The sequence below is a fragment of the Cryptomeria japonica genome, chromosome 10 (assembly GCF_030272615.1).
Source record: "Cryptomeria japonica chromosome 10, Sugi_1.0, whole genome shotgun sequence".
NCBI classification, from domain to species: Eukaryota; Viridiplantae; Streptophyta; class Pinopsida; order Cupressales; family Cupressaceae; genus Cryptomeria; species Cryptomeria japonica.
The window spans coordinates 207071941-207144029 of NC_081414.1; the positions used below are offsets into that span (position 1 = coordinate 207071941).

General features: G+C 34.1%; 1 protein-coding gene across 1 annotated transcript; it reads right to left on the minus strand.

Moving 5' to 3' along the window:
* Positions 1–4699: 4699 nt before the first annotated feature.
* On the minus strand, positions 4700–53681 carry LOC131858858 (uncharacterized). The gene is made up of 3 exons (XM_059212326.1): positions 53223–53681; positions 52938–53116; positions 4700–5031 (listed from the first exon to the last, which is right to left on the minus strand). Exons 1-3 carry the CDS (start codon positions 53642–53644, stop codon positions 4700–4702), a joined length of 933 nt encoding a protein of 310 aa, XP_059068309.1. The 5' UTR covers positions 53645–53681.
* Between the last annotated feature and the right edge of the window lie 18408 nt (positions 53682–72089).

The window sequence follows — 72089 nt, forward strand, 5'->3', positions numbered from 1 at the left end:
ATTGTACATCCCATTGTAGTATAAAAGTTCTGCATGAGAAAGCTAACTCTTCAAGCAATCAGCCCACCTGGTTGGTGGGGGTGAAATTACACCATTATGTTGTCCCTCCCAAAACAAAAAATGATTCAGCTTCCACAGAAGTATTTCAGGGAGGATCGATCCAAAGCTTTGTTCACCAGATCTACCTCATGGGACACTACTTGAATGTGGTGTTAAATTAGAAACTTAAAGGGATTTGTGATCTCAATAAATGATCCAACCACTCAGCCCAAAAGCCATGAGATTTCTTCGGAGAAGAAGGTGGATCCAACAATTACACACAATGACCCTTTCTCGAAAAGTGAAATCATCTAGGGAAGAATCAAACACTATAAAAATCAAAGCTTGAAATGATATTAAGATCATTAAAAGGAAGGAAAAGGGTGTTTTAGGCAATCATGTTAAATTATTAACTCAAATTTTAGTGTGTAAGGGAATTATGGACTAAAGGATCCCATTTATGATTTAGGGGTCTATTAAATATCAGCATTTTTATTTTGTTGGTTTTTTAATTACAATTTTGTGTTAGCACATCTTTTTATTATTCTTGTTGCACCTCTTGTAGAAAGGGCATGAATCTCTTTGTTTTAGATCGTTTATATTATTGAAGCTGCCTCTTATAGTAGTTACCTAGTTTATTTTCCTAATTTCTTTTAAAAAGAATCACCCTCTCAATTGTCCAAACCTAAGGCATTAATCTAGGAAACTCCATCCATTATCATAATGTTCATTGATTGCTTAAGTAATTTGAACCATAGATACCTTCGTTCTTCATTGATCTTCATACTATAACATATTGGTGCAATTGAAAGGGCTTAAGAAAACATTGATACTACCATTCAACACTTTCATAATAATTCTAGGAAATTGTAGCCCAATGTCATAACTAATCATCAATATTTCCTCGATCCCCCAAGAAACTAACTTTTAATAAAGGAAGTGGGCATAAGCTCTATAAGAACCATAGTGAATATGGATCAAAAACAAAAAAGTCCATGACTACATATTAGTGACCGCTGCAAAGGAAAGATAACCTCCTATATCCAAATTGGCACATAAGAGCCACCATTACTTAAACTTTCCAATCCAAGAGCCTATCATAACCCATGATATCACTGTGGTGGAATTGATAGATAAGAAATAATAAATAAGGAAAACAGAATAAGATGATAAGAATGAGAGCCTACAATTTGACCTCATTATTAATTTTAGGTTTAAATTTTTTAAATTCACACAAATGAAAGACTCATCTTTTATCCCTAATAATGCAGCTAACACCAAATTTCCCAAATTTGATTTTGAAAGCATTATTGAAACTCAAATTATTGCATCCATAAAAAACTGCCCTTCATTTACAATTTCTTTTCCTATTAAAAATAATTATATATTAGTAAAATATAATATTTAATTTTAAATAAAATTTATTTTTAAAATTAAAAAAATAGTTTAGTAACATGTCTACTTTTATTGAAAAAAAATAAAATTTATTTTTAAAATAACAAATAGCAATACTAATATTAAGAAAAATAAAATATTTTAAAACTGCTTTGTTGCACATTATATCTATAAATGTTATGAAGACAATATTCAATAGTACAAAGTTTACAATTTATATACAACTAAAATTGAAAAACATTCTAAACAAGAGTATATTAATTTAAATTGCATTTATATTTTGTAAGACGCATCTGAGGCAAGCTGTACGATACTTGTCACAGAGATTTTATAACCTGTCCTTATTTTTCTGCAAATTTGTACACGGTATCACTCTACGTGTCGTTATAAAATCTTCTCTGTTGTGCTATAAATAATGTGATTATGTAAGACATTCATCAAATGAGTTACACAGATTTTTCATGGAGATTAACTCTATTGGAATGCCTTCTTACCATCTCTTTACTGATGATCTAATTAAAAACATAAGGTGAGTTTTTTTTAATATGTTTTTATTTTCTATTGTATTTTAATATACAAAATAAGTGGTTTAGTTATTTATTTGTATAAGAATAAATAATAATTTAACTAATTTAATTCTTTTAAAGTTTATAAAGATTTTAGAAAAAATTAGATAAGGATTTATAGCACCTAATATATTTTTCCATCTTAGATTATTTCAATGCTTCCTAATTTCATTATGTTTTTTTTGAATAGAGATGAGACAAGCATGGAACATCAGTAAGTATTATATTTCCTTAGTTTCTAATATATTTAATAGTTTTCTAAAAAATCATTTTATTATAAAACTCATATATATATTAAGTCATACTGATGTGTATGTAGGGAAAAGAAGAGAATGGTGGGTTTTGTAAAAATCTTAACCACCCTATACAACCAATGGACCATGAGATAGACAACTCTTTGAAAATTGACACTATTGATTCACCTTAAAAATTAAACAAGGTTTCTCTTACCTACCCTTCTTAACTATGAGACGGCCTATTTCAAATCATTTATTTTTTCTAACTATTGACCACCTACTTTGAGTAATTTCCATTTAGCCATTCAACGATTTATTTTTCTCTATCCATCAATAATTTTCACCAATATTTCCTTCTCTATCTCATGGCATTTACTTTGTTTGAATGGCCTATGAGATGCAAGCTTGTGGATTAGGATAGAGAGTGTTCAAAAAATTTATGTTGCAGGACTATGACAATAAAATCATTCAATGGATTGAGGAAAGTATAAAGGTGAGTGAATAAGCCTTTCAATTGTAAGTTCATTTTATTCTCCTTTTTTACATTACAATTAATTTTTTGTATTTTTTTTTCCTCTACATTTCTTTGTACTATAGTGTTAGGTTGGTTTGTTCCTCAAGTGTAATGAAGAACTCCAATAGTAGAGAGGAGACAAATAGTGGAAGTGTGTCCATAACATGCAAGCCAATATAGATAAATATTATATTTTCTTTGTTAAAATTTTATTATATTATAAAATTCATATATATTAAGTCATATTCATGTATATGTAGGATGTTGAAGAGAATGGTGAGTTTTCCAGGAATTATGGAGTAGATGTTTCTGAATCGAGAATCTTAAAATTATTTTCTGGCACCTCGAAAAATGAGGTTTATTAAGATATTGTTAAGATCCAAAATGAGCAGCAGCCATGCAAGACACTTATTTTAATTGTCTTTACAAGCAAAGGCACTAGAATCCTAAGTGGTTGCCTAGCAGTTGGATAATAGAAAAGTTAAAAGTGGTTGTTATCATGGTTACTAATGGAGGCAATAGAAGAATTTTTCTCAAAATGCACCATAGATGACTGTGAAGTTTAGACAAATGAATGCATTGTTATTGTGTTGTACCATGAGATCCACTTCATGCTGATTGTGATGTACCCTAGATCAACAAACTTTATCAGATTTTTGACAGATTCCAAAATACACTTCTATATTGATCAAGTTTTTTTAGGAGACAACAATATATTATATTTGTATCTATAAGATTAGCTTTTGTGATTTCCAATCATCAATGTTTTATTTTACTATGATGATTCAAAAATGCTGTTTATGTCAAAAAAAAAAAATTATTCTACATGAAGTTTTGTATTTTCATTGGGTTGTAAAATCCAATTCTTCTGAAAGTGATTAAGCTTGTCAAACAGCAAATAATAGAAAGAAATGTCTTTTCATGCTTATCTCAAAAAAAAAATTATTCTACACGGAGATTTGGATTTTTATTGGATTGTAAAATCTAATTTTTCTGAAAGTGATTAAGCTTTACAAGCAGCAAATAATAGAAAGAAACTTCTTTTCAACTTAAAGTTCTTATACTAATTTGTTTTTAAAATTGAATTTTAAATTAGATTTTTCTGAAAAACGGATTGTTGTGTTTAATGTTAAACTAAAACTGAAACATTTTTGAAAACGTCCAGCCCAACCCGGACAGATATAGTGACATTAAGCTACATGAGGTTTTTGAGCATGGACAAAATTGTCATTATGTGATTCATAAATCACAAAATTTTGCCTATGACTTTGTGCAAATAAATCAGTATAAAAAAGGGAATACCAAAATGTTAAAAGACTTTAAAAGTGAAATATGAAAGAAGGCTTCGTGCTGCAAGTTTCTACGAGCAGCTTTTTCCTCTCTTCCCAATACTAACATTGCCAAGTGTGTCACGCGTGGTGGATTACAGTTAAACGATAGCAACTTTCCTTAATTCATTTTAATTAATAGAGTATAGGTAGGTTAATATTTTAAAAAAACAATTTCATTTCTAATATGTCAAATGATTAATGAAATTTTATTATGTAAATATTACTTAAAAATTCCTTATTCTAATAACAATATTTCAAATCAAATAACATATTACACAGATTAAAATACAATGCATCACTTGTAAAAATATGTGATGGAAGGGTTAGAAAAGAGAAGGAAAAAATTTATTATAATTTATTTTATTTTATTTTTTATTAAAGTAGTAAGTTATTAAATAATATTAATTAAATAAATAAACTGATTCTTGGAGGAAAAAACCAACAAGAAAATCTCCATTCCTTGCCAATAAGTACAAATATAAAAGTATAAACAATACATGTATTTTATTACTTTGCATCCACAATAACAAAAACAGATTTACATTTACCTTATCAGCCCACAAAGAACTAAATCATATGGTTTAAGACACATCATATATGAAAAGAGCTTATAACAACTTAGCAAAATTTAAACCTGCAAATAGGGAGTAATTCCCTTATACTGTCGGGATTAATGGCCTCTGGTCTTCGAAAAGAAATTCCCATTTCCCCACTTGAAGATTTACGGTGAGATTCCACGACCCATACTCCATTGAAGCCACCTATCCTTGAATTGCAGTTGACTTTGCCCATTGAAACCACCGTATCCCTGAATTGCTGCTGACTTTGACGAAGTGAAGAAGACAACGAGGTCCCCTGTACCTGCATATTCTTGATGTTTGAAAGCCTCTGTGATGATGGATCATAAACTTTATCATTGCCAATGACCTCCGCCAGTTGTGGAAAGTTAGCTAAGTTAGGCCCAAAATTGGACGAGTCTATAGTTAGCTAAAACATCCGCAGCTCCGCTACTTTGTTTCCCTCTCAGACAATGTGTGCAATATGATACTCATTGAAGGTAGTTAATAATGTCTAGATTTGCCTTAAAACATACTCTATCCTCTAGTTAGAAGATTTTCTATTAATGCAAGCACTAATAATTAAATTTGAATCACCTTCAATGTATATTTTTGTTAGTCCCATCTTCTTCGCTAATATTAAACCATTCAGGAGGGCAAGTGCTTCAGCTACATTATTTGTGCTTGGAGGAATAAATGAGGCTTTAATAGCTTTTACCTCTCCCACATGATCCCTAATACACACCAATTCCAGATTTACTCAGATTACCTCTTGATGACCCATCGAAGTTGATCTTCACATAACCAGGGGGTGGTGACCCATCGAAGTTGATCTTCATATAACCAGGGGGTGGTGGCAGCCATTTAACCTTAATCCTATCGATTACCTGTTTGTTATACATATTACCATCAAAGAAAGGTGGGATGACCAATCTTTTCCAGCCCTTGATAAGTAATTCATCCCAATGAGAGAAGATAGCATTACTTTTGATATTCTTACGAGTAAATGCATTTACTATTTCTGAAATTGACTTCTCTATTCCTTCCAAGACTTCTTGAACTAGGATGACAATTTGTTTGAAAATCCATTTATTTCTCTCCCACCAGATAGACCAAATTGCTGATGTTGGTGTACATTTCCAAATACATGCAAACAATGATGAGGGGAAAAGAGTTGGCCTGGATTGAAATAAGTCCCATAAAGTGGAAGACAATGGCATAAATAAATTAAGCCTACTCATAATGAAAGACCAACATTGTTGGGCAAAAGAGCATTGTAAGAAGAGGTGGTTTACCGTTTCATTTTCATCCTCACATAAAACACATTGGAATGGCCAGCTTATCACTAGTTAGAATCCTTTTCCTCAATGCCAACCATGCAAAACAACCTGCAACACTATCCAATAAAAAAGAAATGCTCTATGTTTTAAGTTTTGATTCTCTAGTTGCTGAATTGCATGATATCCACATTTTACCGTATATTTACCATTCTTTGAAGGAGCCCATTTTCCCTTGATAAATAAACTACCCTATTGGAGATCTGCTGGGTCTTTCCAAATGGCCTTACCTAAGAAGAGCTCAACCGGACTAACATGATCTATCAGCTTATGCCCTAAGTATTAATAACCGACAATCTTGCCTCTGCAATTTCAGCATTTTGTACTAAGGGTGGGAACCCATTCCATGAGTCTTCCCAAAAATGGATATTCTCCCCATTGTGCACTTCCGAGGATACAAAGTTGGTAACCACATCTCTTGACGAAATCATATAGGATTTGTTCTGGATGCTATGTAATGGGCAATTCAGATGGTTTGAAGGTGTTAATGTTGAAACAACCACCGCATCATTTTAAATGACATGTAGCATCCTCCATCATTTACAATTCTGTTTGACATGTGTTATATAAGTTGCTTTTGTATATGCTTTTTGTTAAATATTTGACAGTTGATTTGCAAATAGTATAAAATTAGTCTTTCAAAATAACTCCTCCTACATGTAGCAACATTTGATATCTTGTTACTTTCAAAGAAACATTCATTTTTCTTTGGATTACACGCTGCATTTTATGTTCAGTAGCCTGGATCTGCTGCGTTTTTCTTATAGTTTTGGCTCATTTTCTGCAGCAGTACCATTTTTATTTAGTGTTCAATAGCCTTTCTCTGATACCATGTTACTTTTCATGGATTAGTTATAACTTAAAACTTAGACATATTTGGATGCTCTATTATTGAGCTGCTCGCCCTCTCTAAGACGTGGCTTTTTGGTAGGCTCTTTGCTGCAATTCACTTCTGGCTCATTTTTTTTCAGTAGAACTACAAGTGTGTGGTATCTTTAGTGGGATTAGTTATTAGTGTAGGTGGGCAGAGGCAAAGCAAAACATAAAAATGATTACAAATTTCTGAAAAAAAAACTCTAATTCTATTGTTTTGCATAAAACTGTTTTACATTTGCTTCTTTTATAGAAGTGTATAGAAAATTCTAGAATAAATCGACTTACAAAATATTATAGAAAATACTATATGATAAATAGATTTACATGACTGATAGAAAGAAATAGCTAAAAATTTAACTAACTATAGACTCTGGTAATTTCCTAGAAATATAAAAATTCTCTAATCCCGTAAAAATTAGTATAACATCTAGAACATTCTAACACTCCCCTCTAATTTCTACTGCTAATTACATCAATATTTACAATACCCAAAACTTCTCTCAAATACTCAAATTGTTCTTGTGCTAAGGCCTTTGTGAATATATCTGCAAGTTGTTTCTTTGAAATGCAATGTTGTAGGCTGATTTCACCATTATTGACCAACTCTCGAATAAAGTGATATCCGGTAGCAATGTGTTTGGTCCATTTATGAAAGACGTGATTCTTTGGCAATGTAATGGTAGATTTATTATCACTATATATTATAGTAGACTCATCTTGTTCATGCATTAGATCGTTCAAGATTCTTCACATCCATACTACTCGACATGTTGGCAATGTTCCTGCTACATACTCTGCTTCTGCTGATGAAATTATCACTATTGGTTGCTTCTTTGATGCCTATGCTACAATACTTGTTCTAAGATGAAATACATGTCTAGATGTGCTCTTTCTATTATCAATACTGCCTGCAAAATCACTATCTATATATCCAACCAACTAAAAATTATCTGAAGTAGAATACAATATGCCAAGATTTATAGTTCGTGCAATGTATCTCAATAACCTTTTTCTTGCTTGCCAATGTGAGTTCTTTGGCGAATCCATGAATCTATTGAAATCAAGCTAACTCCATACATTATATCGGCCAAGTTGCAATGAAATACATCATACTACCAAACAATTTTATGAATATAGTTGAATCAAAATTGGTCTCATTATCTTCTTTACTTAGTTTTTTGCTTTAACACAGGTGTAGAAGTTGAACTGCAATTTATGATTCTAAACTTTTTCAAAACATCTTTTGCATATTTACTTTGACAAATGAAAACACCCTTATCACTTTGAGTGACTTCAATACCAAAAAATATTTCATCAAATCCAAATTTGTCATCTCAAATTCTTTCTTCATTGCAGATTTAAACATGTCTATAGAAAGATTTCTAGTAAAGGACAAATCATCAACATATAAACAAACAATTAAAATCAGACCTTGCTCATTGAGTTTGGTGCATAAATTAGGCTCACTAGAGCCTCTGCTGAATCCCTTCTTCATCATGTATGAATAAATCCTATTGTACCATGCTCTTGGTATTTTCTTTAATCCATAGAGTGCCTCCTTCAACTTCTATATTTTTTCTTCAAATCCTTTTGTCTCATAACCTAGTGTCTTTTGCACATAAACTTTTTTCAAATATCCATTCAAGAAGGCTGATTTGACATCCATTTGATAAATCTTCCAATATTTTTGAGCTGCAATAGCTAGTGCCATTCTAATAGTTTCAATTCTTGCTACGGGTGCAAATGTTTCATTGTAATCAACCCCACATTCTTGTACAAATCCCTTAGCTACTAACCTTGCCTTATATTTGTCAAATTCTCCATTTGCCTTATACACAATTTTATAAACCCATTTCACACCTATGCATTCTTTATCCTTAGACAAATCAACTAATTTCCATGTATCATTTTTCTCAATTGATTTCATTTGATCATTGATTGCATCAATCCAAATTTTTTCCTCGATTGCATCTTCAAAATATATAGGATCTTGAGCAAATAAAGAAAAGTTTGATTGCAAATCTATTCTATTTCCTTGATAATAAATTTCTTGCAAACTTCTAATCTTCTTGCTTCTAATTCTTGATCTCAATGATGCAAGTGTAGGATTTGAGTCATTACTTATTTCTGAACTTGATGATTCTCTTTGCTCAACTTGCCTTTTGTGATTTTTCTCCTTGTGGACTTTTTGATGGACTTCCTCCTTGTTCATTTGATTATTCTCCTGGGTCTTTTTCTTCTTGTTCATCATATGGTATTGGTGTTGCACCTCCAATTGCCTTGTCTATATTGCCATCCCAAGATTCTTCTTCTTTGAGTACAAAATATCTACTTACAATGACTTTCTTGGTTATAGGATTAAACAACTTATATGCCTTTGATTATTAATCATAGCCAATAAAAATACATTTTTCACTCTTATCATCCAACTTACTTCTTATTTCTTTAGGCAAATGTGCATGTGCAATACAACCAAATACTCTAAAATGAGAAACATGTTACCCATAAATTTTTAAACTTCGGGAAGGGAGAAAATCCTTATTGATTCTTCTCCTTTTCCTTCCTTGTCATGGCTTGTCTGAATTTCCTAACCTCTATCACAGGATTCTTAACTTTTAGAACCACTCGATCACCCAATTAACTTAGGGAAGTCTGCATAAAGTCGAAACCCTTAGGAAGTCAGGCTTACAGTTTCTTGCGAAGGAGTTTGATGGTTGTGAACGTGTACGATATCCTAAGTCATGTTTGGATGGATGTTGAGCTCCTTTGAGATTTTCAGGGACAACTCTGATTCTAAGTAAGGACATTCTGGTGATCTAACTTCTGGTTAATTCAATATGCTATCAGGGTGACAACACGAGTTATGGTAAAGATCGGTTATGCTTGGGTGCCACTGAAATTAAATGAGCCTGTTAGGTTGATAAAAATAACAGCTTCCTACCACTACTCTTTCTGCCTCATTAGCTGCCATGCCACACACTAATTTTAGGGAACAAATCAAGGGAAGATTTACAAAGTACTATCATTAATGGAAATTAAACATTTAAGGACACAAAAAAGGTGGCGGCATGCGTTACTACATTTGATGCTACCATTTTTGTAGAAAACATTGAAGATAGATAAAGGAGGGAATTGTCATGATTTTGCACGTATCATAATGGTTTTTCCTCATGATGGTGAGCTGTCATTTCATAACCTAGATTTGAATTGGTTGGAGAAAGAGTAGCAAGATATAGTCTGATAGTTACGATATTTTGCATGGAAAGTACAAACTGATTTCAGTGAATTTAGGAAGGCTTTCACCATATTAAATAAGATTGTAGAACAAGCTAAAAATCATGAACATCTCTTACAAGACAAGCTCACAACAGGGAGAAATCTGAATAATTGACTTCAACAAAATGGTGCTCCAAGCTAAGAAAGGTCATGTGGTACAACCAGATGTTGAGACATTGCAGGGACATATTCTTTTGGACCTATTTGACTTATTTTGAGCTGTTGTTTCTGATGAGGAAGAGTTTACAGATCTCTTTTTAACATCAATTGAAGAAGAGGAAATAGCAAAGGAGATTGACAGACAGATTGCAGAATGACACCGAACACCTGATGCTAGAGCCTGAGTTTGGTGACTTTATAGCCTTATCTATTGTGGAACAGTCTGCATTTTGATGTTTCTCTATAGAATTTTTGTTTTGGAAATGGTCGTTTTCAAGACCGTTACTTTAGTAGCCATTTCTTGAAAACTAAAAGGACTTGGGGTAGTAGTTCTAAATAAGTAGATTAGTAGATCTTTAGGGATCCTTTGGGCAAACTTTATTTTTCTCTTAAGAGAAAGAAACTTCTTTAAGCATATTTTTGTTTACTACCTTGAATATAAAAAATTTGCCGATGACTTCAGATATTCATAATCTTTGAAATATGGTGTGTGAATGCTTTCTGTTCTTCTGAATGGTTATCAATGGATGCATCTGTATTTGAGATGGTGGATGCTTTCATTTTTTCTATTTCTACAAAACTATTGTCTTTGAATGGTATTTTGTAGCACTCTAGTTGTTTCAAATATCTTAAAAAGTCTAAAAAATATTTGTATTTTATGCATGCCTTTTGAAAGCTTTCTGGTTAAAAGAATTTCAGTTAATTTTTATTCAATGAATATCATCAAAAGGTAGTTGCTACCCTATAAAATAAGCAATGAATCAGTCATTAATTAGTTTGTTTAGACTAGTTCAACTGTGGTTACATTTGTCACCTTTGTGGGCATGAGAATATAGAGTTAGGTGATAAATCCGTTAACCAACATATATTTGGTGACTATGCTAGGGATTGAATGAGATTGGAAGATTTATGAAAATTATAGTGTCAAAAACATTTTAAATGTCTTCTGGTAAGAAAACTGGCAACTCTGTTTGCACAGATCTAGAGAAGGGTTTTCGACTAGATCTAATTTAACACATGGTTAACACTTAAAAGAGAGGCTTAGTCAATGACTATCTTTTCTTGTGCATATTTGTAAAAAGGGGTAAATAATGGAAATAAGTGTTATAGATGTATCACTATTAAGAAGCGAGTGTAGGAAGGATTTGCGAACCTTCTTTGTTTGAAGCATCAATGTCATGGGGTCGGTAAGGGTAGCAAAGGAGAGAAGCACATTTGATGGAGGAAAGTGTAAAGTTGAGCCTAGAGAACTATTACTAGGTATCTTTGAAGAGGAGAAGACATCTAAAGAATTTAAAAGGGCTTATGTTTCAAGTTGGCTCTCGCGAGGTTTTGAAGATGAATTTCAATGCGGTATAGTTGATATTGAAGGTCATATCACTAAGGTTGAAGTGGAAAAGTTCATATGAATTTTTGGTGGAGTTGAAAAGAAGGAAAAAACTGCCTAAAGTCACTCCCCAGGATGGGATCCTGTATACGAGGGAAGATGAAATCCTCCCAGGATTGGATCCTATGCTTTTGGAGTGTGACAATCAAATGTCATCATGTACCATTTGCATGAGCCCTTCTTTAGGTAAACTAGGAAAAAAATATCTCTCTAAAGGCCCTCTTATAGACTTTGTCAGCTCTGCGTGGGACGTAAGACTCAAAGAAGAATTTCTCTCCTTTTCCAAAGAGAAGGCCCCTACATAGGAGATAGGGATTAAATGGAACCTTTTAAATCCCCTATATTACCCTGTAGAATACTTTTAGGATACGAATATTAGAAATAACCCTCTTTTTGAAGTGATAAGATCCCAGCCGACCAAACAACTATCATTCTTCCATAATTCCAATCAGCTTGAAGAAGGTGTCCTTGAGGATATCTCTAAGGGTGGTGAATTTTTTTCTTTATTCTATCATGTAGAGACAAGAAGTAGAGATGTTGAGTTCCCAAGTCTCAACCACAGGACCCTTGTCGATGATTATTTGTCAATTAATGAAATAACTAATAAATACTCAGTTGTTGAGAGCCTTAAGCAATCGCCAGGTGAAGTCTACATACAGGAACATGATAGCTACACTAATATATTAAAATAGTGTTGGTAGGTGTATGATCAGAGACAAAATGCACTTGTTAAATCCTTTCAAAAGGATTATTGTCTATTATCCCAAGCAAGACATGAAGAGGTAAAGGGTCTAGTTCTAGAAGTCAATCATGAAGAGGGGTTGTTTGGGCATGAATGCATTTACAAGTAAAATTTGTATAGCTATAGTCAAAAGCCTAGTGTTGGAGTCACCATTGGACATTGTTCATCTTTCATTATGTCATCTATCCCAAGCCCTTTGTTCCGCACATGTATATATTTCTCTTAGCCCATAAATGGTTTCACTTGAATAATATTGTCCTCCTTCATCATAAGACCCTTATGGTCATGTACATATTTAGGTTCTATTCTTGGCTAGATGTAGGTATAGTTTGTTTCACTTTTCATTTTTAGCTTGTTAGCCTTGAGTTTTTCCCAGTCACCCCTCCACCCTATTGCTAAGTAGCACTGTTTCTTTCTATTACACCTGACTCTGTTTTCCATTTTTATATGCATTGGTCTGAGTTTTGGAGTTCTTTGCATCTTGCTAGTCCTAGTCCCCATTTAGAGCCTATATGTTACCTATAAATTTTTAAACTTTAGGAAATGAGAAAATCCTTATTTATTCTTGTCATTTTCCTTCCTTGTCGTAGCTTGTCTGAATTTCCTAACCTCTGTCACAGGATTCTGAACTTTTCAAACCACCCAATCACCCAGCTAACTTAGGGAAGTCTGCATAAAGTCGACACCTCTAGGAAGTTGGGCTTGTAGTTGCTTGTGAAGGAGTTTGATGATTGTGAACTTGCTTGATATCTCGACTTTCCAACATTCCTCATCTTTGGATGGATGTTGAGCTCCTTTGATATTGTGAGGGACATTTTTGTTTCTAAGGACATTTTGGTGATGTAACTTCTGCTTATTTCAATACCCTATCAGGATGACAACATGAGTTATGGTAAAGATAGGTTATGCTTGGGTGCCACCAGAATTCAGTGAGCCTATCAGGTCGATAAAAATAACTGTTCCCTACCACCACTCTTTCTTCCTCATCAGTTGCCATGTCATGCACTACTTTCAGGGAACAAATCAACAAAATATTTACAAAGTACTGTCATTAATGGCAATTAAATAATTAAGGACATGAAAATGGTGGCGGCATGCGTTACTACATTTGATGTTGTCATTTTTGCAAAAAATATTAAAGATAGTTAAAGGAGGAAATTGTCATGATTTTAAATGTATTGGAATGCTTTTGCCTCATTTTGATGAGCTACCATTTCACAACCCAAATTTAAATTGGGCGGAGAAAGAGCAGGAAGATATAGTCCGACATTTATGGTCTTTTGCATGGAAAGCACAAACTGATTTCAATAAATATAGGAAGGTTGTCACCATATTAGAAAATGTTGTAGAACAAGCTGAAAATCATGAATAGTACTTACAGGTGAGCTTGCAGCAAGGAGAAACTTGAATAATTGACTTCAACAAAGTGGTGCTCCAAGCTAAGAAAGGTCATGTGGTCCAACTTGATGTTGAGTCACTGTAGGGACATATTATTTTGGACCTATTTGACTTCTTCCAAGCTACTCTTTTTGATGAGGAAAAGTTTAGAGATCTCCTTCTGACACTAATTGAAGAAGAGGAAATAGCAAAGGAGATTAACAAACAGATTGCAAAATGACACCTGACACTCAATGGTGGAGCCCGAGTTCAGTGACTTTATAGCCTTATCTGTTGTGGAATGGTCTGCATTTTAATGTTTCTCTATAGAGTTTTTTCTTTGGAAATGGTCATTTTCAAGACCGTTACTTTAGTAACTGTTTCTTGAAAACTAAAAAGACTTGGGGTAGTAGTCATAAATAAGTAGATTAGTAGTTCTTTAGGGATCTTTTGGGAAAACTTTGTTTTTATTTTAAGAGTAAGAAACTTCTTTAAGCATATTTTTGTATACTGCCTTGTATATATAAAATTTTCTGGTGGCTTTAGATATTCATAATATTTGAATTATGGTGTGTGAATGCTTTTCATTCTTTTGAATGGTTATTAGTGGATGCATCTATATTTGAGATGGTGGATGGTTTCATTTTTTCTATTGCTACAAAATATTGTCTTTGAATGGTATTTTGTAGGAATCTAGTTGTTTCAAATATCTTGGCAAATCTAAAAATATTTGTATTTTATGATTGCCTATTCAAGGATTTCTGGTTAAAAGCTCTTTCCTTATTTGCTTTCTAGTTAAAAGCATTTCAGTTAATTTATATTCATTGAATATCATTGAAAGGTAGTTGCCACCCTGTAAAATAAGTAGAGAATTAGTCATTAATTAGTTTGTTTAGACTGGTTCAACTGTGGTTACATTTGTCACCTTTATGGGTGTGAGAATACAGAGTTAGCTGATAAATCCATTAATCAACAGATTTTTGGTGACTATGCTAAGGATTGAATGAGATTAGAAGATTTGTGAAAATTACTGTTGGCAATTGGCCCTCATTGGATTCATTTTGTTGTCATTGATGGAAACAAGATATGATGGAAGTCATAAACTGACACTAGGAAGCATACACCAAGAGATATCGGCTTTGGAGCATTCATGGCTGCACCGGAACTGGCACTGCCATCAATACTTCTTTGGAAGCCAACATCAAGGAGGATTTACTTAAATCGTTTTGTAATTAATATTGTCAAGGCCGACATTGAATATCTTTTGTAAATGTATTATAAGACGACATAAGGCATATCATTTATAATAGGTATATAGGTCAGTCTGCTAGGTTATTTTTGCAAGTAATGTGATAGATGAAATATGTGGATATAGGAGAATATAGAAGAATGGTATGATGTGAAATATATGTATGGAGATCATTTTATTGGCATTTAAATGAAGATTGCATTAATGATATGTTATGTTGTCATTGATGTCAATTGAACTGATAATGGTATTATGATATTGTTGATATTCTTGTTATTGATATTGTCTTGTAACCAGTACGAAGAGCTTTGAGGAAGATGTTGTAAACTGATATGTAAGTTTGTGAGTCAAATCGGTAACTGGTGCATAATGTTAAACCCTTTCTATATTATGTAACCGGTAAACCCTACCGGTTGTTTTTTTTGTTAGACCCTAACCGATTAAGTTTGCTGAAATGGTTATGTTGGTTTATTATTTGATGAGTGGTAATGATGGAGACATGTGTGATCATTATAAGAAGATAAGATTAGATTGTTTTGGCACGTTTGTTTGATTGTCTAGGGAATGAGCAAAGTGGATTGCATATAATGCAAAGCATGTGATGAGTTACAAGTTTGATGAAGCAGTGATCATGGACCGGTTGGAATTTTTTTGAAGAATGTGTATAGATTGCTATGTAAATCCAATGGTCACACTTGAACTAATTTGTTTGTAATCTCTATGAGAGAATTAGGTTTTTGTTTGTTACTAACCTAATTGATTTGTATTTAAGGTCGATTAAGTTGTTTTGTTTAGTGTTGGCAAGAGTTGGAAGAAATCAGTTGAGTGTGTGGTTACCTAACAGGAGAATGGATCTACAGTTTTAGTAAAGGTATATTGTATCTTAAAAGGATATAATCAAGAAAATGTAGTGCTATTCAGATAGATCAATAAAAAACTGTTGTCTTCTAACAATTATAGAAGAATTGAAATCCCCTAATCAGGTAAGCTCTAACAAGCTTGGTTACTTCTTAAATCCTTTTACAAGGTGATCCATTAGCTTGGATTCTCAAATCATCTACTGAGGTTACTCCTAATAGGGTATTTTCTTTTTATCAAGGCATTTTGTAAATCCCTTGACCGGGTGATTCCTAACAGGATCAGTTCTTAACAAGACTTATTGTAAAAGCTTTAACAAGCTTGGCTCCTAACAAGGTGAACTTCAGAAGAGTTGAGGTAGCTATATTGTGAGTCTCATCTCATTGTGGATTTTACCTATTTGGGTTTTCCATGTATAAACATTTGTGTCATGTGGTGAATGTTTTTGTGGTTATGATCTTATTTGTTGATTTGATTAACTTCTAATAAGGCATGATAACTAGAAGAATTGAGAGATGGAGTGTGTTGATATATGATTAAGCATTTGGACCTTTACAAGATTAAAGTTGTTTACTATTAAGTTGCTATAATAGTTAACCAGTTGATGTTGAGTATTTTTATGAGTATTGATCTTGACAGTGATATTCTATTGATGAGTTTACTTTGTGAGTTTGAGTTTGAGATTGGGAAGCTTGTATCAGTTTTTCAATTTATTGATTCACCCCCCCCTCTTAGTAATCTCTAGATACTTATTCTTTCATGATGCCATCAATTGGTATTAGCATACGTCATCTCCTCTTAAATCTAAAGCCTAATTGGTTGAGGAAAAGATCTTGTATATCATGATGAAGAAGGAATGTCCGAAGTTCAAAAAAAGATAACTATAGGATATGGAGCGACAAAATGAAGATTTACATTAAGAGTCTAGGAAGCCAATATTGGGATCATGTAGAAACTCAGTGTGTTACACCTACTGGAACTCTGACTGATGATCAAAAGAAAGAACAACAAGAAAATCATCAAGCATTGGAGGCTATTATCAGTTCCCTGTCTGATGCTTAATATGTAGATGTTCATTATCTTGAAACTGCATATGAAGTATGGAAAAAACTTTAAGATATTTATAGCAGTGATACTTATTCTTTCATCATATCATCACATTTTGTATGCAAATACTATATCATGCAATGATCTATAGATATCTTGGAAAGCATTCCTGGAGGAGAAGAGATACCTAGCAATTCAGAGTTTATGAACTGGTACAGAGAAGAACTAGAACCAGAACTCTATTTGGTATAGCAGATGCATTCTTGAGTTCATTTTTAGTAATTTACTTTGGCAAAAAGCTTGTAGTCAATGAGGCTCTTTAGTGATGAGCATTATGCTCTAGGAAGTGTGCCTTCCTACAAGTGCAGGCCCCTATTATATGTAATATCTTTTCATATGGCCAGTGAACTGATATTGTGGGTCACAAATTTCACCATGGTTTTTCGTCATTGAGGTTTTCCATGTATAAAATCTATGTGTTATGGTGTTCATTTATGTGGATGGTTTATTTTTTTCTTGTTATATGTTTATTTATTTATTGGTATATATGCATGGTCTAGAAAGTTAAAAATTGTCCATTCTGACATAACGTTGATTCATCACCCCCCCTCTCAGTGTTCTTGGATCTCAATAATTGGTATTAGATCTTGGTACCTCGGAAGAAGTTTAACAACTTGAGGAAGATCCTGAAACCAGAATCTTTGAAAATGGCCATGAAGAAGCAACTTGAGATGGCTCTTGAGGATTATGATGCTGAAAGGATGAAGAACTTGAAATTGTAAAAAGAACTGAATTCTATAAATGAATTCATTCTTATCTTGCAAGAAAGCTTATCATCTTCTCAAGCCAAGAGAAAATAAATTTTACAGAAACCAAATGATGAGGAGAAGAATTCTCTTAAGGAACAATCTCAGAAACTAAGTCAAGCAAACATGCTCATGAAGAATAAAATGCAAGATCTGACTATGAGGTTATCAAAATATATTGAGGTTAGAAAGAAGGAAGATAATCTTGTTATATCTCTGAAGAGAAAATTTGATAAATGTGGCAGATTGACTCATGAGAATAATTTGTTGAGAACTGATTTGGCACACTCCCAGAATAATGAACAAGAACTTGAAAGACAACCACTCTAAGAGATGATTTGACTACTACAAGTGAGTATAAAGAAAATTTTAGGATTAGTGTTGCATAGTTGGATGACTTATTGAAAAGACAAAAATAGATTGATGATTCTAGAGGACTTGGATTTGTTCAAGGTGAAAGCTCTGGTACTGCAAATGAAGATCAGCTAACCAGTATGCAGAACTCATCAGAATAGAGGAAAGTGGTAAGACAATCTAATGCTTATAAATTCAATGGTAGATGTTTTGTTTGCAATAAATTTGGGAATATGGCTAAACAATGTAAAAATAAGGCAAATCAAAACTACAATTTTGTTCCTAGTCAATGCACAAACTGCAAGAAATATGGTCATAGATCAGAAGATTGCGGAATGAATGTTAAATGTCATGCATGTGGAAATTTTGGACATTTTACTAATCATTGTAGGTCAAGAAGTGATACCGGGTATGTCAAAGCAATTCAGAAGAACAATGTTACATGTTATGCAAGACTCAAACGATTAATAATGATAAAGATAATGAGAAAGGAAATCAGAAGGTTGATGAAATACAACAAGATCACACCAAGAAATTGGTTAGAAAATCTAAAGAACCAAGTGGAGATGGATGTATACCAGTAACTCCACCAGCAGAACAGAGTATTCCTCCACCAGTAGAAAATTCCATCAGTATCTAAGGCATAAGCCTTAGGGGTTGGAAAATTCATTGCTAAATTTTGCATATTACCCCAGAAGAGAGCTAAGGAGATTTGGAGAATTGTGTTTATCTTTGATGAAGGTTCACCCAACACATAACTGTGAAACTGGCATCTGTAGGGTTGTTGGTGAAGCATTTATTACAGAAAATTACATTTTTATTCACCGATAAAAGAGGGAAAGTGAATTCATTTTCACTCACCGAGTATTCAAGAATTCAGAGCGAAGTAAAGGTGAGCCAAAAGGAAGCAGAAGCATTGTGAAAATCTTTCGAGCAATTATCAATCTTCCACCGACATTTTACTTTTAGGTATTTTTTGACATGGCATCTGGATCTTCAGCTCCTACTTTTATTGCAAATCCCACCATTGTCAAAATCAAGGATAGGTTAAGGCCAGTATTTAAGGAGGTTCCCCAAATTTTTAAAAAGGAAGACTCTATGGGAGCATTTTCTAGGGTTCTTGATAGTGTAATGTATGTCGAAGATGTGAGGGCATACATTCACTGCACCCTTGAGGATTTGGGCACTAAAGACATCAAAAGATTGTATAAATCTATAATACTGGGAGACTCTAGAACAATCAAACTATAATTCAAAGCAATTGAGGATCTAGGGTTAACCGGTATTCTATACATACCAGAATTCAAAGATGAGGTAATCAGATATGTTCTGAGTAGGGTTCACAATGAATTTATTTAGCTAGATAGGCCTTACATGATCATGAAGTGTTACTATATACTAAGTTGTCATTAGTTTTATGTCCAAAGTCATCCTATATACTCTAGTCAATTAATACTACCAAAATATTCAATGAGTAAGTACTAAGGCTATCGGTTATAGAAGAAAGGCTAGTCACCGAGATGAGAAATATCGAGCTGCCTACCGAGTAAAGTTCTTATGCCTACCGAGCAGTAAAGAAGGTATACTGAGTTAATTTGAACCAAGTGGAAACATGTTACCAGATTCAATGAACCTGGACACATATGTGGAAATGTGTTACAAGATTCGAGAACAAGGAACCGTTATTACATAGGAAATTGCATTTAAAGATTTTGTATGATTTTGAGGAAGTTTATCCAATGAAATAATTTCTATGTTTATTCATTCGATAAATCATGTTTGTATGATCGATGTATGACAAGATCACCATCTCAGAGATCTATATATACATAGTGATTTGAGTATCTAATATAAGAGAGAAGATTGATGATTTGAAAATGAAAATCATGAGAGAAGATAAGATGTGAAGAGTGTCAGAGATATTCAGAGGTCACTGAGAAGGTTTTTAGAGAACAATTTAAGGGACAAAATATACATAAGAGGTCACCGAGTTGATTTATCAATTACTGAGGTATACTATGAGCAAGGTAATTTCATATTGAGCACATAGAGTCTGCTATAACATTTCAGATGTAAAGTTGCAGATATTTTGTAAAGATTTTGATTGAATTATTTGAGTTGTGATAGAAACCTTTAACAAGGTAAAAGAGTCTAACAAAGTCTATAAATTGTAAAGCCTTTAACCAGGTACAACATTTTGTAAAAGTGTTTGTAAAATCCTTTAGAAAGGTAGATCTAAAGATCTTGATACTCCTAATAGGGTAAGCTATTAGAAATAGCTAAACATGTAGCTCTAATCGAGCAACCTTTATTATTGCAGTAGTGAAGTTGTGGGTGCCATCCCCATCGTAGTTGTTCTCTCTAACAAAGAGTTTATGCATAACAAAAATATTTGAGTTATGGAGTGAAATGTGTATGGTTGTGATTATGTTTTAGTTTTATATATTTATGAGATTAGCAATATTCAGTTTATGTTTATTAGTAAGATTGTTTTTTGAAGAAAATTTTTGAAGTACTGATTCACCCCTCCCCTCTTAGTACATTAGCTTTCCTAGCCGGACCTAACAATTTGTGTCAGAGCAATACTCTTGGAAAAGGGTTTTACAACCTAAAGAGAAATATCCTATCAATGGAAGGCTATAAACAACCATGCAAAATTGTGAATCTTCAAGAAGAATTGGATCATGCTAATCAAGTGATTGCAGACATGCAGAGACAAATGCAAAAATTGCTAAAAGTCAGAAGAAGATTGTCTGATGATTTATAGGATCACAAGAGTTGGTGGAACAAATTGAGACATCATCTAAGAATAGCATATCAGAAGAGTTTGAAGAAATGATTGTAGAATTGAAAGAAAAGAACAAAGCACTGAATGAACAACTAAAAGAAATGAGAAGGGAACATGAGTATTTTAGCACACAGATGACTAAAAATCTTGATGCATTGAGAGCAACTGAAGATAACATAAGAGATATAGAAAGAGAAAAAAATAGCTAGAAGCATTGGTATCTAAAAAGAATGGTGAAATATCAAGGATGACTGGAATTCAACATAGTTTGTCTGATCAATTAGGTTATGCACATCATGAAGCAAATCTAAAAGAAAATGAGAATCAAGCATTGAAACTTGAATTATCAAGATTGACCAATGAACTTGAAGCAGAAAAGAAGTCAAAGAAACACCGAAGAAAAGTTATGAAGCATCAAGAATGTTGGATGAGCAACTAAACATAAGATCACCCAACAAATCTACCGAACTCGGTTACAACAGAAACAACTCTACCGACAAAGGAATCAATACCATCGAGAAAGGAGAATCATCAAAGAAGGCTGGAAACAAAGATAAGGTGAAAGACAAGAAGCCTATTTGCAATTACTATTGAAAACAAGGACATACTGCCAATGATTGCCGGATGAAAAAAGGTAAGCAACCGAATGTCACTAGGTTTGATGGTTATTGTTACAATTGCAATAAGTATGGTCACACATCTAATTAATGTAGATCAAAGTTTGTTAGCAATTATCAAAAGGAAAAATTCAAGGGGTTTTGCAAAAACTGCAATAGATATGGACACAATACCGAGAAGTGTTGGTTTAAGTAGAAAAACTATATGTGGTCTTCACACCGAGCAAATACTAGAAGCTACCAAACTCACATAGATCTTAACCAACAATATACTATAGTACCATGGGATTACAATACAAAGATATGGTGTGAATGCTGTGGAAGGTATGGCCATATAAGTGCAAACTGTATGATAAGGTTTGGAATGAACAACCGGAGATCATGGAGAAATCCTGGAATGGCATGCTTTCATTGTCACAAAGTTGGACACTTGGCTAAAGATTGCAGACATCAACCCAGAGGAGATACTGAAGAGATAAGAATCAAATTATAGAAAATCTGGAAAAAGAAGGAAAATGGGTCAAATAATGAAGAAAGCACCTTACCTACTGAGTTAGGTGCATCTACTTCTAATTAATCAATAAAGGTATGAAGGGACTACATTTTCTCAAGGTTATATCTTAATAGTTCCTATTTAATCATGAACATAATTCCAAAATCTGCATAGCTAAGATGTATTAACATTTTTTAAATTGTATCTAGTCTTGTGAATTACCAGAGAAGTCGGTATATGCATTAACCTATCTAGTCGGTAAAAGCATATAAGGAAGTTAGTCAGTAAAGTGAAACCAAGTGCATTTAATTCTTATCTTACCTAACTACATGAAGCCCGATAAGGTAAAAGGTGTATTTAAAGTTCTTTGTGCAGTCATTTTACACTTACCAGTTTTCAAAGAGCAGAGTTAAGTGAATCAAAGGTGATCAAACATTTCCAGAGCAAATTTCAAGGTATTTTCACACAATCTTAAACTCATTTTCAAGCAAGTTAACCGATCAATATAAGTTGTGAATATTTGCATTGTATTTACTAAGTCAAAAGCGTTTTCTGGTTAGTTGAAACCCTAAGCTATTTTGTTAGTAGAAATCTAAGTTTGAAATGGCTCCCAAGATGCAAAAACCTGTTGTAGTTAAGACTATTGAGAAGCCCTCACTAAAGTATTCCTTACCTCCCAAAGTGGCATCCAAACCTGATGAAAAAACTGCATTCTCTCTTATTTCGGATAGGGTTCTATTGGTTGAAGATGTCAAATTTAATACTAAGTGCCATGTTGAAGAGCTAGGTCATACCGAAATTAAGGACATGTATGATGAATTATGCACCGATAGAATCCTGGATAGTAAGTTTGAGCATATCAAAGTTAAGGGATTGAGCGAAGCCCTAACCTATCCTAAAGTCTTCAAACCCCAATGGGTCAAATTTGTCTTGAATAGAGTGCATGATGACTTTATGTGGTTAGAGAATCAACAGTTGAAGATCACCAAGGAGATTATTCACATAATAACTGGATACCCTATATTTGACCATGCCTGAGCACAAAAGATGATTTCACAGAAGGAATTGATAACATTAACTGGAGTTGAGTCTGATTGCAGAGGTCTTAAGTTGAATAATGTAATAGTTGCAGAACTAAAGTTTGCAATTAGAGTCATTGGTTATTGTTTCTTCCAGTCGGCAAGAGAAAATAGTGTACTGTGTGCAGCTATAGATTTGGCCTATAAAATTGTGAAAAAGGGTATGAAAATTGATTTATGTGAAGTATTGTTGAAGAATCTTTTTGAAAATATCAACACAATAAGGAAACCTAAGAAGAATAACACTGCTAACACACTAAAGTTTGGGTCACTCTTAGTGTGTATGTTCTCCTATTTTCAGAAGTTCTTTCCTTTAGTCGATAACATCGATTGGGAATTCCACCGACCAATCACCCATAAAATAAATGATTTTATCAATCAGCTAGGTGATAATTTCAATGAGATAATGGAGATTACTTTAACAAATTTTAGGAAAAGATGCATAACAGGTACAAGATCCCACCTCAGCTAGTGGAAAAATATAAGGATATTATATGTTTTGAAGTGGACACCGACTACTGTTATGTCAATGCAGTAGAACCCAGAACTCAATCTTTACTGCCTATAGGCTATGAGATTGATTTTTATATTACTCAACAACAGATAGATGCCTTTCTTGCACTTCCAAGGCATACTACTGAGATCAAGTATGGCACCTATGAAGAGGTAAAGAAAAAAGTAAAAATGAGCATAGTAGTACCAAAGGCTACCAGAAAAGCCACTAAAATTATCAAAGATTTAATTGAGAAATTTGGAGAAGGTTCTACCTCCACACGTACTAAGTTAGCAGGTAGGAAAAATGATCAACTTTAAATCAAGGAAGAATCTGAAGCTCAAGAAGCAGCAATTACATTGAGCACCAAGTTGCCAAAGGGCAAAATTTTGAAAAGAAAGAAATAGGATATAACTAAGGTATCACCGACTCCACCAGTTAAGTAACCTAACACTAGATCATCTACAGTGTCACCTGGTAAGAGGTAGAAAAATGTTGAATTGCCTAAAGTTACAAAGACTTATAGAAAGTTGACCAAAAGACTCATTTTGAATAAGGAGTCAAGTGACACAGAATCTGAAGATGCAAATAAATTTCAGATTGTTAAAAGCATAAAGGAAGATGTACACAGTGTTGACAATTTTTGTGCAAAATTGAAACAATATGGAGGATTTGAAACATTTAGATATGTAAAATATGACTCCAGAACAGAGGAAGAGAAGAGGCAAATAGAAAAGTCAGTAGTGTGTACACTTCTCAAATTCTGAGTAGTTCCATTGGAAGTAACTGATTTTCTTCCAAAAGCATTGTACTCTCATATTGACAACAGATGGAAATATGCTATGGACTTAGAGAAGCAGATAAGAGAAAGAGTTTTGGTACATCTCTTTCCAGACATGTTGGTAGATGATATAAGAAATCATTTGAAAAACTACCAGACAAATTTTCAAGTAAAGCAAAGGGCCTTGAAAATGATGAATGGCCTTTATCTTGAAGTAGAGAAGGAAAATAAAGAAAAATGGCAAGAAATATTTAGAATTCAGACTGAAGAGCCTCAAGTTGAAGTGGAAATAGTTGACATCACCGTGCAAGATCCTGCTTCAACTATTCAACTAGATGAGGATGTCATGGACACTGAGGCACAGGAAGAAGAGATGATAGAAGAAATGCCTATGCCAAACTGGTATCAAGTGAATCAGTCTTGGAACAAGTTAAGTCCTATCCTCCGGTAACTCAACAAGTGTCAACCGAGAAACCTCAGGACACAAAACAAGGTAAAGAGGATCAAAAGGCTATAAAAGGTGAATCTATCTCTTAGGCCACAGGCGAGAAAACTTCTCAAGCACCTGGAAATAATGAAATTGTTGCCACTAAGACCCCAAGCAAGGAAACACCAAAGGATACATTAGAGGCTACAGGAACTGACAAAAGTGTTGCTTCCATCGAGAAACATACCAAGGAAGATCAAGGCTCCAAAGCCATTGTACTCATTCAACCGGTGAAGGCATCGTCATCAAAGGAGAAGAAAGCATAGAAGCATAATTTTAAGATAGATCTGTCAAAGCCTATTGTGTTGCCAAATGTTGACATTTCAAAACTAAAAGGGCAAGCACTTATTGAATTTAGAGAGCTTTGTAAAGCCAAAGAAGAGTAGGGAAAATAGATAGCTATTCAGAAGAAAAATCGAGTACTTCAAAAGGTGAAAGCATTATTGACAGACATGCTACCTAAAGCTACTGTAAATAAAGATGTTGCCATCCATATGTAGTTGGATGAACTACTCACTCAATTAGAAGCATCAGGAGTAGATGCATCAAAATACCTTAGCAAATTAAAATAAAAAGAACTAACTGCCAAGATGATTGAAGAAGTGCAAAAAGCAATTGCTATAGGTAAATTCCAACTTATTGGATTCATTACTGAGTTGTCCCCTCAACTCAAGAATATTATTTATTTATTCCAGAAGTTATGTACATTTTCATTCTTTATTAAAGATAACAAGCATAAGACCGGAGTCATTGAAAAAGAGATTACCGATCTCTCCAATAAATTGACTATCGAGCCAACTTCTATTCAACATTTTTATACAAAAATACAAACTCTTATGGCTCAATAGTTAGAACTTCAGAATGAAGAACACAAAATAAGGATGGATATCATGACTCTTCAGACATTATTTATTCCCCATTTATCATCCGTTCAAGAGTAGATCAACCAAGATGAACAATTATCCACTCAAACAAAGGGAAGCACTTTAGATGGTTTGATTTCATTGTTAGCTGATATTACAGCTCATAATTCTTTAATGGAAAGTGTCAAGGATGCACTTACCAACACTCTCAAAGATGCTCATACTAAGTATAAATCTATTTTTGACCAGTTACCCCCACCTAATGGTAACTAGTTTTGATGTTTGTCAAAAAGGGGGAGTGTACTGAGTATACAAAGTATCTGAGTGTATAGAGTTCATACTATCTACCAAGTATACAGATGACATTGACAGGGGGAGCATGGAACATCAGGAGCATGCAAATCAAGTTTTGTACAGCATATTGATAAGGGGAGTATGTATTTGAAGTATGTATTTGAACAAATGTATATAGTGTCATTTTCGTCAGATTTTGTAAGTATATAGATTTTGTGTTATGACTTTGAAAGAAGTTTTATCAAACATACCAAACTAATGTCAAAAGGGGAGATTGTTACTATTTACTAAGTTGTCATTAGTTTTATGTCCAAAGTCATCCTATATACTCTAGTCAATTAATACTACCAAAATATTCAGTCGATAAGTACTAAGGTTGTCGGTTACATAAGAAAGGCTAGTCACCGAGATGAGAAATACCGAGCTGCCTACCGAGTAAAGTTTTTATGCCTACTGAGCAGCAAAGAAGGTATATTGAGTTAATCTGAACCAAGTGGAAATGTGTTACCAGATTCAATGAACCTGGACACATATGTGGAAACATGTTACAAGATTCGAGAATAGGGAATCATTATTACATAGGAAATTGCATTTAAATATTTTGTATGATTTTGAGGAAGTTTATCCAATGAAATAATTTCTATGTTTATTCATTCGATAAATCATGTTTGTATGATCGATGTATGACAAGATCACCATCTCAAAGATCTATATATACAGAGTGATTTGAGTATCTAATATACGAGAGAAGATTGATGATTTGAAAATGAAAATCATGAGAGAAGATAAGATGTGAAGAGTGATAGAGATATTCAGAGGTCACCGAGAAGGTTTTCAAAGAATAGTTAAAGGGATAGAATATATAGAAGAGGTCATCGAGTTGATTTATCAATTACCGAGGTATACAATGAGCAAGGTAATTTCATATTTAGCACATAGAGTCTGCTATAACATTTTAGATGTAAAGTTGCAGATATTTTGTAAATATTTTGATTGAATTATTTGAGTTGTGATAGAAACCTTTAACAGGGTAAAATACTCTAACAAAGTCTATAAATTGTAAAGCCTTTAACTAGGTACAACATTTTGTAAAAGTGTTTGTAAAATCCTTTAGCAAGGTAGATCTAAAGATCTTGATACTCCTAATAGCGTAAGCTATCAAAAATAGCTAAACATGTAGCTCTAACTGAGCAACCTTTATTATTGCATTAGTGAAGTTGTGGGTGCCATCCCCACCGTAGGTTTTCTCTCTAACAAAGAGTTTCTGCGTAACCAAAATATTTGAGTTATGGAGTGAAATGTGTATGGTTGTGATTATGTTTCAGTTTTATATATTTATGAGATCAACAATATTCAATTCATGTTTATCAATAAGATTGTTTTTTGAAGAAAAGTTTTGAAGTATTGATTCACCCCTCCCCTCTCAATACATTAGCTTTCCTAGTCGGACATAACATATGTTTTGAGAAGGGTTCATAGTGAATTTCTTTGGCTAGATAGGCCTTACATGATCATGAAGGAGGCAATTCAAGCTGTCACCAGCTTGCGAGGGTTAGACAAGAACCTGACAAGAAAATTTCTAACATAGAGGTCAAAAAACTCACTGGTGCTACACCTAATAGCAGATCAATGAGGATAATCACAATCATTGACACAAATATAAAGTTTGCAAGCATGATCATAGGTTAGAAGGTAACTCAATCCAACTGATTGAATTATGTTGCTAGTTTATGCATTCATGTTGCATATCAGATGCTGAGGAATAATGTGAAGTACGATTTATGTGAGTGGATGAAGAGTGATTTGATGTTAAACCTTGGAAAGATCAAAGGAATAAAGAAAGGCACCTTTAGATATGGAAACTTGATTGTTTGTTTAATGCTTTACTTCCTAAATGAGCAACCGGGTCTAGGGAAGAAGCATTGGGCTCATGACATACCGGTAGGTATGCAGAAAAAGGAAGCTATCACCAGTCTTGGTATCGACAGAGATGAGAAACTTTGGGGGTATTTTAAGACTTTTCAAGAAAACATGAGGCAAAGGGAGAGAATTTCAAAGAACATTGTGGAGAAGTATTCCACAGATATCTATTTCATGGTAAAAACTGATGAAACTCTTATGGAAGCAGTTGAACCTAGGCAAATCTGGATTACTAACCTTGGATATGAGGTGGATGATAGCATTTTTGAACTCTATGCAAAGATGTTGTCAGATTCCCCATTAGATGATAAGACAAAACATTTTGGTACAATAGGAAAGAAGGATGTTGAAGTAAAAACTAGTTTTAATAGGAAGAGAAGAGAGAAGAAAATAGAAAAGATGTCTGCATATGTACAAGATGTGATGTATAAGATAGACACTCAACTAGGTTCCAATTCAAAATAGGTTGATAAATCAAAAGCGGTTGGTACTATAGAAGTGAAGAAGCCACCAGTTCACATTTCCCCTATCACTTCTGACTCTAATCCTGAGGATAATGAACCTCTATCTTTTAGAAGGGTACACAGGAAGAATGTGGTAGAACCACTGGTAGAGTAGAAGAAGGTAGAGCCTAGGTTGAGACTTGTTTGAAAGGCAACTAAGCCTATTGCACCTCCACCACCGATAAGGAAGCCTATGTAGAAGAGGAAACCAATCACACCAACAACCACAAGAAACAAGAAGAAGGGTGATGATACTAGAACTGGTAAGACAACAATGACCTATGCTGAGCTTATTAATGAATTAAAAAAGATGAAATATTTAAAAATATATCAAAGTATTGTGAAAATTTAGAAGAGAATGAGAAAAGTGAATTAGAAGACGCTATTTTGTTGTATATAGAAATTTATAGGAAAGCCTTAATTGAAATTTTGAAGGAGATACCTTTATCCCTATATAATAAACTTGAGGCTAGGAGACTTGACGTTGTCAAGAGAGATAAGGAGATCAAAGAAGTAGCACTTTTGGAATTGTGTGGTACTATAAATAATGAGGAAATGAAAAGATGTATAGACATTGGAAATAGGACAATCTTCAGTAGTAAATCCTGACAAATAAGCCTTATGATGGGGAGAGTAAATGAGGTGGTAAATGAGACAAGTAAGGGATGGACCAAATTCTTTCAAAAAAACCCAAACTTTCTCACATCTCAGGAAGAATTTGCAAGGGAAACAACTTCCACCATTCCTGACAAATCAAAAGGGAAAGGTATTTTGGGCAGTTCAATTCCATTTTTGACACAACTGGTAGTAACTATAGATACTCAAACACAATCGACAGCTAAGGAGAGTGTACAATTTGTACTGGCATAGACCATTTTTTAGCAAGGCAGTGTATAGGACTCTTAAAAATCTATGGATAATACTCCACCAGTAGTAACCAACACTACACAAATTGGTGAAGCCACTGATGCAATATAAGTTGAGATGGAAAAGGTAAAAGCCACTAAGTCCATACCAGTAGGTAAAACTGATTCCCTGGAAAAGGTTTTGGCAATTGAAACTTCTCAGGTTGAGAAGAAATAAGTCTCTGAGTTGAGTCCAACTGAATTAATGATGATGCCTACTCAAAAGTTAGTGAAGGAAGGTATTGTAGATAAAGGATTAATTGATCAATTATTCTTTGTGTTGAATAGATTATTAGCTGACTGTCAGATTGAATATGGAGCAATCCCTTCCAGTAATTTCAAGACTCTAACAGAGAACATATCCAATAATTTTCAATCTTTGAGGCAGATTGCAAACTGATAGGCTTTGGACAATTTCATAGTAGCAAAAAGAACAACTTTTGATCAACTTATAGGAATAGGGAAGAATAAAATTGATGACAAACTTATTGAAGGAGTTATATGATAAGATGGCTAAAATTGCTAACTCTTTTGATGGATTGACTACACTAACCACATCTTTTTATGGACAAATTTTGTCCTTAGAGAACCAAATTTTTTGTTTTGAGAAGGATAGAGATAAAATCATGAGAAGAGCAAGAAATCTAAGAGGATTGGTAATTCCTAGACTATATTCATTGGGTTTTCACAAGAAAGAGTGCATGGATATGATTGCTATACCCACACTGATAGATATCCAAGAGAAAGAAAAAATTGCCCACTTACTAAGTGGACTTGCATCCATTTATGATACTTTAAAATTTGGTTGGGATACATATCTTTAGTTATTGCAGAAGGCATACCCAGAAATCCTGAAGATGACTAAGCTCCAATGAAACTAATGGTATTATTTTATTCTTTCAATTCTTTCACCGGTCTTTGGCATTGATATCAAAGGGGGAGTATGTTCTAATGGTATGATGAAAGAATAAGTATCTGGTAGAATAATGAGAGGGGGGAGTGAATAAATATATTGAAAAACTGATACAAAGTTCCCAAACTCAAAGTCAGTCAAACAAAGTAAACATATCTTAGTCAAGATCAATATTCATAAGAATACATGACATCAACTAGCTTAACTATTATGACAACTTTAACAGTAAAAACCTTCAATCTTGTAAACATCAACAATGCTTAATCATAACTCAACATATTCATCTCCCAATGCTTCTACTTAACATGCCTTATCAGAAGTTAACCAAATCAACAAATAAGATCACAACCACAAAAGCATTCACCAATTGACACAAATGTTTATACGTGGGAAACCCAAATAGGTAAAAACCATAGTGAGATGAGACTCAAAAGGATAGCTATCTGAACTCTTCTGAAGTTCACCCAGTTAGGAGCCAAGCCTGTTAAATTTTTACAATAAGTCTTGTTAAGAACTAATTCTGGTTAGGAATCACTTGGTTAAGGGTTTACAAATATGTCTTGATGAAAGTACAATACCCTGTTAGGAGTAACCTCGCTAGAGGATTTAAGAATCCAAGCTAATGGACCAACTTGTTAAAGAATTTAATGAGTAACCAAGATTATTAGAGCTTACCTAGTTAAGGGATTTCACTTCTGCTATAATTGTTAGAACACAATAGGTTTTCTTGATTTGTCTGAGTAGCACTAGGGTGAACTCACAATGTTGGTTCCCACTTTTTGGTACATTCTGATTTTTGCTGAAATCATACATTTTTTAGAAAATATAATGATTTAAGCCTTAAGAGGTCCCATTTGAATCAATTAATTGAAGAGATTTAGATCAAATTTTCTTAGATCAAAATTTATTGGATAAAACCTCTCTGCTTCTAAATCATACTTGCAATGTAGTCTCCTTTGCATATATCAAATGCTAATAAAAAACCAATTTTACATTAGCTTCTGGTGGCTCAAATGAATTCATTTAGAAGTTTTGTTTTTTAAAGTATTTATTCCTTATTATAAGCTTTCCAAATAGTATAATTTTTAATAAATATAAATTCATTAATATATTTTTATTTTATTTCTTATGAATGTAGGTTTTTCACCGAACATGAACTTCTTTGTTCAATGCATTGGGAAAAATAGTAAACTAATTCAAAAACATTCTAAAAAATATCTATGCACTAGGTATTGATGTCTTCTTTCTAACAAAATAAAATAAAATTGAATTTTGATATATATAGAACAAGTTATGTGTTCAAACGTACGCCTATATCTAAATTATAATTAGTCGAACTTGAAAACTTAGTAAAATGAAAAATATTCAACATATCACTATCAAATACACTGCATGCCTTGTGTATTGATGTTACAAACCAAAATTCAAAATAATTAAGTTTTTATCATTTATAAAAAAAAAGTTATGTGTTTCGGGATACACATCACTCTTAAAAAAAAAATTTTGCAGTAAAAAAATTACTTTTTGAGGGAGATGGAAAATCAATTAACTTTTTTTAAAATTTAAAAAAAAAATATTTAGAATCTACAAACAAGATGTTACAAATCACTAGTTTACCTCATCTTCAAATTATTAATGGTATAAAATTTATAGGTGTCCAAAAGTAAAGGTTTTTTTCAAAATGTTCATTTAAGTGTCAAAGTTGGTCAAAAAGTGGAAACCAGTATTGTGAGTTCACCCACTACATCTGCTTGATTAGATCCTTCTAAGCTTCAATCTGCCTTCACTCAAAGTGTAGATCCATTCACTAGTTAGGCAACTACACACTCAATAGGCTTCTATCAATCTTGCCAATAACCTTTACAAACAACTTCATCGACCTTAAATACAAATCAATTAGGTCAGTAACACAACAAAAGCCTAATTCTCATCCTAGAGAATACAAACAAGTCAGTACAATCTTGACTGTTAGAAATCCTGACAATCTCTTCACATTCTTCAATAAAATTCCAACTGCTCCATGGTCACCACTTCATTGGACTTTATAACTCATCACATGATGTGCATTAGATGCAATCCACTTTTCTCCTTCCCTAGACAAAAAAAAAATGTGCCAAAACAATTTCAACATATCCTCATACAATGATCACATGTGCTTCCATCATTACCACTTATTAGATAAGAAACCAACAAACTTGATCGGTTAGGGTTTAACAACTGATAAGGTTTACCAGTTACATTACATAGAAAGGTTTAACCCTTTACACCAGCTCACCAGTTCAACTCACAAACTTTACATACTGGTTTACAACATCTTCCATGGAGCTCTTCTTACCGGTTACTAGCCAATATAAAAATAAACAATATCAACAATAACATGAATACCATTACTAGTTCAATTGACATCAATGACAATATATCATTAATGCAATCACTATGCAAAATGCCAACAAACTCAAAATTCCAACAAACTCAAAATGCCAATAATCTCCCCCTTTTGCATTGATGGCAATGCAAATATCAACACCTCTGATTGCTGTTGAGATTTGTGAATAAGAATTCTAGTTTACATTACCAAGTATTTACCTTGCTCTGCTTGTCTTCAGCCTGTTGCTAGTTCACCTAATCAGACACATAATTCTTCTCCTCAATCACATAATTCTTTAATATCCCCCTTTGACATTGTTGGCAATACAAATATCAATGCCTCTAATTACTGTTGAGATTGGTGAATAAGAATCCCGATTTACATTACCAAGTATTCACCTTGCTCTTTCTATCTTCAACCTACCACTGGTTCACCTAATCAGACACATAATTAATCTCCCCTTTCACAAAAATGCCAAAGTGAAAGTAAAACATGTTTACAATTATGCTCTCACTGTGCATCAACATCATTCTGCAACACGATGCTCCCCCTATGGAATACATCCACTTCATCATCCATTCATGTAAAATTCTGCAAGTGGTTCAAGGACTGATGCAATCAGCATCATGCTCAACTAACTTCATCAAGAGGGACAAACCCCAATTGAATTCTAAGATACTCAAAAGTGGTCTTAGGCAAAGGTTTGGTAAAGATATTTGCAAGCTGCTCATTGGTAGAAACATGCTCCAAGATAAAATCTTTACTTTGAACATTTTCTCTCAAGAAGTGATATTTCAATTCAATGTGCTTAGTCCTTGCATGCAAAACATGATTTTTAGAAATGTTTGTTGCACTTGTATTATTACACAAAATCTTTATGGGTTCTGAGATTTATATCTTCATATAAGCTGCTACATACTCAGCTTCAGCAGTAGATTGTGAAGTGCAACTTTGCTTTTTACTACTCCATGAAACTAGCCTTCTTCCTAGAAAGAATGCTCCACTGGTAGTACTCTTCCGGTTATCAATATTTCCTACCCAATCAGCATCTATGTATTCTTTCAAATCAAAATTTCCACCATATTGATACCATAACCCATAGTCAACAGTACCTTTTAGATATCTAAAAATTCTCTTGGTTGGCATCAAATGTGCCTCCTTTGGATTCTTCTGAAATCTAGAAACAATATGAACTGCATGGGCAATATCTGATCGACTGTGAACAACATAGTATAATTTTCCAATCATTGACCTATATTCCTTTTCATCTACAGACTTAGATGCATCTTCCTTGGACAATTTACAACCTATAACCATTGGGGTTCCAACTGGTTTACTGTCACTCATACCGAAAGTCTTCAAAACCTCTTTCACATACTTGGATTGAGTAATGAAAATACCATTCTTCATCTACTATATCTGTAAGCCTATGAAATTTTTTATTTCCCCTACTAATGACATCTCAAATTTATTCTTCATTTCATCTGTAAAACAATTACTCATGTCATCATTACTTCCAAATATAATGTCATCTACAAATACTTCACTAACCAGTATTTCATCTCCATTAAACTTGAGATAAATGTTGTTGTCATCACATATTCTAGCAAATCCTGTCTTCATTAGATGAGTATGAAGCCATTCATACCATGCTTTGGGTGCCTTCTTTAATCCATACAAAGCTTTATGCAATTTTCATACCATGTCTTCCTTATCTATCAATGCATAACCATTAGGCTTCTCTATATAAACCTCTTCTTCCAGTATCCCATTCAAGAATGCAGACTTAACATCCATCTGGTATACCTTGAACTTCTTATGAGCTGCAAATGCAAGTAATGTTCTGACACCTTCCAGTATTGCTACTGGTGTAAAAGTTTCTCCATAATCTTCTCATTCTTCTTGCACATAATGTTTTCATACTAATCTTGCCTTATTGCGAACTACAACACCATCTTCATTTAATTTGTTTCTGAACACCCATTTAGTACCTATAACATTCTTGTTTATCGGTCGGGGTACCAGGGTCCAAGTGTTTTTCTTCTCAATTTGATCCAACTCCTCCTCCATAGCTTTCACCCAATGATCATCACCAAATGCCTCCTTAGCACTTCTAGGTTCAAAGATGGAGATCGTGCAAGAGATCTCTTATTCTCCTTCTAGTTAGTACACCAACATCCTTATCCCCGATTATTTGTTCAGAACCATGATTCAGTCTCACATACCTAAGAATAACACGATCATTCTCTTCAGGTTCAGCTTCTTCATTATCATCTTCCTCTGAATTTATTTGTTCTGGTTGAGCAAGTACATCTAGATTTATTTTACCAGTTTCTGATTTAACAGTTTCAGGTTCTGAAAGAAAAATGCAAGGATATTCATCCTTCTTCTCAGAACTGGTTCCTTCTGAAGCTTTAGGACATTCATCTACACGAACATCAGCACTCTCAACAATTCTCTATGTCCAGTTGTTGTAGCATTTATAGGCCTTACTCTTGGTGGAATAGCCAATAACTATGCCTTCATTACTCTTAGATTCAAAATTGCTAATGTAATCACCTCTTTTAATAAAATATTTGGTTCCAAATATCTTAAAATAGCTAACATCAGGTAATCTCCCATACCAATACTCATATGGGGTCTTGTCCTTACCTCTTTTCACCATAACTCGGATCATTGTGTAGACAATTGTACTTACAGCTTCTTTCCAAAATGATTTTTCTACACCTCCTTGTATCAACATAGTCCTAGCACCTCCAACCACTGACTGATTGTTTCTCTTTTCTATACCATTCTGTTGTGGTGTCCTTAGTGTAGAAAGATGCCGCTTGATACCATTATCATCACAATAGTTAGTGAACTCCACAAAAGTGAATTCACCACCTTGATCTATTCTTAGACATTTTATCTTTTTTCCACTCTCTTTCTCAGCTAAGGCTTTGAATGCCTTGAATTTACCAAAATCTTCATTCTTATCCTTAAAAAATATGACCGACATCATCCTTGAACAATCGTCACTGAAGATCATGAAGTATCTGTGACCTTGAATTCTTCTTGTTCTTATTGGTCCACATAGATTTGTATGAGCCAAATCTAACAAGTGTTCTGCTAAGAAGGACTTTCTCTTGAAAGTCAAAAAAGTCATCTTTCCTAGCTGACATTCTTTACAAAGAGCATTAACTGGTTTGTCTAGCTGAGGCAGACCTCTTATTGTCTTAGAATTGCTTACTTTAACAATATTATCAAAATTTATATGACAAAATCTCCTATGCCAAAGCCAACTATCATCTATTTTTGCAATCAAATAGTTGCTAACTTTAGGATTGAGATGAAATAGATTACCTCTGGTCTGTTTCCCGGTTGTAATCAATTCACCTTTGTTTTCAAAGATTTTGCACATGCCATTTCTAAACTCCAGCGGGTATCCTTTGTCATTAAGTTGTGCCACATTTAAGATTGTGCTTTAGGCCTTCAACCCAATAGACATCATCAACACTACTCTTCCCATTAAGAGAAATAACTCCCTTACATTTAACCATACAAGGTGAGTCATTGCCAAATCTGACAACACTGCCATCAAATTCCTTTAGGGAAAGAAATTTGCTTTGATCACCAGTCATGTGATGTGAAAAACCACTATCAATGATCCAATACTAGTGCCTTCTAATATAATATTTCTTCCTTAATAGCTACAAACACAATATATTCACCAACATCATTATCAGATTCTTCATCAGTAATACCACTATCAATAGCTACAAGACAATCTCTCTTACCTTTACCCTTGTACTTCTTAAATTTGTCTCTCTTGTATTCATTTTCACCATTAGGGCAATTTTCTGCTATATGACCAATCTTGTTGCATACAAAACATTTTAAAGGTAGCTTACCTCTATATTTACCTATGCCTCTAGGCAGTCATTTTGCCAACAATGCTTCAAGTTCCACTAAGTTGTCTTCATCTTCCACATCTCTAGTGGATCTAGATTCATAGCTATGGTCGGTATTTCTACTTCTTCTCATAGATGGGTTAAAGATAGAAGTTTTGAATGTAGATTCTGATTTTTGTACACTACCATCATAGCCATTTAGTTCAAAAGAAGTAAGTTTGCCAATAATAGAGTCAAGAGTTACCTTTGTCTTGTCAATGCATTTCAGCTCCTAAATAGCTGCAACTCAGATAGCATAGACCGGTAGCAGGGTTCTCAGTAGCTTACTGATTTTTGTGGCATCTTCCACTTTCCCTCTTGCACTGTTTATCTCACCAACTATCTCTTTAATCCTTTGACCATACTATTGGATATTCTCATCTTTAGACATTCTCATGTCATCAAATTTTCCTCTTAAACTCTCATCTTTGGTAATTTTAACATGTTCATCACCGTTATAAATCTCTTCAGTTTTTTGTCATACTTCATGTGTAGTTTCAAGACCATGAACATCAACATATTCAACATTAGATAGGGAACTAATAATAGCATCTAATGCTTGGTTATTTTCTCGTTGTTCTTTCTTCTGATCATCAGCTAGGATTCCAGTAGGTGTAATATACTTAGTTCCTATATGATCCCAATACTAACTACCAAGAATCTTAATGTAAATCTTCATTTTGTCACTCCATATTCTATAGTTATCTTTGTTGAACTTTGAATCTTCTTTCTTCATCATGATCTACAAAATCTTTTCCTCAAGCTATTACGATTTTAGATTAAGAGGACCTGAGATTCTCTGATACCAATTGATGGTATGATGAAAGAATAAGTATTCAGTAGAATACTAAGAGGGGGGGGCGTGAATCAGTATATTGAAAAACTTATTCAAAGTTCCCAAACTCAAACTCAGTAAAACAAAGTAAACATATCTTAGTCAAGATCAATATTCATAAGAATACTTGACATCAACCAGTTTAACTGTTATGACAAATTTAACAATAAACAAATTCAATCTTGTAAACATCAACAATGCTTAATCATAACTCAACATATTCATCTCTCAATTCTTCTACTTAACATGCCTTATCAGAAGTTAACCAAATCAACAAATAAGATCACAACCACAAAAGCATTCACCACTTGACACAAATGTTTATACATGGAAAACCCAAATAGGTAAAAACCATGGTGAGATGAGACTCACAAGGATAGCTATTTGAACTCTTCTGAAGTTCGCTTTGTTAGGAGCCAAGCCTGTTAAAGCTTTACAATAAGTCTTGTTAAGAAATAATTTCGGTTAGGAATCACCTAGTTAAGGGATTTACAAATATACCTTGATGAAAAGAACAATACCCTGTTAGGGGTAACCTCACTAGAGTATTTAAGAATCCAAGCTAATGGACCACCTTGTTAGAGGATTTAATGAATAACCAAGTTTGTTAGAGCTTACCTAGTTAAGGGATTTCACTTCTGTTGTAATTGTTAGAAAATAATAGGTTTTCTTGATCTATCTAAGTAGCACTACATTTACTTGATCAAATCCTTCTAACCTTCAATCTGCCTTCACTCAAAGTGCAGATCCATTCACTAGTTAGGCAACTACACACTCAACATGTTTCTATCAATCCTGCCAACAACCTTTACAAACAATTTCATCAACCTTAAATACAAATCAATTAGGTCGGTAACACAACAAAAACCTAATTCTCATCATCGAGATTACAAACAAGTCAGTATAATCTTGACTGTTAGAAATCATGATAATCTCTTCACATTCTTCAAGAAAATTCCAACCGCTCCATGATTGCTACTTCACCAGACTTTGTAACTCATCATGGGCTGTGCATTAGATGTAATCGACTTTGCTCCTTCCCTAGACAAAAAACAAATGAGCCAAAACAATTTGAACATATCCTCATACAATGATCACACATGTCTCCATTATTACTGCTTATCAGATAATAAACCAACAAACTTGATTGGTTAGGGTTTAACAACTGATAGGGTTTACTGGTTACATTACATAGAAAGGTTTAACCCTTTACACCAATTCACCAGTTCAACTCACAAACTTTACATACCGATTTACAACATCTTCCACAAATCTCTTCTTACCACTTACTAGCCAATATCAAAAACAATAATATCAGCAATGACATGAATACCATTACCAGTTCAATTGACATCAATGACAACGTATAATTAATGTAATCTCTATGAAAAATGCCAACAAACTCAAAATGCCAACATGTTCATATGTGAAAAATATCAGGGAAACACATTTCCGATGGACTGTATTGCTCAGGGGAAGCATATCGACAGGGAATCCATTTTTTACATGAGTGTTGCCATCAATGACAAAGAGGGAGATTGTTGGCAATTGTCACTCATTGGATTCATTTTGTTGTCATTGATGACAACAAGATATGATGGAATTCATAAACTAGCACTAGGAAGCATATACCGACACATACCAGCTTTGGAGCATTCAGGGCTACACCGGCATCAATACTTCTTTGGAAGCCCACATCAAGGAGGATTTAATTAAATCATTTTGTATTTGATAGTAATGTGATAGATGAAATATGCTGATATAGGAGAATATAGAAAAATTGTATGATGTGAAATATATGTATGGATATCATTTTGTATGTGAATGCTATATCATGCAATGATATGTAGATAGCTTGGAAAGAATTCCTAGAGGAAAAGAGATGCTGGTAGCAGTTCAGAGTTTATGAACCAGTACAGAGTAGAACCAGAACCAGAACTCTATTTGGCATAGTAGATGTATTATTGAGTTCATTTTCAATAATTTACTTTCACAGAAATCTTGTAGTCATTGAGGCTCTTTAGTGACGAGCAGTATGCTCTAGGCAGTGTGCCTTCCTGCAAGTGATGGCTCCTATTATATGTAATATCTATTTATATGGCTAGTGAATTGATATTGTGGGTCACAAATCCCACCGTGGTTTTTCCTCATTGAGGTTTTCCACATATAAATTTTTTTTCTGAAGTATCCATGTCATGGAGCTGGCAAGGGCAGGAAAGGAGAGAAGTACATATGATGGAAAGTGTAAAGTTGAGCCTAGAGAACTATTAGTATGTACTTTTGAAGAGGAGAAGACATCTGAAGAAATTAAAAGGACTTATATTTTGAGTTGGCTCTAGGAAGGTTTTGAAGATGAATTTTGATGTGGTGTAGTTGATAATGAAGGTCACATTAGTTAGCTTGAAGTGGAAAGGTTCATAAGCATTTTTGGTGTATTTAAAAATAAGGAAATACCACTAAATGTCACTCTCCAAGATGGGATCTTGTATACGAGGGAAGATGAAATCCTCCCCAGGTTTGATCCTATGATTTTGGAGTGTGACAGTCAAATATCATCATGTACCGCTTGCATGAGCTCTTCTTTGGCTACACTAGGAAAAGATTCTCTTTCTAAACGCCCTCTTATCGACTTTGTTAATTCTATGTGAGATGTAACACTCGAAGAAGATTTTCTCTCCTTTTCCAAAGAGAAGTCCCCTACATAGAAGATAGAGATTAAATGGAACCCTTTGAATTCCCTGTATTACCTTGTATAATCCTATGAGGATACCAAGATTAGAAATAATCCTCTTTTTGAAGTGATAAGCCCTTAGCCATCCAAACAAATATTGTATATGGTGAAAATGGATAACAATAATAACAATATTGAAAGGCTAAATGAATCCAACCACAAAACCCTAGCCTAACAATCAACAAAGATCCACCATAACATATGAAGATTACCTAAGACAATGCAAATCAAATGAAATCACAAAGATTATACCATCACATGTCCAATAGGGTTTTGATCTCCATTCTTCCTATCTCCATTGATCTTGCTTGATATATTTGCTCTCAGATTTTTATATGCACAAGAGCTCAACAAAGAATGGAATGTGGTTGCAAGTAGGATCGTAGTGTAGCCAAGTCTTCAAGATTAGTCATTAGGGTTTGATAATGAAGGAAGCATCTCCTTAAATAGAAGACACAATATGAAATGGAGGGATAAGATTGAGAGGTGTAAAAAGAGAGGTCAGCTAGGATTAGAGGGTAGGTAGAAGAAATAGTAAAATAATGAAAGAGGTAGGTAGTGTAGGAATTAAGAGATGAATGACATGTGTCATGTGTAGAAAAAGCTAATGAATTAATTGAATAAATAGAGATTTATTTAATTAATAGAAGAAGTAGGATAATTAAATAAATAAATATTTATTCAATTTAGGAAAAGGATAATTTAAATAAATAAATATATTTATTTAAATGAGAAATAAGGCTAGAAGAGGATAAATGAATTAATTAAATAAATAAAGATTTATTTAATTAATAGAAGAATTAGGCTTAGATAATTAAATAAATAAAATATTTATTTAATTAGACATGACAATTTTGGGTGTCTACAAATATCATCCCTTCATAATTCCAATGAGCCTTAAGAAGGTGTCCTTGAGGATAGCTCTAAGGGTGATGAATTAATTTTTTTATTCTATCATGCAGAGATGGGAAGTAGAGATGCTCATTTCCCAAGTCTCAACCCCAGAACCCTTGTTGATGATTATTTGTCTATTAATTAAATAAATAATAAATCCTCCATTGTTGAGAGCCTTAAGCCATTGTCATGTGAAGTATACAAATAAGGCCATGATAGTTGTGCTAATATCTTAAAACAAAGTTGAGAGGTCCATGATCAGTGACACAATGTACTAGTTAAATCTTTTCAGAAGGATTATTGTTAGTTATCCCAAGCAATCCATAGAGAGGTAAAGAGTCTAGTTCTAGAATTCTATCATGAAGAGTGGTTATTTCGGGAGTGAATGCTTTTTACAAGTGATTTTCATATAGTTGTAGTTGAAAGCCTGGTCCCAGAGTCATCATTAGACATTGTTCATCTTTCATTATGTCATTTGTCCCAAGCCCATTGTTACACACGGGTATATATTTCTCTCAGCCCATAAATGGTTTCTCTTGAATAATATTTCCCTCCTTCATCATACAGCCCTTATGGTCGTGTACATATTTAGGTTCCATTTTTGGTTTGCTTTAGGTATAGTTTGCTTCGCTTTTCATTTTTAGCTTGTTAGCCTTTAGTTTTTCCCAATCACCCCTCCACCCTATTGTGTGTGAAAGTGGATCGTATCTCTATTTGGATTACACAACACTTCAATTAATTCATTAGACACATGGTTAGTAAATCAATCAAGAATGAATAATAAACCATCACAAAGTGACCTATTGCCTTCTAGTAGATATGAGTTTGTTCTTTCTTTCAGGTTTTTATATGCAATACCAATGACTAGACAACACCTAAACGAAGGATTTAATCTATATGAGTACAACATTGAGCTAAATGAATCCAAGATTAAGCTAGATAAATGCAAGATATGCAAGATTAATGAATATTAGGCTAACATGATTAAGCTATGAATGAATATTAAGCTAAATGATTTAACAAATAGGCAATAACTAATATGAAAAAATTATCAATATAAAATCTTAATGAACCTAGAGCAAAAACAACATAATAACAATATATTCTCTAGGATCCTTGATTAGGAGATGAGAGCCTAAATTTATAGAAAATCTAGAATGAAACCGACGGCCAAGATCAAATGATGATGAGCAGTCAAGATTTTTCAAGAACAAGCACAATCTAGGTGAATTGATGTGATTCACTTCTTTTCTGATTTTTAAAGGAAATTGAACTAAAATTAAGATAAAATCAGAGAAACTTATTTATTCTCTATTTTATTCAATTTTGAGATTTAATTGTTTTAATTGCTTTTCTGAAATTTTTCCCAATTTTAAATTTGATTTTCAAGATTATCTCCATTTGATTTGTTTTCTCAGTTTTTTATTCTTTTTTTCCAATTAATTCCTTTTTTGATGATTTAATGGCAAATTGACTTATTTAATTAAATATACTAGGATATTTAATAAAATAAATAGGATAATTGTTTAAAAATGATTTACTTGAAATGATCAAAATAGTTAAATATTTATTTAATAAATTTAGAGTGATTAATTTACCATGTGACATTGATGATTTAAGAAATTAATTGTGTTCAAGGATGATTTGAATTTCCTTTGGTTAGGACCTTGGTGATGTTGTGGAGATTAGGGGCCCATGGTTTAGGTGACCATTTTTAGGGTATTACGTTTGCCCCTCTTTGCATTAATGTGCAAGCAATGCTTCGGTTCAAAGAATAGTTGATGTCAAATAGATACCAGTTCTAAACTTGATGGATCACAAACTGATAAAGAGCAAGATGTTTAGCTTGATTAAAGTGATGAAACTGAACAGATTGATTAAAGCGATACCAATCCTGAGCTTGATTGAACTAGGACCGACAAAGAGTGAGATACCGTTCTTGAACTTGATGGATCAAGAAATGAGTATCGATCTAGAATTTGATTGAACTAGATTGAGCGAGAGATGCAATTGATTCTGAACTTGATTGAACAAGAATCGATTGAGAAAAGTGATAAAACCAATTCTGAACTTGATTGAACAAGAACCGATTAGTAAGAGAAAATGTCCAGCTTGATTTGATGTGATGAAACTGAACATCGATTTCAAGATTGATTCAGATAAGGACAAAGATTGGTATGCCCCTAGGGATTTCTTTATTTGACATCGAAGAATCCCAACTTGATAGAACATGATTTAGTTAAGATTCCCCTAGTAACTAGGTTTAATTGATTTTGTTTGTATGAATGGATTTTTGCTCGACTTTAGATGAAGATTTGAAAAATTTATTGACTTTTCATGATGACAATCACTAAAAAGGTGTAATGAGTATGCCCCCTCGAGAGAGAAATCGAAAGATTACAAGGGTACATTGATTTTGGGCAATTTTTAGTGATGATAATTATTTGAGCACAAAGATTGATATTGAACATTAAAATCAGAGTTGATTTGAGTATTGAGATTTAGAATTGAGCACAAAAATGATTCAAAAATTGACTTGAGGATGAAAGTGCTAAGTGCTCAATGTCGTGAAATTTTGACTAGAGAATTGACGTCAAATTTTGATTTCGATCCTAAAAATGGACTCAAGACAATTGATTTAGCTTAGGGGACAAGTTTTATGTCCATCAGAGTAAGTTGAAAATTAGGGTTTGGGCTATATCAGGGGTTCAATGTGTCATTTTCAATTTATTGTTACTTCTCAAAGTTTGAAATTTGAAAAACCCTCCATGAAGAAAAATGGCCATTCCGATCTAGGAGCATCAATTTGAGCACCAGAGATGTCACAATCGACCGCAGAACTACGACGGAGTGGTGAGTGATCAATCTTTAGGTGTGCATTTCTTATTTTTTGAATTTTTGTTGATTTTTTGCATTTTTAAATTCGTTTGAAGTCATTTTCCTTGTTTGTCATGCCATTGAATACGTTTTCTCGTACGACAATTTGCCCTCCTTTTGTTTTGTCATTTGGTGTTGTCCCATCATTCATATGATAGTGTTCTTGAGTCACCATTGTATCATGCAATAGGCTATGGTTTGTCATATGGTAATGTTTTCTCATGTAGAGTGTAATGTTTACTCGTACGAGTTTTTTGCTTGTTTGTGGAAACTCGTATAAAAAATAACAAGCATTTTTAAGAATCTAAACAACAATTTTTTATTTTTTATTTTGTTTATTGGATTCATGAGAATGTTTAACATATTTTTAGCGCATTTTGGATCATGTGTTAACAATTTTTATGTTCGATTTTGCAAATTCGGTTGCCAGATATTCAGTTTTGGTGTGCATTTCCACCAATGATGAAGCTAGTTTGTGAGTTATCAGATGCAAAGAGAGCTCATATTGATTTGTCTGGATTCAAATACCTTTTAGAAATGCCTGATATTTGTGTGAATCATGGTATGTTGACTACATTAGTATACCATTTTCATTCAAAGCATAATACCTTTCATCTACCGGTTGGAGAGATGACTATCACGTTGGAGGACATATAAAGGATTTTGAGGATTTTGTTTGCTAGAGACAAGGTTGATTATGATTCCACTGAACGACCAGTTGTTTTAGCATTGAGATCAATATTCCACGATGAGACTATTCTTGAGCGTGCCATTGCTTAGGATGATTGGATGAGTAGATATGCTGAGAAGTACCCTCTGGTTTATGTTTTAGCAAGTATGATCTATTGTTTTGTTATGCCCGATAGAGGACAACAAGGTTTTCTTTGTGGTTGGGCCAGAATGCTTGAGAAGTTGTTGACTCATCCTTTGAGATTAAGGTGGGGTTCATGCTTCCTTTTCCATATATATCATGAGATGCACGAGATTATGTATCAGGAGGGTAAGAGCATGGCAGTAGGTGTTTTAGTGCTATAGATATGGGCATGGGAGCACATCCCAGTATGTAGACCAATAGTAGATGATTCTAGAGAGGTGTACCAACCTATTATTTGTTGTTATTCAAGTTATGTTACTCAGTCCCATCTGGGCAAGAGTGACTATTAGAGGAGGCAGGTGGATGATCTGATTGCAGTAGTATGGAGACCGTATAGGGGTCTAGAGCTGTGGGACAACTGGAGAGCTCAGAGGAAGGACATGTTTATGACCTGACCTCTTATTGGCAAATTTTTGTCTATCATTGAGTGACTCATAGTATCTAAAGTAATGAGGTAGTATGGGAGACCATAGGGTATATCCCAGGATTTCACAGCCTATGTCTGATAGGGAGAGGAGGATAGAAGAGGATGAGAACTGAGGATATCATATGCGTTGAGCATGTAGGAGTTAGTGGGTTTACAACTGTAGAGATGGGATTACCTAGAGGATGTTGTAGACGCAGGGGTATTGCCCTAGTACAAAGATTGGTTTTATAAACATCCATTTCCTCGATTTACAGATTTGGGAGAGCACGCACCTCTTATAGAGGAGGTTGAGGATGAGACACCAACACAGGAACACGTACTAGGTTAGGTACATGGATGAGGGAAGGTACAGGGATAGAGAGTGGATGTACCTAGGTGGGCAGGAGGTGATCCTGGTGCTAGTAGTAGTAGGGTACCAACGAGAGCTAGACAATGATAGAGAGGGGAGGGTGGATCTTTAAGAGTTGTTGGGGTTAAGGATAGTGGTTCTAGGGAAATAGAGGGTGGAGGAGAAAAGAAGAGAGTGATTCCTAGATAGGTTAGGTAGCAGAGAGATGAGCATGGAGGCAAAGAGGGAGATGTAGGGAGAGAGCAGGGAGTACTAGACGTAGTATGGTCTTTGAGATCAAGGTTTCAGATGTTTGCAATCATAGTTGACAATGGCATAGACTCATCTTGCAGAGTGAGACTGACAACTTGTAGAGATTAGAGCAGAGCATGATGCACTTTAGTGAGAGGTTTTGCATCAGACGAGCCATGCAACCTATTATGTCGCAGCTTATAGTGTAGCGGTCCTAGTAGAACAAAAGGTTGTTCTGTATTCTTAGTATATGGCTCAATCTGAGGGAGATAGGGCACCCAGATAGAATATCAGTCAGCAAGAACCTCCTCCTCCACCTACCTATGAGGGAGAGGCAGAGAGCTAGCTTGTTATATCTAGATTAGATTTTGTTATATACCCTATTTTTGTAGCCTATGTGATTCTTTCTCCGATGAGACATTGTATTTGATAGTGGATATCTTTTGTACTCTGAGATATTGAGATTATGATGATATATACGAGCTCTTGATTTGATTTCATTGTAGTTGTGTTGGTTTATTATGAGATGGATTTCTATATGCTTTATTCTCTATGTATGCATATCTTTTCAGTATGGATGTATGTAATACTGATGAATATGGATGTTTGTTTTTTGTTTCTATTTCATATGCAATAAATGATGAAAATGAGTAACTATTAATGCAAATGTTTAGTTTTTTATGCAATAATGCAAATAAATATGTAATGAAATGTATGGATCTATATAAGATGATCATGTATGCAGCTAACATCTCAATACACAAGTATTTGATCAGAGAAATGATGATGAAAAAGAGACCACTTAGCTGAGAAATGATGATTGCTTCAAACTTTCATTCAAAAGATAAAGAGATCATTGTTATCATGCCCAAATCACTTAAAATGCATCAAATTTAGAATGAATGCAACCTAAACATAGTCATTGGATTTGGTATGCTTAATTTTCATCACTGAGTATTTTACAAACACAACATGCAAAATAGTGTTCCTTTCTTTTCATATGCAATATTAATTATCTTGTCCGCAATGACCCTCTTTTTGTTCATATCCTTGGACAAATTATGGATGCATCCGGATTGCACATTAAAGCAATTCCCTCAAAATAGACAAAGAAATGACTCCAACCTCCCTGTAGCATACAAATAAGTAGAGTCAAGGTATGTGTGGCAATTTCACCCTGATGTGAAGGCACTTACCATAGACACCCAGTTGATTAGATGTTTCTAGATCATTAGATTCAGTCCTACAAGAAGAAAACAAAGAAAAGCATTATGCCTCCAATCCTTGCTCCTCTTGGTCAAGATAGACTTCCTCGAGTTACTAAGAGGGAATAATAATCGAAAACAAATTTTAAAAGATAACGCCCAAATAAAATGGAAAGCATATATCGAACAATTTAGTGATTGTTTTCAGTAGTCTTGTTTTGCTTGTTTACCTAGTGATAAAAATCTTTAGTAGTTAGCAGATAGGTGAGTGACTCAGAGTGGATGACTTGGTACTACTGACAGAAAGATGACTTGGTAATACTAACAGAAAGATGACTTGGTTGATACTTAGAACATGTAAATTGATAAGTCAATTACCCTAAGACTAGGACATTGATCTGTTTCAAGCCATAAGGGTTCCAAAAGAACCAGGATGTCACAAAAGCAACTAAAAATTATGTACAAGTGAAAGCAAAGATGTAGGAAAGCGGGAATGAGAATGGGAAATGCCAAATTTGCATTGATTGATGGAGCGCTTGAGTACAAGAGGTGCTTGTTTACTAGGTTTTCACCTGCTTGGCAAAAATATTTTTAAAAAAAATTTAATTAATTTATTTTTCAAGACTTTTTATGATTTTTAGGATGTTTTCCAAGACATTTTAGCTATTCAGGTTGCTGGAGCAGAGAATACTAAGTGAAGAATTTCTTCAAGTAGATGGTGTTGATCGGTTCATGGAGCTGTTCTCCTTCTGATGTTGAGAGTTGATAGGCACCAGAGCCAAAGAATGCAGTAATGATGTAGGGACCCAGTCAGTTGGGTTCAAACTTCCCTTTGTTGTCTCGAAACTGTTGATTTTTAGAAATTTCTCTCAAAATAAGGTCACCAACCTGAAATTCTCTTTTTTGAACTTTCATGTTATAACCTCTAGACATTCTCTTTTGGTAGGCTCTCAGATGATCAAACGCCACTTTCTGACATTCATCCAACAACTTGAGTTCTTGTAATCTAGATATTATGTAGTCTTTATCATGAACAAGACCTTACAAAGAAAATCTCAAAGATGACATTTCCACCTCAATAGGAAAGACTGCTTCAGACCCATACACCAAAGAAAAAGGTGTAGCCCTAGTAGGTGTTTTGATACTTGTTCTATAAGCCCACAGTGCAAGATTGAGCTGTAGATGCCAATCCTTTCTAGATTTGTTTACTATTTTGTGTAAGATTGTTAGCAGATTTTTGTTAGATGCTTCAGCTTGTCCATTACCTTGAGGGTAGTATATGGATGACCAGTGCTGTTTGATTTTGAATTTTTCATAGAGCTCATCTGGATCTTTGTTTTTGAACTGTCCTCCATTGTCAGTCACAATTGAGGAAGGTATCCTATACCTGCAGATGATATAGTTAAGGATGAACAAAGATACTTGTTTACCAATTGATTTGATTAGCAAAACTACTTCTACCCACTTATTGAAGTAATCAGTGGCAGTTATAATAAAATTGTGTTTGTTAGATGATGCAAGATAAATTTGGCCAATGAGGTTAAACACCAATTATTGAAAAGGCCAATGTGTGATGAAAGGTATGAGATTTCCATGTAGCTAACAATTCTCACAAGTTTTAGCAAATTTAATAGCATCTTTCTCCATATCTTGCCAGTAGTATCCAACCCTTAGCAACTTTCAAGCTAAAGTTAGACTATTTGAATGAGATCCACAAATACCTTCATGGATTTTAGATAATGTGCATTGGCACTCTTCAGTTTCTAGACACCTAAGAAAAGTACTATCCAAACCTTGCCTAAATAGATCATTAGTGATTATGACATACCATGAAGCATTTCAAATTAGGTTCCTTTTCTCATTACGGGTAAGATTAGCAAGATCAATTTGGTCACGCAAGTAAGATTAAATGTGGCTATAGCGAGATGAGTCATGTCCAATAATAGAATAGACCATCTGGGACTCGGGAGAATCGTATACAGGATAATGTAACTCTTCCACCAGGAATTCAAAGCAGAAGTTAGATTCTTTTAGCTGTGGTATAGATGCCAAGGTAGCCATAGCATTCGCTACTCTATTTGTTGATCTAGAAATCTTCTGAAGTGATACAAAGGTAAATTATTTCTTGAGATAATCAACCATTCTCTTATAAGGCATCAATTTCTTATCCAGAGTCTGATATATATCATTAATTTGGTTGATAATTAGCTGAGAGTCTCCATAGATGTGTAACTCAACAACCTTCCATTCGATATCTAGCTTGATCCCATTTACCAAAGCTTCATACTCTACAATATTGTTTATGCAAGGAAAGGGAATCTTGTAAGCCTTTGGGATTGAATATTTTTGAGGAGTGATAAAAATTATTCTAGTACCAGAACCATGTTGAGTGAAAGACCCACCAAAGAAAATTTTCCATGATTGCTGAGTAAGGTGCATGATGGAATCATCCATAAATTCTATGTGCAAAGGTTGATTGTCTTCAAGTGGAGCATCAACAAGTTTATCTGCAATGACCTATCCTTTGATAGCTTTGTGTTCTATATATTCAATATCAAATTCTCTAAGAACCATGACCCATTTAGCCAGTCTTCTTGTAAGTGTTGCTTTGCTGCGAAGGTATTTGAGCAGATCAATCTTAGCCACCAGCTTAATAGAATGTGCTAACATGTAGTGTTTTAATTTTTGTGATGCAAAGACTAATGCTAAACAAAATTTTTCTATGACGGTATAGTTTATCTCATAGGACATCAAGGTTCTACTAATATAATATATAGCTCTTTCCTTTTTATTCTCATCTTGTTGTGCCAAAAGTGCCCTGAGTGATATATCTATAGTTGATATGTATAGAATCAATGGTTTACCTTGAATTGGTGGCATAAATATAGGTGGGTTTGAAAGCTAGTCCTTGATTTGTTTTAGATGTTGTTCACAACATTCATCCTAGTTGTCTTTGACTCCTTTTCATAATGCCTTTGTGAATGGTTGAGCTTTACCTGCTAACTGAGAAATAAAATGTCTTATTGATTGGAGGCATCCTTGTAAACATCTCATTTGACTGATATTGTTTGGGGGTGGCATTTCCATGATAGCCTTAACCTTTTCTAGATCCACTTCAATTCCTTTCACTGAATAATTATATCCTAGGATCTTACCATATGTAATTCCAAATGCACATTTCTTAGGATTTAATCTGAGGGTGAATTTTTCCATTCTATCTAATATTGGACCTAGTTCTGATAGATGTGTTGATCTTTTCATGGAATTAACTAGAGTGTCATCGACATAATCCTCCATTTTTTTGTGCATCATGTCATGAAAAATTGTTGTTAGGGCTATTTGATAAGTAGCACCAGCATTCTTTAAACCAAAGGGCATTACAATCTAGCAGAACATTCCCCATGCATAGGTGAATGTTGTCTTCTCTTGATCCTTAGGTGCAGTTTTGACCTGATTGTATCCTGAAAAACCATCTATTAAAGAGTACATTTCATAGCTAGCAGCAAAGAAATGGGACTCGGACTCAGCTTGGACTCGGCAAGGCCGACTCGGACTCGGACTTGGGACTCGGCGTCAGACTCGGCTCCAGACTCTGCTGGACTCGGGAAAGTGAAAAACTCAAGAAATTTAGAGATTTTTAAAGATTTAAAACTTGTTTTAGACACCCTTTATTGAATGCACCTTAAAGACACAAAAACATCATTAAACTCGGCTCATTTGATTACATACACAAGTATACATCAATCACATAAGCATAAACGCAAATTGTAGCTGAAGAAAATAAGAAACATAGATATATAAATATTGTCAAATGTATACAATATTACAAAACTCATGGAATAAAAAATCCATGTCATCATATGATCATCATCAAATGTTTCATACAAATACCAAAGGTAAATAGTAAAACTAAATACAACTACAAGTGTACAAGCCTATGGCTGAGATGGTCATGCACCCTCTCGCCCTGGCCCCCTGCAAAGGCGTTTAAAGTAGGTCCTGGATGATTCAGCAGCCATAGTTGCTCCCTGTGACACCATGCCATGCTCACCAACATCAGGAACGACTGTGTCATGCTCACCAACAACAGGAACAGTTGTGTCACTCCGAGTCTCAGTATTTCTTGTCTCTGCTCATGTTCTCTGCTCCTCCTCTGCCATGGCTACAGCCTCAGCCTCTATATCTACCTGGTCGATCCAATCAATGTCATCATCACTAAATACAGCTATAGGAGTCCTAGGAGCTATCTAATTCTCATTGGCCCACTCTGCTTCAAGATCAACCTCATCTAGAATGATAGGAGACATGTCAATTGTTGCATTCTTTCTCATTCTCAGGCGGAGGTTGTAGTGAACAAAGACGAGATCATTCATCTTCTCCACAGATAATCTATTGCGCCTCTTGGAGTGTATGTGCTCAAACATACTCCAATTGCGCTCACAACCTGATGCGCTGCATGGTTGGCTCAAGATACGAATGGCCAACTTCTGAACATTTGGTGTCTCTGGGCCAAAAAAGTTCTACCAATGATCTGAGTTTGAAATGAGAAAAATAAATAAAATCAGTCTCACTCATGAACTCATTTAACAAGTTACAATATAGTATTGAATAAAACTAAAATTAAGCCTAACAATTTATTTTTACCTGGCATCATAGTTGTTCTAGCATGTTTGGCAACAGGACGAGAGAAGGTCTCCCCTTGTGCATCTGAGAACATCTGTAGCTCTCGAAAAAGGTCTATCTGAGAAATACTGGTAGGTCCCATCTTCTCCATGATTGCATATAGCCCATTAAGGACCTCCGCATCAACCTTGAAAGAAGGGATAAAACGGAATGCTGGATTCAGATAATAAGCTGCCGCATGGATGGGCCTATGTAGCTGATGATGCCATCTCCTATCAATGATCTCCCAAATGGGACCATACTTGCTCTCATCTGCTCCATAGATGAATTTGATGGCCTCCTTCGCCCTATCCATGCCCTCATATATATAGCCCATTGCCGACTTATCTCCATCCGCAACTCGCAACAAAACCACCAAGGGCTTAACAAACTGCAAAATTGAAAATATTGTGTAATTTAGAAAAATGAGCAAATAAGAGAATACATATAATAACTTATAAAACATGAAGCTAAATTGTAGAATTTATAAAAAAATTACCTTCACTATCTCATCACAAGGGACCCAAAAGCCTTGCTCATCAAAAATGCAGTCTGCCATCTCTATCCCTGCAAGGGTGGTAGCATAGGATGAGGAAGACCACTCCTCACCAACAATCATACGTTTCAAGGCAGGCTTAGACCTAAGCATGGACTGCAATGTGAGGAAGTTTTTGGCAAATCTTGTGATTCTTGGACGATGCAACTCCTTCTTCTCTGTGTATTGTCTCATAAGAGCCAACACCCATGAATGATTATATACAAATTTGCAGACATTTCTTGCCCTTTCTACACATCTCTTGACCCATGGGATTTTTCCAATATCCTCCAACATGAGGTCAATGCAATGAGTAGCACATGGAGTCCAAACTATAGATGGGTGCCTCTCCATCAATAGTCTACCTACAGCAACATAATTTGTTTCATTGTAAATTGTAATTAGTGGAGGTACAAACTACAAGATAGTAATTAATTTGCAAACAAAATTAGTTTGTAATCAAAAGTTTACCCGCAGCAACATAATTTGTTGCATTGTCGGTCACCACCTGTACCACGTTCTCCTCACCCACATCTTCAATCACCTCCTCTATCTGCTCACATAGGTATGTGGCATTCTTGCAATGGGTGGAGGCATCAATGGACTTGATGAAAAAGGTGCCCCCTGAAATAAAAAAATAAAGCTAGGTCAATGATCATTCAATAAACCATTAGATAAAAAATAAAAAATTAAAGACTATATGAAACTAAAATTAATCAATCACCTGTGGAAGAAACAAGAAAATTAAGGAGAGTTCTATTTCTCCTATCCGTCCAACCATCAGTCATGATGGTGTATCTTTTAGTGCTCCATATGTGGCGTTGTTCATCTAAATCCTTTTTCACATCATCCACCATTTGAGACAAAATGGGTCCCCTCAAATCACTCTCACTAGGGGCTTTGAACCCCGCCCCGCATATGGTAATGGCATCAACCATTTGTTGCCAATAAGGAGACCTGTCGCAAAGAAACTCAATGAGATAAGTATAAAAATTCAATGAGATAGGTTAACTATAAAAATTAGAACAATCAAAGTTATCAAACATAAAAGTAAAACATTCACCTGGCTACAAAGAATGGAATACAGCTGTAGCTCCAAAACCTGCCAATTGCCATTTTAGCAGCATCATGGACCTCCTTGTTCCAACCCATGCCCTCAAGCGACAGTTGGGACCCAGGAGTAGTGCGAGGCACAAAGAAGGAATCCAACCTAGATTTACGAATCCTAGGTCCAATGGTAACATTCCCACTATGACTACTAGTGGTAGGAGCATGAGAAGTGGCGGTGGCAGTGGCACTGCCACTTATAGAAGCAGAAGTAGAAACGGAAGCACCAGCAGTAGCAAACTGAGTGGGACGATATGGAGGTAAGGAAGAAGGGCCTCCAACACAACCTAACTGTGTCCCTCTTCCTAAAACTGTGTCTCTCCCAATGGCCGCTCGATCCTCCTTTTGTTTCTTTTTTCTTTCAATCTCCTCAACCATTACATAACAATCACGTATGGCCTCAGAGACTGCTTTTGGGCATGGTTTGGCATCATGTCCACGCACACCAGCAATATGGTATTTCAGCCTATATATACCTCCATGGAATATTGTTTTGCAAAACATACATTTTGTTTGCCCCTTTCCTTGCCCTGGAAAATCCTCATGATATTTCCAAGCAGGGTCCTTTCTCATGGGGGGTCTAGAAGCTGAAGTAGACATTTTAGGATAGTTTTGTGAAAGCTGAAGCTGAGGCAAATAATAAAGTGAAGTTTGCTACAATAAAACATTACAAATACAAAATAAAATTAATACATACATTCAAAAAAACTAAAGTAGGGTTTGTAAATTTTTTTTTAAAAAAATTGTAGGGTTTGTCAAACCCTACAATTTAAAAAAAATAAAATTTACAAACCCTACATACAACCCTACATGGTACAACTACATACTACATGCTACATACAAATTACAAACATACAAAAGATCTTGCATACAAGAAAATATAAAACTTTCAAAATAAATAAATAGAAAATGGAATTTTTGCATATAAGAAACAAAATAATGTTAAAAAAAGCAATCTTACCTCTTACAACAAGGTTGAAATGAGCTACAAACTCTTCCTATCCAACTCTTGATGCACCAAATCGAAACACAATGCAGCTCCAATGTGACAAATTGAAGAAAACTAGAGCTTCCTCCTTGCTGGTTTTTCTTCTATGAACCCTTGTTTTTCTTCCCAACTCACTTTACTCTTCCTTTTTTTGCAAGTGAATGAAATAAAAGTCACTTTTAGGGTTAGAAGACATTTAACATAAAAAAACAGATTTAAAAAAACTATGCAAATTAATTTTTTTTTGTGTTTTAAACCATGCCCACGCCGGCTGAGTCCGAGGCTCGAGACTCGCCGAGTTTGGTGATTTTGGGCCAAAATCGCCAACTTGGTGAGTCTAGCGAGTTTACTCGCCAGACTCGGCCGAGTCCTAGTCTGAGCCCCTTGGACTTGTTTGGCCTGACTCGAACCCGGACTCGCCGAGTTTAGGCGATTTCGGGCGAGTCCCGTTTCTCTGGCTAGCAGTCATGTCCATGATCATGTCTTTGTTGGGTAGTGGAAAATCATCCTTCGGATAGGCTTTGTTTAAATTTCTTAAATGAGTGCACACACATATTAATTTGTCAAGTTTAGAAATAGGTACAATATTAGATATCCATTTAGCAGAGTCAATTGTTCTGATCAATCTAGGTTTTACTAATTTTTCTAACCCAACCTTAACAAGTAATGCAACATGAGGATGCATTTTTTGGAGTTTTTTCTTAATAGGTTTAACTCTGGGAGTGATAGAAAGATGATGTATTATCAGGTCAGGATCTAGACCTGAAATATCAGCACATGTCCATGCAAAATTGATCTCCCTTTCCATGAATAAATCAACAAATTCTTTTAGTTCTTCAGCTGACAAGCATTCAGATACATGTATGGTGTGTTGAGCTTCTTTTGTTCCAATGTTTACTGGCTGTGTAGGTTCAATTAGCAATGATGATCTCTCTTGAAACTGAACAGGAAAACTGTCAGGTATCTCACCTTTAGGAACCTCAGGGAGGTTTTCACTATTAGGTATGTCCTTTATTTTTACTATTTTTTATTCTGACACCACCACATTGTTGTTTTCGCCATCAGAACTCTTATTTTTCTTTTTTTAATTTTTGTGACTATGATACTTGACATTTGCTGCTGTCATGTTCTCACTTTGTTCACTAGTGGAAGAGTCCATTGGTTTAATTGCATTAAGATAGTAGGCTAATGTATAGTCATTAGAAAAGGTAGGTATATTCAAAGGTAGGTCTTGAAGAGTATAGTCAATTAGTTCATGATGTACCAAGGATAAAGTTTTAAGAGGTTCAAGGGAGTTCATAGTATTATAATCATAACTTCGGACTGATAAGTCAAGTTCTAGAAGACTACCTTGCGTAAGTGTCTCAAGGCTGGGAAGAGTTACAACATGATTATCGAAGTGCACATTAATATTTAGGGGACCTCACCCAATAGACCTACCACTAGCACCATCTTCTACTTTAAACTGGACGACATATCATGGTTTGACAGTAACATGATCAGCAAGCAAAGTCTCGACATTCATGATAGAGTAGTCATAATTTGGTGTCAAATAGGTATTATTATAAATATAGCTTATATCAGAGTGATCAAAGTCATAAGATGAGGTTTTTGACTCTTCTTCAAGTGATTTAGTAAAATTACATATAGTATCAATATCTACATCTTTGATGCTACAAGTTCCTTTGTGATTTGGTTCAATGATCACTTGTATTTGACATACATGCTGACATAACTTTGATGACTCTGTTAGTCTCTGTCATCTTTTTTATTCATCTTCCTCTGGACTGATGATAAACTTTATTTCTATAACCTCCAATTGTTCTTTTGTAGTTCCATACCTAATTTGTTCTATCTTATTAGAGGGAGATATAGTAGGTGAAGAATTTTCTTGTGCTCTTTCTTCTTTCAGTTGTTGTTCATAGTCTTCTTGTCTTTTTAGTCTGATTTCCTCTATTTTGTTTTGCATCTTCAAGCATATTATCCCTTGTGCTTCATCTATTATATCACTATGTTCTTTAGGAGTTTATTTAGTAGATGTATCTGAGAGAGGATCTGGACCCCATTTATACCCATTCGAGTCAGTTTGTGAATTACCTATTCACATTCTACCTATGTATGTGACCAGAAAGTTCATTGGTGCAAACAACTCTTTAATTCCTTCTATTTCTTCTCTCATGTCTTCTAGGATTTCTACTCCTTGTAGTGTTATTGCTGATACAATTGTAACTTGATTACCAACTGCTTCTTCTCTCTTGATTGCCATTTCTTCTTGTTCATTTTCATACTCTTCCTAAGTTTTCTGAGTATTTATTTCCTATGATGTTGAAGGTAGTATCTTTTTCCTCCACTTAGACTGATGATGAGAAGTATGTTTATGATTTGATGACATTCTTAGATTGTATCCAAGTCCAGCTTTATTATTTGTATACTTAGTTTGTAGCTAAATAGGTTCAACAATACCTTCTTGATGTTTTCCTAGAGGACCAGTACCTAAATATCCCATGCAATGAATCATCTTATAGCTTGGACCATATTGTGCCAGGGAAATTTCACACTATTGTATTTCTTTGTTTTTACTATCTTCTTTGAAAAGCCATTTGAGAACAACATCCTCTTCTATTTCATCTACAAGGGAAGTAGATGACTGCACAAAAATATCATCATAAATGACATTTGGAGTTGAAGTTTGTGGCTTCATAACCTCTAATGGTTTTCCTGACTATCTTAGTGATGGAGGAAGGGACATTAGTGAAAGTACAAGTTCTATTTTGTATCCATCCATGCTAGTATCTGTGATTTTTAATTTCTTTTCTAAATATTTCATCAAAGTTGTCGAACTTTCAATTGTAGAGGCTTCTCTATTATGAGGAACAAAGGTATCAGTATAGTGCATCAATGCATTATAGGTATAGCTTGTATTAGCAGAAATACTAACTTCAAATTCATTATAAGGAAATTTCAAGCACTGATGATATGTAGATGGTACTGCTTTCATTTCGTGAATCCATGGCTTTCCTAGTAAGATGTTGTATGAAAGAGGAAGGTCAAGCACCTGAAAAATAACATCTCTTTCCACAGGTCCTACCCTGATCGGTAATAGTACTAGACCTTTAGAGGTTCTCTCTTCTTAATCATAAGATTTGATTGTTATTTTCTTTGTTAGATCAATGACATTTTCATAAAAGCCCAGCTATGTTAGTAGATTGTAGGTACAAATATTCAACCCAACACCTCCATCTATCAAAACACATTTGACTCGGTGTTTATGGATCGTAGCTTTGATGTGTAATGGTTGGTTATTTGGGTGATTTAGTGAGATGTCATCTTCTTTAGAGAAAGTGAGGTAATGAGGCAAAGTTAGGTGACCCACCATAGATTGAAACTGATATACATCTAAATCTTTGGGGACATTAGTAGTGAAAAAAGCTTTGTCCAGGATCTCTCTATGAGCAGAAGAGATTTTAAGCAGTTCAAAAATGGAGATTTGAGCGGTAGTGCTTTTCAATCATTCAATAATGCTATAACTAGGAGAGGATTATGAAACCAGCTATTTAGATTTAGCTGTGATAGTATTTGGTCATCTATTTGAAGAAGTTGGCATGTTTGATGTTGTTTGATCAAGAGTTGAGGAACTAGCTCCTTGGAGAGTAACCTTCTTTTGAGTGCAGGTCACATCATTTGTAGTTTTTGCTTTATTTTGTTTATCTTTGATTATGATCATATTGCAATACTCAGATTGGGAAGATTCAATCATGTTGATCACATTGTCATTGTAAGTGTAGGTGTAATTGACTTTGGCACCTCCCTTGGATTTTGAGGAATCACCTTGTTCATAAGCAAGTAAGGGATCTTTAAAATCTTTCTTATCACCATTAGTCATATGATTTCCAACATTAATTTTGCTAGCATCGATGAGGTCTTGAATCTCATGTTTGAGTTTCATGTAGGTTTTTATTGTGTGACCCTTGTTTTGATGATATTCATATTATTCTTTATCTCTCCACCATTTGGGTTTAACTTCTAGATCATATGGTTTAGAGTTGTCTGGCAATGTTATCAGATCATTTGCCACTTAAAAGTTGTTTCATATGATTCTTTCAAAGGAGTGAAATCACATTTAGGCTTTGAAACCCAAGGTTTCTCTTTAAACCACTCTTTTAATTTTTTCAGAGGATTTTCTACTGCAGTTTTAGCTTTTTGGAGTGCTTGTGTGCTGCTAGCCAGATTAAATATTGTGGGTTTTGACTTTTTTTTTTACAGTGTCTACCACTCCATCATTAACAATGTTTATGTTGTTATCTTTGTCATATTTTGAGTATTTATTATTTTGTTTGGAACTAGAACCTTGTTGTGTTTCTTTCCAAAGAGATATTTCTCCTTTCTTTATAAGCACATCTTCTATTCTGGGGGAACTATCTACCATTTTGTTGAATGAAGGGTCCACTTGCATTGGATATTGTATTTTAATTGAGGGATTAGGTTATTGACAAAGATATCCATCTTCTTAGAGTCTGGAATAGGTCGTGAATATCTAAAGAACATCTTTCTCCAACGTTGAAGAAAAGTGAGAAAAAGCTCTCCTATTTTCTGTTTGGTACTGAAAAGCTCAGTCATAGTGATTGGATGACAAATGTTATAGGAGTATTATTAGAGAAATGATTCGATTAATTTCTCAAAAGTTTTAATTCCTATATCTAGGCTCAAAAACCATTCCATAGCTTGTCCTCCTAAACTCCTCGGGAAAAGGCACATGAGATACGTTTGTTCATGCATGAACTCCATACATAAAGCACAAAATTCTCTGACATGGTCTTGAGGATCTGTATTACCGTCATATTTTTCAAACTTAGGAATCTCAACTCTTGAAGGAAATGGAGGCATGTAAAGGTTTTTTTCAAATGGAAATGGGCATATCATGTCCAGAGAATATTGCTTTGATGATTTATCCTTGTTTTTCATTTTTGTGATTTCAGTCTGTAATGCTTGTAATTGTTTGTTTACTAGCGATAAAGGTGTCTCTTCCTCTTTAGTGATAAGGGTTTCAATGTTATAATCAATAGGAATTTTAGCACCTTTCTTTGCTAACTTTAGAAAATAATCTTCTTTTTCTCTAGCCATGATAATCTTCATCATTTTTCAAAAATCTTTATCCTTTTGATAGCTATTTATAACAACTTCTGTAGGTTTAGAGGCTTCAGAATCGCTAGATAAGGAATCATTTTCATTAGAATGGGTGTTGAGGTTGTCATAAGTATCATGTTTAGTAGCTTGTCTTTCTTGCCTTTCTATAGACATGGTGGGAGATAAGGGTTGATAAAAAATTGGTAAATTTGATGATGAAGGTTTATTAGAGACGGGGTCTTCTACAAAGAATGAATTATTTGAAAAGGATGGTCCTTTACCTTTGTCATCTTTCTTGTGAGAATTTCTAGTTTGAGTAGACATTTATAACTAATATGACCAAGAACTAGATGTGATACAGAAGTCAAGATCAAAATGAAGCTAGTTGTTTGTTTAACATAGTGATTGAGAGAAGTAACTAAGATTCAGTCTAGTTTTAGGAAAGATCTATCCTGTATAAGATGTGATCTAGGTAACTTAGTTTGATTTGAGAGAAGTGACTAAGACTCAGTCTGGTTTCAGAAATGATCTATCATGTATAAGACGTGATCTAAGTAACTGAAGTTTGATAAGTAGTTGATTGAACAAGCTAAAAGATGATTGACAAAATCATGCAACATAATGGTAGGGATACACTATCAAGATTGTTTATGCTTAGGATTATGATGACTAGTTTTATGCTCGCTGTAGACTGATTAGGAAAGTTTGACTATTCTAGAAAAGTGTGTAGACAGACAAGTTTCTAGACTGGCAAAATCAAAAATCCATACGACAGAGTTTTCAAACCTAGACAACAATTTAGAAATTCCTAGAGGATAGAGACAGTTTCTCATACAAGTTGCTACCTAGACTCACATGACAGTTTAATGACCTCCAGACAACAATCTATTGAGTATGATAGCTATTTGTATGATAGAATGCCAAGGATCAGAAAATAATTACTTAAAAATAGAATGACAATTCTATATACCTGGATGACAATTTTATCAGAGCTAGACGATAAACTGACAAGACTAGTGAAGAGTCATACGACAATAGATATGTAGCCAGATGACAATTCAGCAAACTCGTACGATAGAGGACTGGACAAAGATGAGATTCTGACACGGACAAAATTTTGATGACTACCAGAGACCAGTTTTTTATAAGGACTGAGTTTTTGATGACTAACAGAGACTAGTTTTGGACATGGACTGAGTTTTGATCACTGAGTTGTTGATGTTGTTGATTTCTTTTCTCTAGTTTCAGTATTTCAGTTTTTATTTTCAGGGATGAAAACACAATAAAAATGCAAGATGTATAATGAATTTCAATCACAGTACGCTAACCCTAGGGAAGTTGGCTTAGAGAAGAAAACCTTTGCTTTTAGACTTAGGTACACACCCAATAGCAAATCATAATATGGCCGCTAAGTCTCATGTAATGGATTATCAACACTGTATTAGCAAACTCCAAACACTAATGGGGGCATTATATGGCAAGTGTCTTGGGAGAGTTACTATCTCTCTTGAAATAATATTATCCCTCTCTGAGAGGTGAATCGAGAAGGCTCTATCTAGTTCTTAGTCAAGAATTTTGTTCAAAATTACTCCTTGAAGTCACATAAGCATGATTGAGGCCTATAGCCCGACAAGGTACCAAAACAAGTTGTAGTCACGTAAACGTGATTGAGACTGCAAGGCCTTAAAAAATGCCCAATATGAGAGATCTCAAAGACAAAACTCAAATAATCTCGTCCTCTAAGACTTTAATCACCAGAGGCCTATTAATTATAGGGAGTTAGAATGATCAGGTCCAACTGTACTCACTTGGGTCATTCTCACAGGGTGATTACTTTTTCCCACTGTGACAGGCCCACTAAAGGTATACAACTATCAAATTTAGGAAAAGCCTCAAGGGTTTCAATTTTTGATTATCTGTAAAGACAAGAACATACTCTCCTACCTCTTAGATTTTTCTTCAAACACAAAAGACATATTTGTTCATTAACCAAATAGCAATTTAAGTGCCTAAAAATAAATTTCAAGAATACACGATGTTTGGTCGATTCTCTTTATGCAGCCTGCAAGAACAACGCATCAGCAGTCATTTTGCTTTTGATTCTTTGATAAGCATATGTTTGATTGATAAATTATTTGACAAGAATTCAATAGAAAACCAGTTAGGATGTGAAAATATTGGGAAGACAGAAGATAGACCAAGGTTAGCGTCAATAAAATCCAATTATAACTCACAAAAAACCCTAAAAGTATATTGTTTTTGAAATGAGAAAAACATAAATACGTATGACAATATATACCTTTCCATACGAGTATTCCCACAGACCCAGATGAAAGAACATAGAATCAAATGCCCAGGGTAGAAACTGATATGAGTATTCTATATGAACCAGATGATAAATGACAAAAATTGTATGATGGAGGGTAAATACTCATATGACCTTTCGCAGATGCTATATAGACGAAACCTTAAAAATAGAAAAAATGATTTTGAGGCCGAAAGATTGAATTTTGAGCCCCACAGTCGGCACGAAAATGGTGTGTGAAAAGTGGATCGTATCTGTATTTGGAATACACAACACTTCAATTAAGTCATTATATGCATTCTTAGTAAATCAATCAATAATGAATAATAAACCATCACAAAGAGACCTATTTCCTTCTAGTAGATGCGAGTTTAATCTTGCTCTCAGATTTTTATTTGCAATACCAGTGACTAGAAAAAATCTAAACAAAAGATTTAATCTATATGAGTACAAAATTGAACTAAATGAGTGTAAGATTAAGCTAGATAAATGCAAGATATGCAAGATTAATGAATATTAGGCTAACATGATTAAGCTATGAATGAATATTAAGCTAAATGATTTAAAAAATATGAAATAACTAATATGCAAATATTCTCAATATAAAATCTTAGTGAACCTAGAGAAAAAACAACATAATAACAATATATTCTCCAAGATGCTTGATTAGGAGATGAGAGCCTAAATTTATAGAGAATCTAGAAAGAAATTGACGATCGAGATCAAATGATGATGAGTGGTCAAGATTTTTCAAGAAGAATCACAATCTCGGTGAATTAATGTGATTGGATGTTTTTCTTAGTTTTAAAGGAAATTGAATTAAAATTAAGATAAAATTAAAAAAAACTGATTTATTCTCTATTTTATTCAATTTTGAGATTTAATTGTTTTAATTGCTTTTCTTAGATTTTTTCCCAATTTTAATTTGATTTTCAAGATTGTCTCCATTTGATTTATTTTCTCAATTTTTAATTCTTGTTTTCCAATTAATACTTTTTTTGATGATTTAATGGCAAGTGGACTTATTTAATTAAATATACTAGGATATTTAATAAAATAAATAGGATAATTGTTTATAAATGATTTACTTGAAATTATCAATTAATTAAATTTATTTATTTAATTCAGAGTGATTAATTTGCCATGTGACATTCATGATTTAAAGAAATTTATGGCATGCTCAAGGTTGATTTAAATTGCCTTTGGTTAGGACCTTGGTGATGTTGTTGAGATTAGGGGTCCATGGTTTAGGTGACCATTTTTAGGGTATTACACCTACTGTTAAGGAGCACCCTTTCTTTCTATTACGCTCGACTCTATTGCTCAATTTTACATTTTCTAGTCTAAGTTCTAGATTTATCTGTGTCCTTCTAGTCCTTGTCCCCATTTAGAGCCTATATGTTACCCATAAATTTTTAAATTTCAGAAAGGGAGAAAATCCTTATTGATTCTTCTCCTTTTCCTTCCTTGTCGTGGCTTGTCTAAATTTCCTAACCTTTGTTGTGGGATTCTTAATTTTTAGAACCAACTGATCACCCGAGTAACTTAGGGAAGTCTTCATAAATTTGACACCCTTAGGAAGTCGAGCTTGCAGTTGCTTGCAAAGGATTTTCATGGTTGTGAACTTCCTAGATATCTCAACTTTCTGACATTCCTCGTGTTTGGATGGATTTGGAGCTCCTTTGATATTTTGAGGGACATTTTCGATTCCAAGTAAGGACATTCTAGTGATGCAACTACTAGTTATTTTAGTACCCTATCAAAGTGACATCATGAGTTATGGTAAAGATAGGTTATCCTTGGCTGTCGTCAGAATTAAATGAGTCTGTCAGGTTGATAAAAATAACTACTTCCTGCCACTACTCTTTCTTCCTCATCAGTTGCCACGTCATGGACTACTTTTAGGGAAAAAATCAATTGAAGATTTAAAAAGTACTATCATTAATGACAATTAAACAATTAAGGACATGAAAAGGGTGGCGGCATGCGTTACTACATTTGATGCTACCATTTTTGCAGGAAACATTAAAGATAGTTAAAGGAGGAAATTGTCATGATTTTACATGTATCAGAATGGTTTTGCCTCATGAAAGTGAGCTACTATTTGACAAACCATATTTGAATTGGTTGAAGAAAGAGCAGGAAGATATAGTCTGACAGTTATGGTCTTTTACATGAAAAGCACAAACTGATTTCAATGAATATAGGAAGGTCATCAGTATATTAGATAAGATTGCAGAACAAGTTGAAAATCATGAATAACTCTTACAGGGTGAGCTTGTAGCAAGGAGAAAACCGAATAATTGACTTCAACAAAATGGTGCTCCAAGATAAGATAGGTCTTGTGGTACAACCATATGTTGAGATATTATAGGGACACATTCTTTTGGACCTTTCTGACTTCTTCTAACCTACTGTTTTTTATGAGGAAGAGTTTACAGATCTCCTTTTGACACTGATTGAGGAAGAGGAAATAGTGGAGGAGATTGACAAATAGATTGTAGAACAACACCTGACACCCGATGCTAGACCCTGAGTTTGGTGACTTTATAGCCTTATCTATTGTGGAACGGTCTGTATTTTGATGTTTCTCTATAGAGTTTCTATTTTAGAAATGGTCATTTTCAAGACCGTTACTTTAGTAACCGTTTCTTGAAAACTGAAGACTTGGGGTAGTAGTTATAAATAAGTAGATTAGTAGATCTTTAGGGATCTTTTGGGGAAACTTTATTTTTCTCTTAAGAGCAAGAGACTTTTTTAAGCATATTTATGATTACTACCTTGAATATAGAAAATTTGTTGTTGGCTTCAGATATTCATTATCTTTGAATTATGGTGTATGAATGCTTTCTATTCTTTTGAACGGTTATTATTGGATGCATCTATATTTTAGATGGTGGATGGTTTCAGTTTTTCTATTGCTACAAAAATATTGTCTTTGAATGGTATTTTGTAGGAATCTAGTTGTTTCAAATATCTTGGAAAATCTTAAAATGTTTGTATTTTATGCATGCCTTTTCAAAACTTTCTGGTTAAAATCTCTTTCTTTATTTGCTTTCTAGGTAAAAGAATTTTAGTTAATTTCTATTCATTGAACATAATTAGAAGGTAGCTACCATGTGGTAAAATAAGAAGAGAATCAGTTAGTAATCATTTTGTTTAGAGTAGTTCAACGGTGGTTACATTTGTATCCTTTGTGGGCATCAATATGCATATTTAGGTGATAAATTCATTAACCAATAGATTTTTGGCAACTCTGCTAGGTATTGAACAAGATTGGAAGATTTATGAAAATTACTATGTCCTTGGAAATATTTTAAACATCTTCTGGTAAGAAAAATGGTGAGTCTTTTTGCACAGATCTAGAGAAGTGTTTTCGGTCAAATCTAAGTTAATACATGGTTAACACTTGAAAGTGAGGCTTAGTCAATGATTGTCTTCTCTTGTGCATATTTGTAAAAAGAGGAAAATAATGGAAATAAGAGGTATATATGTATCATTGTTAAGAAGTGAGTGTAGGAAAGATTTCTAAAGTTGCTTTGTCTAAAGTGTCCATGTCATGGGGCCGACAAGGGTAGAAAAGGAGGGAAGTATATCTGATGGAAAGTGTAAAGTTTAGCCTGGAGAACTATTACTAGGTACCTTTGAAGAGGAGAAGACATCTAAAGACTTTAAAAGGGGTTATGTTTTGAGTAGACTCTAGTGAGGTTTTGAGGATTAGTTTTGATGTGGTATAGTTGATAATGAAGGTCACATCAGTGAGGTTGAAGTGGAAAGGTTCATAAGTATTTTTGGTGGAGATGAAAAGAAGGAAAAACAACCTAAAGTCACTCTCCAAGATGGGCTCTTATAAATGAGGGAAGATGAAATCCTCCTGAGGTTTGATCCTATGCTTTTGGAGTGTGACAATCAAATGTCATCATGTACTTCTTGCATGAGCCCTTCTTTGGGTAAATCAAGAAAATATTCTCTTTCTAAAGGCCCTCTTTTTGACTTTGTCGGCTCTGCATGAGACGTAATACTCGAAGAAGGTTTTCTCTCATTTTCCAAAGAGCAGTCCCCTACATAGGAGATAGGGATTAAATGGAACCCTTTAATCCCCTATATTACCCTGTAGAATCATATCGCGGTACCAAGATTAGAAATAATCCTCTTTTTGAGGTGATAAGCCCTTAGCTAACCAAACAACTATCATCCCTCCATAATTCTGATGAGTCAGAAGAAGGTGTCCTTAAGGATAGCTCTGAGGGTAATGAATTTCTTTTGTTATTCTATCATACAGAGATGGGAAGTAGAGATGTCGAGTTCCCGAGTCTCAACCCCACAACGCTTGTTGATGATTATTTATCTATTAATGAAATAACTGATAAATCCTCATTTGTTGAGAGCCCTAAGTTGTTGCCATGTGAATTTCACATACATGACCATGATAGTTGTGCTAATATCTTAAAAGAGAGTTTGGAGGTGTATGATCAGAGATAGAATGCACTGGTTAAATATTTTCAGAAGGATTATTGTCAATTATCCCAATCAAGCCATGAAGAGGTAAAGGATCTGATTTTGGAAGTTTATCATGAAGAGTGGTTGTTTGTGCATGAATGCATTTACAAGAAAATTTTGTATAGTTGTATTCAAAAGCTTGGTCCCAGAGCCATCATCAGACATTGTTCATCTTTTGTTATGTCGTTCATCCCAAGCCCTTTGTTCCACACAAGTACATATTTCTCTCAGCCCATAAATGGTTTTTCTTGAATAATATTGCCCTCCTTCATCATAAGGCCCTTATGACTGTGTACATATTTAGGTTCCATTTTGGGCTTGCCATAGGTATAGTTTGTTTCACTTTCCATTTTTAGCATGTTATGTTTGAGTTTTGTCCAATCACCCCTCCACCCTACTGCTAAGTAGCACCCTTTATTTCTATTACATCCAACTTTGTTGCCTAATTTTACATGCACTGGTCTGAGTTTTGGAGTTCTCTACATCATGCTAGTCTTAGTCCCCATTCAGAGCCTATATGTTGGCCATAAATTTTTTAACTTCAAGAAGGGACCTAAAACTTACTGATTCTTCTCCTTCTCCTTCCTTGTCATGGCTTGTCTGAATTTTGTAACCTCTCTTGCAGAATTCTTAAGTTTTAGAACCACCCGATCACCTGACTAACCTAGGGAAGTTAGCATAAAGTCGACACCCTTAGGAAGTTGGGCTTGTAGTTGCTTTAGAAGGATTTTGATGGTTGTGAACTTGCCTAATATCATGAATTTTTGACATTCCTCATGTTTGGATGGATGTTGAGCTTCTTTGATATTTTGACGTACATCTCTGATTCCATATAAGGACATTCTAGTGATGTAAATTATGGTTGTTTCGGTACCCTATTAGGGTGACAACATGAGTTATGGTAAAGATAGGTTATGATTGGGTGCCACCAAATTAAATGAGCATGCTAGGTCGATAAAAATAACTGCTTCCTGCCACTACTCTCTCTGCCTCATCAACTACCACATCATGCACTACTTTTAGGGAATAAATCAAGGGAAGATTTACAAAGTACTGTCATTAATTGCAACTAAATAATTAAGGACACAAAAAAGCTGGCAGCATGAGATACTACATTTGATGCTGCCATTTTTGCAGAAAACATTAAAGATAGTTAAAGGAGGAAATTTTCATGATTTTGCATGTATGAGAATGGTTTTACCTCATGATGATGAGTTGTTGTTTCACAACCTATATTTGAATTGGTCAGAGAAAGAGCACGAAGATATAGTTTGATAGTTACTATCTTTTGCATGGAAAGCACAAACTGATTTAAGTGAACATAGGAAGGCCACCACCATATTAGATAAGATTGTAGAACAAGCTAAAAATCATGAACAACACTTATAAGGCGAGTCGTAGTAGGGAGAAACCCGAATAATTGGCTTCAACAAAATGGTGTTCCAAGATAAGAAAGGTCATGTGGTACAACTAGATGTTGAGACATTATAGGGATATATTCTTTTGGACCTATCTAACTTCTTCTGAGCTACTATATTTGATGAGGAAGATTTTACAGATCTCCTTTTGACATTGATTGAAGAAGAGGAAATAGCGGAGGAGGTTGACAAATAGATTGCAGAACACCACCTAACACCCGATGTTGGAGCCTAAGTTAATCAACAAAACACTATGATGCTTACCACTCTATGGATATTGTGGAATCATGTCCCTGACAATCTTTGTTTGACTTTGGTTCAAAATATAAACTGCATAGGCAATTACTTCAACCCAATACTCATTTGGTAAATTCTTTCCTTTCAACATATTTCTTGCCATATCTATTTTTATTCGGTTCTTCCTTTCTACGATACCATTCTCCTAAGGTGTATAACTTGTAGTGAATGGCATATTTATTCCATGATACCTGCAATAATCCAAAAAATCATTTGACTTGCATTCTTCTCCTCTATCTAATCTTAATACCTTGATGGATAACCCACTTTGTTTCTCAACCAATGCCTTCAATTCTTTGAACTTTCCAAATGTCTTACATTTATATTTGAGAGAGTAAACCCATATTTTTCTACTAAATTCATCAATGAATGTTAGAAAATAAATTATCCCCCTAATGATGGTTTTTGTATTGAACCATATAGATATGTATACACAAGTACTAAAGGTGCCCATGCTCTATATGGGATCCCTTTTGAAAAAAAATTCTGATGTTTCCTAGCCAAAATACAACTTTCACATGAACTCATTAGTATTTCAATGGGGGGGTAAACCTCTTACCATACTCTTCTTTTACAACAAACACAAACCTCTTACCATATTCTTCTTTTACAACAAACACAATCTTTTAAAATTTAGATGTCGATATCTCAAATTCCATACCATGCTTGATCTTGACTTGACGTCTTCAAACTTTCTTTTGTAGACATCTAAAATTTGATTAATTTAATTAATTGAATTTAGCTAAGTCAAGTGTGCTTTTCTTTTTTTGGAAAAAAGGCTAAAGATTTATTCAGAAATCACAGAAAGACGTTTCGGCCTTAGGCCCACCAAGACAACAACAAAAACTAAAAGGATCCTAATCAAGTGTGCCTTAAATAATTAAATAATTGAGTATTATTTAATTAATCATTGTACCCTCCTTCTAGCAAATCAATCTTATTAATTACACTATAGTCCTTCTTAATTAATTATTTGACAACCATAAATCATTTAATTAATGAAATTTGACCCTTTTCTTCTATTAAATAAATCAAATGCCTAATTTGATTATTTAATTCACTTTTTTCATTTCCTCCTAATATTCCCTCATAAAATTAATTAATTGAATTTATTAATTATATTTCCCGCACATGTCTCCTAACTTTAACCCTTATCTAGCCCTTCCTCTAGCCTAATAAACCTAAGTAACCATGGGTTTAGTCAACCCTATCCCTTATCCCTCATCATATATGTGCATTTCCTAAAATTTGGGGAAAATATCCCAACTATCTTAAACCATGGAAATATCCTCATTTTTGGAGGAACCATTTCCTAAAATTTGGGAAAAATATCTCAAATATCCTAAGTCATGGAAATATCCTCATTTTTGGAGAAACCATTTCCTAAAATCTGGGAAATATCCCAAACATCCTAAGTCATGGAAATATCCTCATTTTTGGGGGAACCCAATTCCCTAAAATTTGGGAAAATATCCTAAATTTTCTAAACCATGGGAATAGCTCTATTTTTTAATCTCTTTTGGAATACAACCTTCTAATTTGGGTGTCTCACTCCCAAATAGGCATGTGTCCTCAAGGACACTTTTCATTCTTTTGTATGACACTTTCCCTTCTCAAGGACACTTGTCATTTCCATCCATGACACTTGCCCTTCTCAAGGACAAGTGTCCCATTTAGTCAACCTTATCCTCTTTCCCTCACCATATGTGTGCACATTCCCAGATATCCTGAATTTCCTAAAATTTGGGGAAATATTCTAATTCTCTTGATATTTGGAAATATTTTCATATTTGGAAGGGAAACTTCTTATTTGGTTGTCTCTCTCTCAAATAGACGTCTCATCGAGGACACTTGTCATTCTTTTCCATGACACTTGCCCTTCTCAAGGACAATTGTCATTTCCATCAATGACACTTGCCATTCTCAAGGACAAGTGTCTCATTTTCATGCCCCTTATTCTCCTATCTTGGCCTATTTAAAGCCCCCATTTTCCTTCATTGTTCATCCACTTTCATTTTCATACTTCCATAATCCAAAAAATTTCATCCACTTCCATTTTTATACTCTCATAATGTAGAAATATTTTCTCATCTTTTACTCATTCACATCCATGTAGCATATAATATTTCATCACATGTTATCTTAGTTTCCACCATACATTCATTATCATGGAGCATAATAGAGTATCTATCATTCAGCAAGCACACATCAAATCAAGGAACTATCAGATTGAAGGATATTCTAGAATATACAGTTTCATTACTTCTATTTTATTTGTCTAGTTTTATTCTTTCTTAACGTCCTAATCTTGAGTGTGGTTGAAATATATGTTTGTTGATTGTTTAGTGCATCTTTTTAGACTCTAGGTTACATTCACAATTTTTTGCATAGAACTCCAATCTCCTCCATTGTTTCACTTTTCATGTGAAGTGGGAACATTTTGTTATTTGCCATGCAATCACCATGTTACTAGGAGAAATATCAAATATTGTGCAAACATTATTCTCAAAATCAACTCTATAACCCTTTTGAATAAGTTGTCCCACACTTATGAGATTATGTTTTAAACTAGGTACAAAATAAACATTAGGTATAGTTTTCTTACCAAGCTTTGTTATCACATTAATTACACCTTTTCCCATGACTTCAACAATGTTATCATTACCCAATTTGTTTTTTTAATTTGACTGAATTATCCAAATTCTCAAACAAATATTTATTTCCAGTCATGTGATTACTACCCCCACTATCTAGAAACCAAATATTACTTGAACTTTATTGAGCTACATGGCATGTAATGAACAATGGCCCTGAACTACTCTTAGAAAAAATATCATTTTTCTTTCACATATCTTCTTGTTTATTTCAACATTCATTTGTAAAGTTTCCATACTTCTTGTAGTAATAACATTGAACATTAGATTTGGCATGCCTTTGTCATGGTTGATTATTATTCCATCTTCTAGAACTAAAGCTTTGATTTCTCTTTTTTCCTAGATCTAGACTACTTGGGCCTTCTCTTTCATAACTTGTTCTTCCTCTTCCTCTTCCTCTAAATCTTGGATTTCCTCTTCCTCTATCTTCGTCAAATGTTATCTGTGTCTTGAGCAAATTCTCCAATGAAATATTGTTTTTTTGTTTACATGGTATTCATGAAGTAACAAAGATCCAAACCATTCATCTATAGATAATTTTGATAGACCTTTAGTCTCCTCAATGGTTACCACAACACTATCAAACTTTCTTGGCAAGCCTCTGAAAATATTTTCTACAACCCTCTTATCTAATAACTCATCACCATTTAATCTAATTTGATTAACAACATTCATGACATGATCTAAAAATTGATCTACTAAATCTAAATCTTTCATTTGAACATTTTCATTTAGTCTCTTCTAAGTGCTTGAAATTTATCTATTTTAACCTTATATGTACCCTGATATGTAGTTTCTAATATCTCCCAAAACATTTTGGCTGAAAATGAATTTTTAATTCTTTAGAAAATAAACTCTTCCATACCTATTTGTATAAACTGCAAAGCATTTCCATCTCTTTCTCTATTTTTTTGAATCTCTCTTCTCTAATTATCATTTAATGCAGACTCATCGTCTAGTTTTGAAAAATTCTTTTGTAACTATATCTAACAACCCTTGAGACTGAAATAGACTCATCATTTTTATTGCCCAATTGTCATAATTCTTACTCATGAAAATGGAATTTGGGGCTGTACATAATTGATGTTAGGTGCCATACTTTTAGTCTCTTTGATCTTCTCTATCCTACACTTTATAAAAAAAATCAACAATCTTCCTTTCTCCCATGACCTACTTGCTCTGATACCACTTGTAAGTAGGAAGAGGCAAAGCAAAACAAAAAAATAATTACAAATTTTTGCACAAAATTTCTAATTCTATTGCTTGCATAAAACTGTTTTACTCTTTTATAGAGGTGTATAAAAAATTCCACAATGAACTGACTTAAAAAAATTATAAAAAGTACTATATGACAAATAGATTTACATGACTAATAGAAGGAAATAACTAAAAGTTTAACTAACTATAAACTATGGTAGAAATTTCCTAAACATTGCAATAGTAAAATAAATTTTAGAAATTTCCTAATCGAGTAAGAATATAGAAATTTTCTAATCCTGCAGATATTACTAGAACATCTAGAACATTCTAACAATCA

What these genes read in the sequence shown, in the direction of transcription:
- LOC131858858 (XM_059212326.1), bottom strand. Translation starts at nt 53,644, where the DNA reads ATGGTTGAGGAGATTGAAAGAAAAAAGAAACAAAAGGAGGATCGAGCG. An exon ending in ATTCCATTCTTTGTAGCCAG is followed by an intron (nt 53,117 to 53,222) that starts GTGAATGTTTTA and finishes TCTTTGCGACAG; the next exon opens with GTCTCCTTATTGGCAACAAA. An exon ending in ATACACCATCATGACTGATG is followed by an intron (nt 5,032 to 52,937) that starts GTTGGACGGATA and finishes GGCCTAACTTAG; the next exon opens with CTAACTTTCCACAACTGGCG.